The sequence below is a fragment of the Emydura macquarii genome, unplaced genomic scaffold, assembly GCF_026122565.2.
Source record: "Emydura macquarii macquarii isolate MOO-44397 ecotype Brisbane River unplaced genomic scaffold, CSIRO-AGI_Emac_v2 contig_1348, whole genome shotgun sequence".
NCBI classification, from domain to species: domain Eukaryota; kingdom Metazoa; phylum Chordata; order Testudines; family Chelidae; genus Emydura; species Emydura macquarii.
The window spans coordinates 22,983,557-23,044,504 of NW_027131485.1; the positions used below are offsets into that span (position 1 = coordinate 22,983,557).

Sequence of the window (60,948 nt, forward strand, 5' to 3'; positions counted from 1 at the left end):
CGGGCTGATTTGTGATGGGTTGGCCTGGGGTTGCCAGCTTTCTAATTGCTGAACAGGACAAGCCTGCCCCGCCCTCTCCCCCGAGGCCCTGCCTCCTGCCCCGCCCCGTCCTCCAGCCCAGCTCCCCATTGCTCACCCCCCTTCTCTTCCGGCTCACTCACCAGCCAGCTGCCGGCCAAACTGTGGGGAGTGACTGGAGTCCGCCTGCCAGCGCAGGGCACGCACAGCAGGGGGGTCCCTGGAGCGAGGGGCCTGGGAACCAGGGCACAGTGGGGCAGAGGTGGACGGACAGGATCCCCACCCCCAGGCAGTGGCGGCGGTGCAGGTACCTAGCCCAGTGCTGGAGAGGCTGGAGCCTGGCCCAGGAGCTAGCTAGCCATGCTCTCTGTCAGCAGCTGCCCTCCCTGCCCTGCCCTCCCGGTGGCGAGGCTGATCACAGTCTCTCCTATTACTGGACTTGTTGTGTGGGGGCAGCAGTGCTGCCTGGGCACTGCCAGGTCCCTCTTGATCGGACTTTCCTGTCAAAAACCGGACACCTGGCAACCCTAGTGGCAGTAGGGGCCTGCCAGCTCCTCAGAGGATCTGGGGCAGGGTGGCCTGGGGCCAGAGGGCTCTGAGGTTACAGTGGAGGTGGTGGAGGGAGCTGGGCTACATTTGTCCCTTTTCTGAGTTTGTGTGCTGGGTGAGCTCTGCTGCCTCGTGAGGAGGTGGTGTCAACCTGGCACAACAATCCAGTGTGATATGAGGGGCATCAAAGTAACATAACCAAAAACAAGCTGCCAGGATGTTGCAGTACAATGCTCCGCAGGGCCTAGGATTGCCCCTCCAAAATCAGCGCAATCATGGACATTCTGAGACAGGCGGCCGGCCAAGGAGGGCGCAGGTGCTTCTGGAGGCCAGGCAGGCCCAATGGAGGCTGGGTTGGATAGTATATAGGAGGGGCCGGAGGGAGGTTGGGAGTATTTGTCACTGAGGGATACTTGCTCAATAACTTCTCCTGTTTCTGAGGCTCGTCTGTGTCCGAGCTTTGTTCTGGCACGTCCCAGCTGAACTATTAGGATTGCTGCACCATGGAGGGCACAGCAATTCCAGGCCACATTTGTTCTGGCATGTGGAGCCCCCTAGACTTCACTGTGCACATGGACAAGAGGACTGTTGCCTCTAGTTGAGTATTTTCTGGGGATCCTGCTGTCACAATGCGCCTATGACCCAAGGGGGCCATCCTCCCGCAGGCCCTGCTGCCTTTTGCACCTGAGCCCTGATTATTCTTTGACTGGCCAAGCCCATTTTAAAAGTTGCATGATTCGAAGCCCGAGCCTCCTTTTGTTTAGACTGGTGTAAACCAGCCGTAAATCCATTTAATGGGGCAAGTGAGGGGATTATCAAGTACCTGATGTGGTGGGTGGTAAGACCCAAGTGAGGGAGTTTAGGGCTGGGAGGATCAAGCCAGGAGGGAGCTAGATGGAGCCTGACACATGGCACACTGGGTATGTCTACCACTGCAAGAAATGACCTGTGTCTGGTGAGGTTAGCTGGCTCAGGCTCTCCAGGCTTGGACTGTGGAGCTAAAAATGGCAGTGTAGGGGTTCGGGTGTGGGTTGGAGCCTTGGTTCTGAAACCCTCCCCCCTTGCGGGGTCTCAGGCTCCAGCCCGAGTCCAAACATCTACATGGTGATTTTTAGCCCTGCAGCTTGAGCCCCGTGAGTCTGAGTCAGCCAACCTGAGCCAGCTGCAGCTGTGCTGGGGGTGTTTTATGTCAGTATAGACATGCCCACTGAATCCTTAATAACCTAGGGCCAGCTAAATGGGAAGGTCCTCCCAGACCCAAAGTCCTGCAGGCAAGGGGAATGTGTTGTCTTTATATTTGTGTCCTGTACAGCACTGAGCACATTGTGTGTGCTTAACATATAATAAATAATAGGATTCCTCTGCTCACTGGGAAACTAGATTGCCCAGCTGCAGTGGACATGACTTACTCCCTTGAATGCACCATGAGTGCCTGTTGCAACCAGTGTTCTAGTTGACAGATAAGGGGAACAATCCCTAAAAGATGTCATGAACTAGCATCGCCACATCATAGCTCGAGTCCTTCTTGGCTTCCCTCCTTGATTTTGATGCAGTCAGAATTAGTGACAGAACTTAAAAATACAAGACTCTTTTTCTTGACAGCCATTGTACTTGCTGCTGAACATCTCAGTGCATTTACTCTGGGCATGTGTGTTTTAATCACGGTAAGCATTAACTGGAGCTGAATGAGATGTGCCATAGAAAGCCTGCTCAGGAGTGTGGCAGCATTTGATGCTGGCGAGTCTCAGAGCAGTGTAATGCAAAGAGTTCACAACCAGCTCTTGAAAGAGGTGTCCAAACACTGCTGACTTTTAGGGGCGGGGATGGGGCTGGTTAATCTTTATTGTGTTTTAGGGAGCTCAAGCATACACTTGGGAACTGCAAATGCAAATACATCAAACCGTAATGCATGGCAGTGCATTCAGTTGAACCGTCAGGAAAAGGAAATGCTGGCAATGGAGGAGATAGCTACAGAAGCAGTTCACCATTGCTTATTATGCTAATTATGCTTAGTTTGCTAATTATGCTAATCATAATCATCTCAATGTTACCTTGTTCTCTCCCCGTCTGTTTATTATTATGGCCTCTCTTGCCTTATGCTTAGATTGTAAACTCTTTGGGGCAGGAACTGTCTTTGCATTATATGTGCCTGCAGCACCTAGCACAACGGGGCCCTCATTCCTGAGGGACGCCTTCAGGCACTCCCACAATAATAATAATAATTTGTAAAACATCTCTGTTCAATTTTCTCAGCTCAGCAGACTAGAATAGGGACAAGCTACCTTTGCCTTTACAAATTCAGTCACGTTACCAGAATCTGGAACGGCCCCTGCCCTCAGCTCAAAGCCCTTTGCAATCAACCCCTGAATGGCAGGTATTTTTGTTCCATCAATACAAGGATCGGCCAAAAGCCACATGACAAATCAATAGGCTTTAATTTCGTACCTCCTCAGAGATCAGTGCTGTTGTGCCAGTCAGTTTGCAAATGCAAATAAAGGGCTGCAGTCACTCGTGTGAGAACTTTTCTCTACCTACCCATCTATAGCTGCTCAGCACCTGCCGAGATCAGCCATGGATGTGCTGAGCATTGAACGTGTTTGGTAATTTTGCATTACTAGAAAGCCGGGGCTACGTGGGGTGGCCGTCAGGAGGGGATTTAGCCTGAGGCTGCACTGGCCGTTCAGAGGAATTTCTTTTTAAAAGCTTTTTTGATAGGGGAATACGAGGGCAACGCATACTTCATTGCTCTGGTAGGCCAAGCGCATTGCACACCCCTAGGGTTCCTTGCATTCTTCCATCCCACCCCACCAGCCCCTATGGCATCCTCCCATCTCTCTCTGTTTCAGGGAACCACCTCCACTCCCTCTCACATGCAAGGGGCTCTCCGTATATCCCTTGCCCCATACCATTGTCTCAGTTTTCCCCCTTCTTTACCGTGCCAGGGGTCTGTGTGTTCCCCGGTCCTTCCCCTGCTCCCCCCCCCAATACTAGGGTCCCTCATATGCAAGGCTCTGTTTGTGTCTCATTTTTCTCCTCCCTCCAAAGTGCCTTTCTTCCCCTATGGATTGGAAGGGATGGGCAGATGGCTGGTGCCCTCTCTCTTTCTCTTTGCCTCCCCACTGTAGAGCAGGCTATGGTGGAGGCAGCACGCTAAGATGGAGGGAGGAAGGAATGCAGCCTCCTTTATACCCCTCTTGCTCTGGCTCCCCCTGCTGGCTGAGCATCCAGCTGTTAGGTGGCTCTCAGTAGGCAGAGCCAGGAGCAACTTTTTAATTGCAAACGGCTTTTCCGGTGTTTCTGATTTTCACCAGAATCAATAGAGTCCTGCCCACTGATGCCTTGCATATTCCCTGAAAATTTTGATCAGACACAGTTTCAAAGGTGATCACTTTACACCCAAACAGAGAAATGCCAACAGGTTGAGTGTGGGACCTGGCTTCACTTGGCCAGTTGTCGTTAGTATTGTGGTAGTGCCACCCTAAGACCTCCAGTCATACCTCATAGTTGCACTAGCACTATACAAACACAGATCAAAGAGCTGATAATCTTCATATGCTTTATATCATGTAAATGCCTGCAGCACGCTATGCCTGCTAATAAACTGAAATAATTAAACTGAATGTTAACTCTTCCTTTGATATTGGATCAGAGGTAAATATGTGTTTCTGGAACCTCTAACTTCATCTCTCCTAGAATCTTAGGTCCTTTGGAAAAATGGCACACATTTGAAAATCATGGCCACTACGTGGTATCTGTAACCTGGCACTGCAATTTATTCTTATTTTTTCAATGTTATTTTTAACCTGACAGTGTCCCCTTTACCTGTGGTCACACAGTGAGTCAGTGGTAGTCTAGAACAGAACCCAGTGTCCTGACTCTCACTTCTAACTGCTCGTCTCCGGCTCCCTCCTCTCCAGTGATTATGATGATGACATTAGAAAGTGAGCCCTTTTGCTATCTTCAGTCTTTCCATTGATATCAGTGAGAGTTGGATCAGGCCTCAAATGCTTCAAACAGATAAATTAAAAGCTGGAAACATTTGGGGACATCATCCATATTTCCCTTCAGTTTAAGCAAGTGTCCCAAATATTCTACCGGCTAACTCCTCAGTGCCTCATATGTTCTTCTTGCCCCTTAATTGATGGTCCCCAGCTTGAGATGGCTCCTTGTTGCGGTCAAGAATTCTTTAATATATAGTTCTTGCTTGTCCACTTGCCTGTTGGGTCACACCCCCAACCACACTGTGGAGAAAGACAAGTTCCTTATCAAGGTTTGTATTTAGGCAGGGCACTGATGTGATCTGCTGCCTGGTGAATCACATTGCACACAGATCAATGATAAGGAACTGAATTGTGTGTGTGTAACATCTCAGGCTGGTCAGTGGTCTAATTTAGTGAAGGTTTTACACTGCAGTCAGCACCACAGTCGCTAACAATGATGTTACAGTCCTCATCTACTCTACAGAAACTACCCTTGCTGCCAATGGGTGACAGCAGCTAGCCCTGAAGAAAGCTGCAAGTTCAGCCAATGAAAACCCATGCTCAGCCCCGGGTTGGAAATCCTCAGTTAAGAATTGCTCAGAGCACATCTGGGCCAGTTTCTGAAAGGGTGTGGAACACAGGTTATCCCTGCCCTAACAGTCCAGCTGCACCCATCACTGACCCCTCAGGACTTTTGCTGGGTTTTAACCCACTACTGATCCCAGCTGTTGTCAGGAATGGTTCATTTTCATAGCATGGTCATAAGCTGGAGAAACAAGGAGATGAGACAATGCCATTCCCAAATATATTCCAGGGGCAGGTTGTTTGCTCAGATGATTCCTGCAAGAGGGAGAGTATCTTCTGATAGTGCTAAATTTTGTTTATGCATAAAAAGGGTGTGCGTGGGCCTCAAACTCTACTGTGAGCTCAAAAGGACACTTTAATATGTGCAGATAAGTGTGCACAGGCTCGTTCTACCGCCAGAGCCAATTTGGGGAGAACTTCCTAGGGTATGGAAGAGAAATGTATTTAAAATGTAAATACTCATTGCTTAAAGATGTTTAAACAGCTGTCAGGGACGGTCTAGGTATACTTAATCCTGCTTTGGTGTAGGGGGACAGACTAGCTGTAATCCCTTCCAGCCCTACATTTTTAGGATTCTGTTTAATAGCCATTGATTTAGGATGTTCTGTCTTGAGGGCTGGCATATTAATAAGGCTTTTTGACAGCAGCATGACGTGAGTTCTAAGAAGCAGACACAAGCCAAAGGGCGCATCACTGAATCTGCTGAAGGGTGCAGGCATAATAGGATGAAGTTTCCGCCATGCTGCTGGAAAGAGCAAAGCGGTCTGTGCTTAGATGTCAGACTTTGAATCCTGCCTAATCACTAGGCGGTAATGACAGCATTCCACCGGCCTTTGCATAGTCTCTGGAATGTTGATTCTGCTTCACTTTTGTCAGTTTCAATTTTCTCTTTATTTTCACTGCCAACTTGGCTTTATTTGAAAGAATCAGAACTGCCACCTGTTATTGAGAATTTCTGAAAGACCCAAGATTACTGTCTCACAGGACGCCCAATGACAGAGAAGGGTGCTAGCATGAGATTGTGATTAAAGTCTGGGGGAGGGGGTCCTCATTTCCAAAGTGTACTGATAAAGCCGCTGGCTGTGACCTGGGGAAACTCCCAAGGTCCTCAGGCAGGAGTGGCCTGAACTCTAACCAGTTTGCAATATGTACACTGGATTGCTCAACAATTCCAAACCAACCAACATGCTGAAGGGATCTCAGTTTCTGATGTCTCATGTATACTCACCCAGGTATCCAGGAAACAGACTTAATCCTTAATATCTGGTCTGGAAGCAGTTTCACGGATGACCTGGGGAATACATCAATGTCTGGGATTCTCATGCGGTCATGGGGTTTCAGCTCAGTATGCATGACCCAAAGGGGAGATTTTTTTAAGGCCATAATTATAATTTTTAGCCACTTGGGGTCACCCCTGGTCTCCACAAAAGGAACAGAGGCTAACAGTCAAACTGGCAGCCCCTATGGAGGAAACAGAATCAATGTGGTAGCCTGAAGTGCTGACAAAGAGCTGTGATTGGACCAGTCAGCAGGGCTGCCAGGCAAGTGGGAATGTGGGAGAGACACGTCAGCCTACGCTATGTGCACTTTGTTACCTCTGGAAAAGATGGGACTGAGCCTGGTCTTAACTAAAGGCCTGATCCTCTGAAGTCAATGAGGGTCGCTGACGCCCAGGATTTTGCAGAAGGCATTCAGGACTCTCCAGGATGGGGCCCTGTAAGACTAGCTGCACATACTAGCTGCACAAGGTGTTGCATCATAAAGCTCTTTCAGGTTTTTCTAACACTTGTATTAATGTTACTATTGGTCATTTATTAGTTATATTATCACACCACCCAAAAGCCCCAGTCATGGACCTGTTGTGATAGGTGCTGCGCAAACACAGAAAAGACAGTCCCTGCTCCAAAGAGCCGACAATCTTAGATTTGGAACAGCAATACCAAGACCAGCTTGACCTAGAAACTAGACTTGTTCAAAAATTTTAAGGACTTAATTTCGCTAGCCAAACAGGCTGGTTTGAAAGACTAAGAAGCGCATAGGATCCAACTGCTGTCTAATTTACCTAATGTAAATAATTGTGCATTGCAGGGTCCCATAAGTTTTCCTTGATACATTTATCCCAAGTTTAGGAAATTTTCAGACAAGAAATCATTAAGATGAAGGTCAGATAATCTACTTAAAGAAAAGAGTCATTAGAACATTCTAATTATAAAAATCAACATCTGAAAGACAGGGGCTACTAATTGAAGGTTAAAGTTAAAAAAATGTTTTGAAGTCTGGACATGCATAGCTAAGGTTCAAAACCCTTAATTCTAACACTATTTCTCCAACAACCATTGGGTCTTTAACCCAGGGGTCCATACAAGCTCTGTAAATCTTTGGTGACCTTTGTAAAGTTCAACTCTGTTGGCAAACACTACACACCCTGCTGAAGGAACCTGAATCTGAAATGAGCATCTCTAAAACCAGTAACTCATCTTCACCAGCACAGTCCTCTCTGCACAAGAGCTCATCCAAGTCTCTTGAATTAAACCAATTTGAAGTTTCTATTTAAAAAAATCTCCCCTGGCCTACAGACCATATGTGCAAAATAAGCCTTTAGCAGGGGACTCGCTCTACCCTTAGCTATGGAGAGACTGGCATTGCTCCGTAATATCACTGAGAATACCATCCTATACCCAGTACCACTGCATCTAAAGGGAGGACTCCCACGGCTGCCAATGGGCTGTGGTTTAGGCCCTAACTCCCTGCCAGGCAGAGAGAAGTTGTTACCCGTGCACTAGGGCACCCCACCTTTACCCCAATCCGTAGGGCTCAAGGCATAGCCTAGTTAAGGTATCTCCATGCATTCCCAATCTGTAGGGCTCCGGGGTCACCTGGTTAATGGAAGTACCCACCCTTTCCCAATCCGCAGGGCTCCGGGCATAACGTGGTAATTTAAGTAATCTTAAAAAAATCACATAATAGGACTTTTTACCAGTGAAGGAACCTTACACAGTACTATCCTTATTCCCTATTTATTAACAATTACCAAAACAGAGTAGACACGCTGAACATACAATGCTCACCACTTCAATAAGGCAGACAAACTTCGCCTGGTGGCCATTCAGGATTAGATCATCTGGGGGCTCCAGCTGTATGATCTGGTTGGCAGGGTGTTGAGATCTGGCAGCTCTGATTTTAGGCTGTGTCCTGGAGTTAGGTTCCAAAGAACTTCCTTTTGGACCTCAGTTCATACAGTTAAAACTTGGATCCTGCTTAGCTGTACCTTCACCAATCATTTCAAACTAAAGTACTACAAAACACCAATCCTAGCCCTCTATGAAACAGTTCTTTGACCAATCATATCCCACCACCATAGTTGATTTAAATATTGCACACTTAGTTATGCAACAGACAGAAACAATCAAAGAACCAACCAGACAGAAATAATCCAGATAAACAATAGAGAAGTGGGTACCATAAAGACAAAACAATCAGATGTGTAGATTTTACAACCACAACTGTTGATGATTGATTCCTTGACAGACAGAACGCTAGCAAAATTTTCTTTGAACATTTAAGATCTGTTTCTTTATCTGGTGGTGGCAGGTACTATGAAGGACAGGAACACCTTCTTAACAGCCCGATATTACATGGTTTGATGTAATTTATCTGGAATGTAGGATGTGACTACCTGCTACTTAGCTCATGGATGCTGTCTCTCCTAATATGGCTACTGCTGCTCAGCCAAAGAACAAGGCCTCAGACCTGACAGGCCACTCCTTAATGACGCTTTAACCAAAGCCGACTTTACTGTGATAGAAGTCCAGTACTCAGACCTGCTGAGCTTGGGCTTGCCTCCTGGATATAATTAACAAGGACCTTACTTGACTTTGTATGTCAGCTTCTTGCATTCTCCGAACACTTCTCTTCATCCAGCAAGCCAAAGCTATTATGCTTATTAATAAAGCAATTGGATTCCAGTGATCACCACAATGAGGTGAACCGTTATATTTAGGATACCAGTTACAGAAGTGACCACCCTAATAGTGAGAGTCCTGTAGCACTTTAAAGGCTAACAAATTTAAATTCTGCAGGGTTACAGTCCACAAAAGCTTATGCCTGCAGAATTTAAATTTGTTAGTCTTTAAAGTGCTAAAGGACTCTTGTTGTTTTTGCTGTATACAGAATAACACAGCTACCCCTCTGGAACTTTTCACCCTAATAGTGTTTTTCACCATGACTGTTGTCCTGCATTTGCAATAGTTTTCAGCACTAGAGTGATTTCTGTGTTATCATGTTGTGCTTCAATATGTATTTGCTCTTCTGTCTGTGTAACATATTGTAAATGTGAATATAACATATGATGGACCAACAATTTTCTTATGGGCATATTCATGCCTAAGGTTACAGGTGTTACATTCTCATAGAACTGTGATTTAAACTTCAGGTAGTTTACAGATTGGTGGAGAATGCACAGGCAACCTAAGGTCATTTGGACTGAACTGACAGAGTCTAACACAGTAAATAATAGCAGAATACTTGTGCCTTCTGTCAGAAAGAATCACTGCTTACCTGGCAGAATGACCACCTCCAGAGCAACAAGAGAGAAAGAAAATGAAGAAAAGGGACCAGGAGGGGTCAGGGCTAGTTGAGGAGCCCACCCTTCTTGCTAAATGGATAGTGGAACAAGGCCTGCATCCATGAGAAGGAATAGTTCTGCAAAGAAAGAGCAGGATCAGGCCCAGAAAAGCTGGAATCATGTAGTACAGAGTTTGGGAAAAAAAGAAAACACGCTGGGAGCCCAGAGGGGCATAGTGGCAGGAGAAAGGGGAGGTGTAAACCCAGGCCTGGGAAATTTAGATCACTGGGTAATACTTGGAATGGTGATATCTGGGATGAAGGAGGTGTCATTTTGGAAGATAAGCAAATGATTTAAGGGAAGAGAGTGAGAAGTTAAAACTACAGAGGTTGCAGGGAATTAGATGGTAAATGGTGCGTAAAGTGTTATAGAAAAATAATTCTTGGTTTCTTTGCGGCCATCCTGAAAGAAAAATGGTCCCTTTCCCCAAAGGAATGTTTTGTAAATAATCATTGTAAGTAACTGCTGCAGGCAGAGAAACAATCTGATTTAAATCATTTGAATATGGACGATTTAATCAAAATCACTAAAAGAACATAAAGGGTTTCCATTGGAACTTAACTGCCTCCAAATGTATAAAAGGAAATGTAATTTGTGCACAGCTGTGTAAAAATAATTAAAGCAGTGCAAGGGATGTTAGGAAAAAGAGAATTTGTGTGTGTGTAGTGTGTAAATATGTAAGGTTTTAAGGACCTAACCCAACATTTCCGGTTTGTAAAACCCTGTTTTGTAGATTTACCATAAATTGGCTTTGTTTTGTTTTTAAAATGCCACTAAAAATCCATTTGAATCTTTCATTCAAAGTTGCAAAACAGACAGACACCTTTTGCCACCCAGTGTTGTTTGACTTTGTTACTTAGCATTTAACCCTTAAGGTTTCTCAATGCTTTGTAAGTTTAATATCTTTGTAAGTAAGGACCAGAGAATGTGGCAGCGGGTATGGCAGGGGCAGCAGAACCAGAAGAATGAAAAAAAAAAAAAAAGATTCTGGATCCTTTTTTTGGGTAACAAAATAGCAGATAAGAGCTGCAGTAAAAGAATAAGGAATTAAACAGACAGCGTCCCCCTGAAGCAACAGCAGGGGTGAGGTGCACAGAAAAGCAATGTTAGAAACACTGAGCCTTATGGTGGCTCTGAATAATCAGACTCACTTTGATAAGGGTACATGAAAACTCTGTAAGCTCAAAATAAACTGTTACACCTTATGTAAAAACTAATATGGTTAATATAATGTTATAAAAGTTAAACTATGAAAGAAATGTGCATTTTCCTTATAGAAGGGGCAAAAGAAATATAAACCAAATTGCTACTTAATTAAAATCCTGCAAGGGCTCCAAAAAGGAGCCACGATAGGTTGTGTTTTCTTTTTCAGCTCACCTTGTGCTTTAAAAGCAAACAAAACAAGCAAACAAAGAGCAAATAAGGTAAAGACTGTACTTGACATTTTTAAATGAGCCCAGTGAATGTTGTGGGAAAAGGCCAGCCCAACCTTGTTGTACCATGTAAAAACTTTTATTTTGTCAAAGAAACAAAACAAGCCATGGTTAGCATGGTTCCAGTCCTCACAACTGAAAGCACGGAAAGGGGCTAGAAAATGGTTTATTTTATTTTTCAAAAATCTAAAAGAAAAACAAACCAACCTGACAACCAGTGGTGTCTGTTGATGCAAATTACCTAGCTCAGCCAACCTTTTTGGCTTGAAGACCACAGATATCTTTTTTACAACCCCAAAGGGCCACCAGTCTCTGACAGCAGCCCCCCTCACTGCAGCCAGATGGAAGGAGATCAGCGAGAAGGCAGCCTCCTTGCTGATCTCCCATCTTCCTGGCTGCAGCAGGGAAACTGAACATGTCCTGTAGCCCAGTGCGCTCCACCTGGGTCCCTAGGCAGAGCCTCCCTTCTGCAGCCAGTGGGACGGAAGATCAATGCTCCCCTCCCTGTGGCTCCAGCAGGGACCCAGCGCCTAGGGACCCTGGCAGAGCGCTTTGCCATGCTCCCTGCTAAAGCAAGGGGAAGGGGAGCGCTGATCTCCCATCCCCTTGGCAGCAGCTCCCTTCTGCAGCAGCGGGAGGGGAGCTGCTGGCCACTTTGAAAGACCCCGTGGGCTACTTATGGCCCCCGGGCCATGGGTTGGGAATCCCTGATCTAGAGACTACCACTGAAACCGGGGCCCCATTGAGCTAGTGAGATACCATTCCTGGTGGGAAGCATTTACAACCCAAACTGACGACCCAGACAAAGGCAGGATTATTATCCCCATTTTACAGACAGGAAATGAGACAAAGAGGGAGTAAGGCCATGTCTACACATGAACTGCTATCGCTGCAGGGGTTCTTCCATCGTTGTAGCTCATCCACCTCCCCAAGAGGCAGTAGCTAGTGGTCTACACGAGGGTTGGCTTATCTCTCTCTCTGAGTCAACCTAACTTTTTAGTGTAGACGTGGCCTAAGCCATTTCCCCAGCATCATGCAAGAAGTCAGCAGCAGAGCCAGGCATTAAATACAAGTCTTCGAAGTCCCAGGCCAGTGCCACAAGTCCATCATTCTTCCCAGTCACACACCTTCATGATAGACTTGTTTGCTCCCCTTTTCCTTTTTACCCAGGCTGCTACCGGCTGGGCCTGTCCGCTGTACAGCTACAGATACTACTTCAAAGCTTTATAGCCAGGAGCATTGGAAAACACAAACTCCCCTGCCCCCATTCCCATCTGCAGTAATGCAACAGCCACAAGAACACCTGTGCCCATGATAAAATTAATGGCCATTCATCTGAACGGGAGTTTTATTTCCTTGCAGCTCATTTTAAGATCTTTTCTAGCCCAACAGAGGGATCCTGGAAAAAGCACAGTGAGACCTGTGCAAATTTCACTTCATTTGCCCTTTCCTCCTGGCTCTCCAGGGACAGACAGACAAACTGAAAGAGTTAAAAGAGAGGCAGGAGTGTCAGCTAACCAAGCGCATTGTTTTGCAGCATCTGATACCCGCCATCTCTCAACCTGGCCTAGCAAGAGAGCCTGGACTGACTGTTCATGGATGTTTATCCATTTCTATCACCGCAGTTCCCTCCTGTTCTGTTCTCTCTCTTTCCTGTCTCTGCAGGGCTGACTCACTCCACCGTACTCCAGGAATGGCTGAATGCAGGTTCACAGGCAGACAATATGCTATGACAGAAAGAACTATTTATATCCCCCTTTCAAATTAGCACTCCAGACCCCGTGAGGTCTTTACCCAGGGTCGTGGGGGGGTCTCCATCACTGACTATTTTTAAATCAAGATGGATGGTTTGCTAAAAGCTCTGCTCTAGGCAGAGCCGTCCCTAGTATAGGGCGAACCAGGGAAACTGCTCCAGTCCCCATACTTTGGGGGGCTCTGTGCCGGACCAGGTGGGAGGCAGGCGGCTGCTGCCCACCTCCTGGCTGGGAGCAGGGGCTGCAGCCCACCTCCCGGCTGTGTGCTGGGACCGGGTGGGAGCCAGGTGGTGGGCCCACACAGTGTGGTTTGCCCCAGGCCCTGCAGCCTCCCCCCGCCCCCCGCAGGGACGGCCCTCGCTCTAGGAATTATTTTGGGTGAGTTCTGTAGCCTGTTCTACACAGGGGTTTAGACTAGATGATCACAATGGGCCCTTCTGGCCTTGGAATCTATGACTCTATACTCAGACTCCACAACACTTCGTCCAAACCCTGAGTCTGTAAGGCCCATCCCTGGTCGGGCATTCTGATAGGTACATTACTAGAGCCGGCTGGGGGGAAAGGGGGAAAGGGAGTGAATGGTCCCTAGTTCTCAATGGTTTGACTCACTAGACAGCTGCTGATGCAGCACATAAAGGACTCGAACTAGCTTATTCCCACCTGGGAACTGAGAATCACTACAGCAGGGCTGTTCTAGGAACTTCCCTGGCCAAAAAATAAATTCAGAGGCACACCTCTGAATTTGTTTTTCTTGCTGCTGTTTAACAATTTGTAAGTAACTCAAAATACATTACACCCTCCCCTGGTGTCCTATGCCCTCTAGTCCTATTGATGCATACATAGTTCAATATTAATTACCTACCCAGGGAGCTGCCCAGTTTTCTAACCCGTTAGACACAGAGCAAAACGTTAGTCATAGGTTCACAGCTGTTAGTTATGCAGGACTCACGCTACAGACTTATGATCTCTGCTCCTTGTAACCTTTACAAGTTCTTATAAGAAGGCGCAACTGAGTCAGAGGCAGTTAAGTTTTAGAACTTCTCTAGACCAATGCCTTGAGTTTGCTGAGGGGCTTGTTTCCCCTACAGCCATTACAGATTAAAGTTACTTCCAGCATTTGCTAGTATTATTTCATGTGCAATTTGCTAATATTCCTTTCAATTGCCTAGATACCAGCCTGACAGCGAATATTCCCTGGAGAGTGGAAACGTGGAAGGTCTTTCCTGCATACACCCCCAAATCCCTTTACCCCTCCCCCCCCCATTCTGCCATACAATCTGTATAACTCTCTCTCTGTGATGGCTAAAGGACTTTAACATTTGGAAGATAAAAGTTAAGTAGTTTGAGATGAGAAAACAACAAAATTCAACTTCATCACAACTCTGCACTGCAGACAGGGTGATAAGATCTGATGCAGTTGTGCTGCTGGAAATGTATAGTATAGGTCCTGTATATGTTTAAGACCATTGAGCCAGCAGCAGTTTGGAGATGAGGACTCTGTTCTCATTTGATCTGTTCTCTTGATGTTCTCACTTGTTCTGTTCAGGAGGCTTCAGAAGTGTCAGAGCAAGAATTTTTCCTTATGGAATTTGGTGCTCGTAGGAGGATTCTGGCATTTTCCACATTTGCTTTGCCCCTACTCTACACTCAAAAAGGCCAGGCCCAGATCTACACCACAAAATTTTGCCAGCACAACTATGTTGGTCAGGGTGGGAAAAGATGTGATCTCTGACCAACACAGCTGTGTCTGCATAAGGCTCTAGTGTAGATACAGTCTGTCAGCCAAACTGCACTTGTGCCAGGATAGCTTATTTTGCTCTTGGGGATGTGTGGCTGTAAGAAACTATGCTAGCAACAATGCTGCGTCCACCCTAGGAGTGCTTTGCTGCTATCACATAGCAATACAGCCACACTGGCAAAGCGGTCCTAGTGTAGACCTAGCCTAAGCGTACACTGCAACCAGAGGTGTAATTTGCAGCTGTGCTAGCTTTTATCTAGCTACCTTTCTCCAAGGAAGTGAGGCTACAGCAGCCTGGGCTGGACCCGGCCCTCCGACTTCATAACTAGCTAGCACTTGAGCCCTTGCCATTTTAGCTCTCTTACAGCTATTGCAGGCATACCGACACCTTGTTCTCATTCCAGGTGCAGGGTAGATGTGGCCCAGAGCACATCCTTCGCCCACACATACCTACAAAGCACCTGCTGGCAGTGGAAAACTTGTCCATTCTGTGTCTTAAAATCAAAGATATTGAAGTGTAAGGAACTGGAAGGGAGTCACTCCCCTAAACCTCTGGTTAAAGGGGATCTGGTTAGTTCAGTGAATCCAGACACAAATCAGCTTCTGGCAACTAAGAGGAACTGATTTAAGTAACTGCTAACTTAGCCTTCACACTTTTTATTCGAAATGAGGAGCAGTTTGTAATCATCTCAAACATACCTTTGTGATGAGGCTGTCATTCTTTAGATGAGGCAGATCTTGGTTTTAAGTCCTCTAGTTAGAAGGGTGGCAATTTTATTACTCCTCATAATCCAGTCACCTTATGTACAAGGATTTAAAATGTTTAAATCCAGTAAAAGTTTCTGCATTGCATCTGAAGGAAGGCCCAGTGTTTGGGCCCTAAGCTGGGACTCGGGAAACCAGGGTTTAACTCCCTGCTCTGCCAGCGATTTCTTATGCGACTTTGTGCAAATCACCTTCGCTTCTCTGTGCCTCAATTCCTTTTCTCCACAACATGGATAGCAGCACCGCCTTACTTCCCAGGTGTGTTGTGAGGATAAATACATTAAAGACTGTACAATGCTCAGATACTATAGCAATAGGTCCAGATAAATACCTTCTATAGCTGCTGCTTCCTGACTAAGACAGTTGGGAAGCTGTAGCCATCCTGAGAAATATTATGTACATTGGATTCAGAAAGCACTGACCCTTGGCCACACTGGGAAATGTTTGACCCATTAGCTGCACAGGTGTAAATGCAGGGTTTGAATGAGTGCAACTTAATCCAGTTTGCACTGGTACAGCACATCTGCTCTGTGGGTTTGTAGCTGCACAACTACCAGGGGTGCACAACGCCCATTACAGCCAAGCCCTCAAGTGGCAGAGGTTCTGCCAGGCCATCTCAGAAATTCACTTACCCCCCTACAACAGATGGGCAGCCAAGATAAAAATGGAGGCAATTCCCCTGTTCTGGTTTTTAAAAGTAGAGGCTCTAGTGGCCAGTGGAACCACTCCTACTCCTAAATTAGGTCTAAATGAAGTTCAAGACATATAGTTGAAGTTTTGACCAAAAATTAGCCCAAGTTTAGCTTTGAAAATAAATCTGCTCACACTTGAAATATACCCTTTCCTTCAGTGATTTCAGCTCTAGTTTCGCTAATCTGGGTGGTCATGAACTTGGAGAATTTGATTTTAGAAGCTTGTTGAAGTTACATGCAGATTTATGAAAGTAACAGACTGTCCTAAATTGGCATGAGAGATAAAGGCTTTGGGTTTGCCAAAATTCCTGCAAGGTTTACTTCAGAGCCATCACTGCAGACACTTATCTTAAGAAGCCTTGGTTAAAACATCTTAATACTACTGCTTAGAGAGATAGGAGTGAGCCTATAGTCTATAGATAATCAGCAACCTGGCGTTGACTGCAAATGTGGGAGTGCAAAACCAGGCTCCTGCTGCGATGTTTAGTAAAGTGACTCCTGTCCTGTACCAAATGTCTTGCTAAATGTCCCCTTTGAAACACAACGTGTTGGCTGCTTCTTGTATGGGGCAAGCAAACTGAACCAATTACTTGATGTGGTGGGGTACCTGCAGCACCACACCAGGCCACAAGGAGGTGCTCAGGGGCTGCTGCACCTTTACAGGAAGAAGGTGCCTTAAGAGATGTAACTGAGGAGAGGAATTTAGCTACACCAGTGAGACTCATCTCAGGCCTTATCAGCTTTCAGCACTGCTATAATGACCACATGGCTCATGTCCACTGCTCTCCTTGGATCAGTGGAGTGGGTCCTCACCAGAAGCGCTTACATGGACCTCAGGGCAGTGTGGTGAGCTCAGTCCTGGGCTCACAGGGGGCTTGAAGCTGGGAAGCAGCCTCATGCACACTGGCTAGGAGCCAGAATGTCCTGGGTTTGGAGCCAGGGGCAGCTGCCCGCCTCCCCGGCTTACAGCTGGGCAGCAGCTGCCTGCAGCTTGTCTGAGTCCTGGGTTTGCAGCCAGGAGCTGGGAAGTAGCCTGCCATGCCTAGCTCAGAGGCTCAGTGCCCCAGGCTTGGTCCAGAAGCCAGGCAGCAGCCTCCCATGACCCAGCTTCCAGCTGGGAGCCCAACAGCTTGTGGAGCCAGGCTCCAGCCCCCTCTCCCCAATTGTCCATTTCACTGCTTTGCTATTGCAGTGCAATGGACAAGTATGACAGCCCCTCCAGTGCTCTAAGGGGACACTGTCTACACCAACACCACTGCCCTAGCTGCCTCTTGAAGTGGTTTTATTTTGTCAGAAAACCAGAGAGTTTTGTCAGCAGGGAGGTGATGCAGCATGTACAGCAGCACTGTTTTGTCAACAAAAAACTCTAGGGTAGACCAGGCCGCAGTGGTTCAAGAGCAAAATCAGCAATCAATATTACCCAAAAACTCCTAGCATAAATTTGTTTCATTTACTACATTTAAATATGATAGGGGAAATTTAGTTTCCATATATTCTCACAGCAAAACTGACTGACCAAGTATTTTATGAGCTACAAGTGGTTAATATAGTACAAGCATCCTGACTGGTTAAATCTGTATGGTAGTATGTGCTGCAAAGAGCTGCAGGAGGCACATGAGCCTGAGATCCACATCCACATGGAAGCAGTTACAGAAGCCAGGGCAACTCACCGTAAGGAAATCGCTGAAGAGTTTCCTTCAGTTGTAAGGAGTCTCATGTCTATGCTCTTTGAAAGATGCTTCCACATATGTATGGGCAAGCAACTCCTACCACCACAGCCTCGGCCCCCCAGCAATGTGTACGTTGTCGAGTTTATACTAGCGGCACATGCCAGATCACTCAGCTACCCGCTGATATTTCTGCATGGCAGCAGGTAACCAAGGATACTATTTAAGGGATTTTGCCTACCTCTGTTAAGTGTTCAGTTTTGTTCTTAGCATGTATTAGGTTTGATCATTTTTAGGTTCAGATGTACAACAGAGAAGCTACAGTTAGGTAGCTGGCAGCCTGGGAAAGCAGGGGGATGATGCATTGATAAGTATGGCACAGGGCTAGCCCTTCCCATTGCACTTTCACCAAGTGCCAGTGAAGCCACAGCTATGACCTAACTGGGCCTTCTGCACACTAAACATCTGGTACTGACCTATACGCAGCAGGCTAGAAGGACTGAGTGCCTGAAGTATTGCTGTAGTCCAATGCTTTCAGATTGCCTGGCCAGTGTAAAACATGTCTCTGGCAGCCATTAGTTAAAAGCCCATTATCCTTCCTAAAAGCCATCTTGCTCCTTTCACGTAAAGAGTAGTTGATGCACTGCAGTATGAACTAGCTCTTCCATTACCACATGCTCAGCTGTACCAGAATCCTGCCTGCTCCCACGACTCTCCAAGGGGGAGGGGGCAAGATATGTGGGGGGAAAGAGGGGTGCGCAGGCCTGTCTCACCGGATTTAAAATAAAAACCACAAAAATCTGCTGCAGTAGCGTAGTGGAGGAAGTTTTATTTGGAAACATTGTATAACTGCAAAACCCAACAGTGGGTGCACGACTGATGCCGGAGCACAAATTTTACTACTGGAAATATGGGAGTGTTTCCAACATTTGCTGTATTAGTAAAACACAAACAGAATTCTCACACTCCAATACCAGGACAACAGCAATCTTGAGAATCAGGTTACATCCAAAGAATTCTCTGCACTTACAATTAACCCCACAGTGTAATATCTACCTATATATATGATTAATATATATAGCATGGGAAGTTGAAAATTCTTGCTCCATAATGTATGAACATGTCAAGTCTTTTATAAATAAACATCGAGTGAAGAGAAAAGTTACATGTCTAGTTCCTATTTATACACAAAGTACTCTCGGCAAAATGGGTGGAAAGTTGCACATAGGCCACTCCAAGCCCTGCAGCAGGCTTGGGGTAGCCCCCCTGTTTAATATTGAAGCACACATAGGACAGACAAGTCACAAACACACATTGCGCATTTACAAGAGACCTACTACCAAATTTAGACAACTGTACACTTTGTGGAGACCATTTTCATTCTGGAACTTGTTTGTTTTAAACGTGGTTTTGTTTGATTCTTTACATCCTACTCGAGGGCATTTACTTTGTGGAAAGGATAAGGGCAACGATGAGGCCATAGAGACCCAAGACTTCAGCGAAGATCAAGATCAGGATCATGCCCACGAATAGCCGGGGCTGCTGTGCTGTCCCCCGTACGCCTGCATCACCCACAATGCCAATGGCAAAGCCAGCAGCCAGACCACTGAGGCCCACACTCAAGCCAGCACCCAGCTGAAGGAAGCTCCTGCAGATCAAGGATGAGACAAGTTTAGTGGTGAATGATCCAGCCCTTGAACTGGGAGCTGTCAAAGGGAGAATTGCCATTTCTCCACAGAATCAGCACTGGGAACCCCCCTCAGAAAGCAAGTGATATCCCCTGCCAAGGGGGGGATGGAACTTCCCAGCTGCTTCATTTCCCAACACAGACACAGGTGTAGTCTTGGCAGACAACTAATGTCAAAAACAGTTGGGATTTCCTGTTATCAGGGACTGCAAATGCAAACACCTGACAGGACATCAAGCCCATGTATTACCAGGACACCTGCTGCTGCAAATGTGTTAGTTTAGTCAGGGGGACAGGTCCAAATGCTGGCAGCACATGAAGCTATGCAAGAGTCAAAAACTGTCCCTTAAACATTCAAGGCTCTGGCAACTATAGCTGCGTGTACATTTCCTAGGCAGTGCATCACTACTATGTACAGTATAGTAATGTCATTATGGTACTACATTCTATACCAATAGGAGTATTTGCCATACTGTCCTGAACAGCTACAATCTTTACTCTGAACAACCATGCTAATGCCATTTGTCAGGATATATGGAGTGCCAACTCCCTGCTCCAAAGAATAAAGAGTGTAATATCACTTGCTACTGCTGATGGATGACAGTAAATCCTGCATGGTGGTGCAGTCTTATTTCTAGCATCCAGAAGTTTATCATCACACTGGACAGTTAAGGTGTCCCAGTCCCTCATTAGCTTGCATAAAGATGGTTTCCCAAGCCAGGAGAGTGCTTACACAGATTCCTAATCTGGAAGGCCAGGGGAGTTGAGATTTGATAGGGGACCCTCCATTTCTAGTATCTGAAACACCTTCTGCTTTTGTTACCCAGCTAGGATTAAAACATACATTTTAGGTAGTTACAGAATGACAGGTGTTATTGCTATATTAAGCCAGTCTGTTGCTGGGCTGTCATCACTTATTGTCACAGGCTGCTAAGAGTTAGGCCTTGTCTATACCGACAAAAGTTTTGCTGGCATAAGTGCAGTGTAGACAAGGCCTTCGGCTAGTTCCAGCCTTCTTCAGGAAGCTTGGAAGAGATTGGACTTCAGACTGCACCAGGAGCAAAAAGGCAACTGTTGAGTTTAGTGTAGTTAGAGGATTCTCTTACCAACATGCTGGCATGCGCTAAAATAAGTGATACCAGGGAGAAGTTTGTGAATAATTCAAGGTAACTGGTGCATGCCAGAGCTCACAATTTGTATGTATTTGACCAGGATAAATTAGGACACCTTGTAAGGTGTTATGGATTTTAAACCATCTTCGTTTAATCAGGAGCTGTACCATAAACAAGGACTATTAAGGTCTTCTCACTGGCTGAGGACTCCTTTCTTGAGCAGTTTACAAACCATAGCGGGACATCTTTAAATGCCAGTTCATAGTAGTCTATGAAGAGATACAACCTTGCCATTGTTTATGGCCATGTGTTGAAGCGCTCCATTTTGCTCGATGCATGGAGTGCCTATTATGCCAGTGGGAACTGGATCTGAACTTTGGACCGGATTGTTACAGGATTACAAGCTATTCTATAGCTATAAAATGCTCTCTAGGTACTTATTGCCCTTACCACAGTATCCAAGTGCGCCATAAGAAGTGGAATCTCTGCAGTGGTGTTTAAGTGGTACCTAGCCATTTGACAAGGGTCAAGAGTCCCAGGTTAATTGCAGCTGCTCTTAAAATAACAGTGATGGAGTGTTGACAGGTGTAGCAAGAACTTACTTGAATAGCGTGATGCCAGGTGCAAGGGAGTTGGCAATAAGGACTGCCACTACCAGGCCATAGATAGCTATAATACCCGCCATGACAACAGGGATGATTGACTTCATGATCAGCTCAGGCCTCATGACAGACATGGCTGCAATACCTGTGCCACTCTTTGCTGTTCCATAAGCAGCTCCCAAGGCTGGAAAAGAGAAAAACAATGTTAGTTGTAAGCCTACTATGCCACAGCCATATAGGAGATGACTGTTTTCGATGCTAGCGTATCCTATTAAGTTTGACACCACTTCAGCAAAGCCCTGTGATGTTTAGCTATTTCCTTGATCTCTCATTTGGTGGGAGTGTGGAAGCAGAAGGGGAACGAAAGGAGGAGTCATTTGCCCAAAGTCATACAGTAAGATTAGACCTCTTCCAAATTGACCCTGATCCACCCATTGCACAATGCAGCTAGGCCAGTGTCTGTTCCCTTTGATTTACTGTTTAACCAGCACCTCTAGGAATCAGGACAGCCATGCCCAAGTTTGACTCAATGTCTCCTCCACAGTGCATCTAGTCAGACTACCAGCCTCCCTGCAAGCAATGGAAGTGAATGGAGTCTCCCAGCCACTATAGTTGAGCCTGTGGCTAGATCTTTCTGAGGGAACTCACTGTATTCTGGTTCCGGGTGAGGTATCAGTAAAGGGCATTAGGAAGCAGTCAGCGCTCTACACATCTAGTATGACTGTATTTAAGTGTGCCTAGGAAGGGACTTGTGATTAATGCTGGAGGCATAGTAAAGTATCCTGTGTAGCTTTACACCTCAAACCTCAATGGACACCCCTCCTCCTATTCAAGATTTAGGACTGCCAGGTTCCATTTCACCCATTCTTCCACTGTACAGAGGGGAAGTCTTCAGAGGTGTTTCAACAGGGCATACAACTGAAGAGTCCAACACACTGAACCTAGCTGCAGGAAAGTTAACTTAGCTAGTTCACATTAGAAATGCAAGACTATTACACTCCATTTTAAACTTGTCCAAGAATGATGATCTGGATCACTGTTAAAGGGAAGCCTACTGAAAGTCAAGTATTATCTATACTGCCCCAGAGACACCTGTTCAGAGGAGTGAAACTGTATTGGAAGTGTTTACACAGGCTGATGCAACTGAAGCACAATTCTCCTTTAGAAGCATAAGGATTTTTATGGTTTCCTTCCAAAGTGAGAAATGGTTATAGAGCAAATGTCTCCAACAGCAGTTTATTTGTAGAGGCTTGTCAGAATCCTATGCTGCTTACAGACCAGAAGGAACAGTTGCTGTATATAAAACTGTTCACTATTTAAATTCCCTGACTGATTCAGGTTGCCTTAGAATCTGTCAGCACCTGACAAGATGTATTTACTGCTGTCCTGTTAAGTAAATTATTCAAAAAAAAAAACAAAAAAAAAAAACCCCAGAGTTATAAAACGCAAATGTGGGGCATCTTCCTGGTATTCACTTCTGTACCTTGGTAAACCCAAGATTCCAGGTTAGGCCTCCCCTACTCCAGCCACCTTTCAATGGCTTCTTTTGCAGACTCTTGACAAATATTAACCCAGGAATGTCTCAGGATGTTATTGCTGTACTATACAGAGTATCTGAATAAAGGACTTCAAATAAAGTACTTTCTACCTTTAGCAAGCTGGTTCTTAGGGAAATTCATGCTTCAGTACAGAGGCAGAATTAGGCAACAGCTATGCTTAGAGTGGTTCAATACTCCAAGGTGGCCAATGTGTTACAAGAACATCTTTCAGATTGGTCATTAAAGAATAAAGTAGATTTTGTTTCTAATATGATTATTTCTTACAAGTTAAAGAAAGGTCAATGGACTGAACTGATCATGTTACAGCAGGTAAACTGAGTATATAAGTTGACAAAAGAATGGTCTTAAGGATGTAGCTATTTGGAAGAGTCCATGTAGTCTACATAATGCAGTTCATAGCACATTTTACAGTCGGTAAGACAACCTCTAAAAAAGTAATTATGTAATATCCAAAGGAATTAGCCTCAGTCTCAACCGAATTGGGGTTTGTGCCTTCTTCCACCAAACTCAAAGAAACCCTATTTCCATGAGGGCTGGACATCAACCCTAGAGGTCTGATTATAATTGCTTGATGTTTTCCTAGGCATTATGAACTTGTTCAGCTTGAGTTTCAAAACTTCCCAGCAGCACATTTGATGTTAGCATTTCATACGCCTAGAAATGCTTATTAAATGTGATCTCTAGGTAGCTGTTTTAGACTGGCTATAAGATGGGCCTTGAGTCCTGCTAGGCAGTGAGTCTAAGAATTAGATACTGTCCTGAAAGAGGATATGCTCTAGGAATTATCCTGGGGAAATTCTACAGCCTGTGTTATACAGCTCAGACTATATGATCATGTGGACCCAGCTGGCCTTTGTATGCATGATTGTTTGGTCTGTCAGGAAATAGTTATACAATCACTTCCTTACCATTTGTATTTTACACAAGAAATCAGCAATAATTCACTTGTAATTAATTCACTTGTCAGAATTTACATTTGAGCCTTTGATCTACCACAATTATGCTTGGTGGGGGGGGGGGGGAAGGTTTTTGCTACACCACTATGGAGTCAGATCATGGTTTTTTGCTGTCTTTGGATGCAAATCGGAAAGCCTTAAATGATGGCATTTCTAGACCCATACTTTGAGTTTAAAATATACCCCCATGAAAATACTTTGACATGTAGCTATTTTGCAGGAGCACAGAGGAGAGAGAGCAGCACTGATGGAGTCTCCGATTTCTACAGTTTCAACCTGCTAAAAACTCAGTTACCCAGATGCCATATTCTTGTAATTACAGAAGCACTTAAGTATCCTCTCATGATTATTTAAGTATGTTATTGTATGAAGTTGTGCTTTTCAAAAGCATGCTTTAGTTATGCGGACAGGAACTCAGTTTGTTGTAGTTTATTATAGGGGAGATAGTGGTTTAGATCTTGTCAGCTGCCTGCTGGTAGGATGCAGTAAGCTATGTGTATTTAGTTTAGTATATTCAAAACTGAATTCTGATTTTGGCACATTTTAGCAGAAATCTTTGCCATCTCCTAAGATTGAGAACATAACTGCCATATTGGGTCAGGCCAATGATCTGTCTAGCCCAGTATCCTGATAGTGGCCAGTGCTTCAGAGGAAATGGTCAGAATAAGGCAGTTATCAAGTGATCCATCCTATCATCCAGTTTCTAAACGTCTGACATTCAGAAGCTGAGACATGTACAGCATAGGGTTGTGTCCCAGACCATCATGGCTAATAGCCATTGATGAACCTATTCTCCATGGATTTACCTAGTTCTTTTTTTAAGCCCAGTTATAATTCTGGCTTTCACAGCACCCCGGCAATAAGTTTCACAGGTTGACTGTGAAGTACTTCCTTAAGTTTGTTTTAAGCCTATTTATTAATCTCATTGGTGTACTGGGTGTTTATTGTGTAAAAGGTAAATGTTTCTATTAATTTTCTCCACACTATTTGTGATTTTATAGACTGCTATCATATCCCTCTCTACCCTCCTGCCATCATCAATTTCCTAAGGAGAACAGTTCCAGTCTCATCTCTCCCTGTACAAAAAAACTTCTATACCCATAATCATTTTTGAATTGGAAAAGGTGCAGAGAAGAGCAACAAATACATCTTTTGAGAATGACAGGCTGTATTCATGGTGTGGGTGTTCTGTGGATTATATAGTGGCATAATGATTCTGTATAGGAGTGTTAGCTACTACACATTGAGCAGATATTTTCAGAGAACTATCTGTGATGACTAAGATCATTCTGAGCAACATTTAATTTAGAATGTATAATTTTGGATGTATAGCTAGGATAGTTTTTGAATGTTCACTACTTTGCATGTAACATGTCATCTGCCATTTTGTTGCCCAATCACACAATTTAGACCCATTTGTAACTTTCCAGTCAACTTTGGACTTAACTATCTGAGTAATTTTGTATCTGCAAGCTTTGTTTACCCCCTTAAGATCACTGGTCACTCTTTTCCAGATCTTTGAATATGTTGAACAGCACATGTCTTACTACAGCTCCTTGGGGGACCCTGCTACTTTGCTTTCCATTGTGAAAGCTGACCATTTATTCCTACCCTTTGTTTCCTGTCTTTTAACCAGTTACTGAACTATGAGAACCTTCCTTCTTACCCCATGACTGCTTACTTTGCTTAAGAGCCTTTGATGGGGGACCTTGCCAAAGGATTCTGAAAATCCAAGTACTATATCAACTAGATCAAAGCTTGACGACACCTTCAAAGAATTCTAATAGAGTGAGGCAGGATTTCCCTTTACAAAAGCCATGCTCACTCTCCACCATGTCACATTCATCTTCCTGTGAGGATTATTGTGTTCTTTACTATAGTTTCAACCAGTCTCCCTGTACTGAAGTTAGGCTTACCAGTCTAATTGCCAGGTTTGCCCCTGGAGCATTTTTTTTTAAAGTTAGCATTAGCTATTCTCCAGGCATCTAATACAGAAGCTGGTAAACAAGAGGTTACATATCACAGTTAGTAATACTGCCAGAGCTCTTGGGTAAATATCTGGTCCTAACACCCATTTGTATGGAGTTGCAGAAAAGGAGTTCTAAAGTTGTACAGAGATGCTCACTAACTTGCCAGTCAAGACATCGCACTGAGTTTCCCAGACACTGTGCAGCTTAAAAATGTGCTGATCTTGTACGAGTCCAATTTCATTTTCTGCAATGCAGTGTACAATTCCAGCAGGCAGGCAAAAGTACAGCTTATTCTGGAAAGGAGGGGTTTAGCATCTCTAGCATTTGGCAGATTTGTGATCAAAATGTACTGCCTCTCACCTCTTACAATTAGCATTCCACAGTGGTCGTCCATCTTTCTGTAAAGAGAATATTTCTCTTGCCTACAGATTCTTCCTGGACAGCTTCCAAGTCACTCAGCATCAGCTTAACGCATTCAGCACCAATTAGGTCAAGTTTTCACCAACAAATGCTCAGGCTGCAAGCAGTGTCAGGGTTTGTAACCAGTCAAATCTGACAGATATTGGAGGGGGCAAAGCTAATCCAGAATAGGGAACACAAGTGACCACATTTAGTATGCAAACAATACCCAACACAGATGATTTTGCATAGCTGTCCTGTGGCTAGTATGTGTGTGCTAGTCATATGTCAGTACTTACATAACACTGCACTGGTGGTGTCACTTATTACCATTGGCAAGTGGTTTGTACAGTTTTACTGTAAGCCTGTGCTTTAATGCAGGAGGGCACAGAAGTCACCTAAATCTTATCACTCAGCATACACCAGTTGTTTCAGGTTGATCATATTAGATAACTGATTTATGTAATTTTTGCAGGCAGGCTGACTATCAATTTCTCACTGGGGCAGATTAATGAAATCTGGGGCCCTAGAAGGCCAACAGAAAACTGGTAGTTAAGACATTTTAGAGTCCTCCTCTCACCCCCCCCCCCAATTACAACATAAGCCCTACACCTCTCGTTGAAGTGGTTTTATTATGTTGGCATAGCAGAGGAGTTAAATCAGTGGGACACACATTTCAGTATGTATACCTCACTGTTTTGTTGGCAAAACTCTAGTGTAGATAAGCCCAAAGATTAGGTTTAGAAGAACTGTCAGTTTTCTAGTTCCTTTTCTATACCTTCCTCTTCCAGTCTTCCTGGGAGTTTAAAGTAGGAACTCTTCATAAAAAGAGAAGAGTTTCTCTCCTATTGCTGTGTGATAAATCTACAAATGGGGGGGAACAAGAATTATATAAAAAGCTATAAAGAAAAAGTTATTTGAAAGATTCTGAAACTTCTAAAGTTTCAGGACTCCTGCCCCAAAATGCTCCAATTCACCTCAAACTTGAAGAGCTATTTAATGGCAGGGAGCCCTTAAGAAGTTTTATATTAAAACAAACTTTAGAGCCTGAAGTCCAGGCTAACAGGCAAGCGGGCTACAAACCCTTCAGCACTATAGTAGCAATATGCCTAATTAAGGCTGCACATTATGGATTGTGACTTTCTGCACTCTGGGGCCCCCCACAGCATCAACACCCCCCCTTGAGGCAGTTAAGATTTAGTCAGGGGGTATTTTTAATAAGTCATGGACCATGAATTTGTTTATTGCTTATTTTGTTTTGTATCACAACCCAACCATGACTTATTAAAAATAGTCATGACTAAATCTTAGCCTTACACAATTCTCAAAGCTGCAGTCTCTTTAGTCAGGCTTACTGACTACTCTCCTGGATGGAACAGGAGAAAAGTTAATACACTAGTAACTCATTATCAGACTCATCTACATTAATACCTCAACTACAACACTAAGCAGTTTACTTCTGTCCACCACTAATCATCAAGTCTCAAGTTCATTAGACTAGAAGAAATCCTTAATTTCTATACACATTCCAAAGAAGTCGAGTGTTTGCAAGAGCAGTGTTAGTTAAGATTTCCCCCAAACAGCTCATTTGAGGGAAAAAACACGCTTATGTTTTTTTAAAAAAGGATTTTCCAATCAGGTCTCTGGAATGAAAGCTACATATGAAACTCAACTGAGGCAAACTCAGATTACAGTTTTCATCTAGAGCGAGTTAGAGGGAAGAGATCTCACTTCACATTTGGATTATGTCATAAGTGAGTCTAGGAAAGGATTTGGAGCCAGATGCTGGAAGGTTAAGATAGTAGGTCATCTACCTGCAAGTAGGCAGGTTAGCTTACAAATGAAGACTCATTTCAGCAAAATGCTTGAAGCTTTAGGTCTCATTTATCTCAACCTTCTCATTTCCCTCGTTAGAACAATCTGATTGTTCTAAGGAGTTATAGAAGTATAGTACAAGTGCAATATACCAGTTCTCCCTTGAAGTACTGAGGGAAGTGGAAGCCAGTTACTTATAACTCAAGATCATAGTAACCACTTAGTTTATCTGTTTAAAGGCAGTCATTTAAGGACTCATCAGGTCAAGCATGATGTGTTAACAAGCGTGTGAGCAAGGGCCCTCTCTTGCATCACTTAACACCCACTAAGCAAGCCTCAGCCTGCACCCTTGTACACCCCTCTGCCCTCTATTTCATCTGCCATTTCTAAGAAGTTTGTTCTTAGGCTAAAGTCTGGGAGTCTTAGCCACTTGGCTATCCTGTAGATCAGTGTTTCTCAACCGGTGGTACGCATACCACCGGTGGTACTTCGAAGAAGGCTGGGTGGTACGCGAGCTGTACCGCGCCACCGAATCCACCTCCAAAAGCTCCCCCTCTTCCGCCGCCACGAAACCCTGCCGCCACCGAAAGTCCCGTCCCCTCCCACGAAACCCTGCTGCTGAAAAGAGGCAAACGGTGGCAGGGTTTCGGCAGAGAGCATTGTTCCCCCCCATGTAACCCTGCTGCCACCAAAAGTCCCCCCTTCCCCCCCCCCACTTTTTCCCCAAGTGGTACTCGGGTCAGGAACAGTCAGATCAAGTACTACTTGACCTGACTGTACCCGACCCAAGTGGTACTCAGGAAAAAAAAGGTTGAGAACCGCTGCTGTAGATGCTTCTCCCCATCTGGGATTTAAGTATGCATATGCCAGACAGTCCTACAGAGAAGTGGATACACTGCTTGCACATAGACTTGCTCTGCCTGTCACCATTTATCCACTCCAATTAATGGAGAAGCAACAGGACAGCAGCAGTGCAGTTCCAAAGCCAGAACATAGATCAGTGAGGTGAGCCACACGGACAAGTCATTTTCTAGCTGACTTCAGTAAGTGTTAAAGCCAAACTAGTGGTGATCTTGCAGGATGTCAGGCATATTGCTAATTGCCAGGGCTCAAGTATGCTTAGTATTTGATTACACGATCTAGTTACATTCCCTGGCACTGAAATAAATGGAGGACCCTAAGATTTTGAAGCATGCTTGGCCAGTTCTAGAGATTTAGAGCAGCAGACAAGTCCACTTGGGTCTGCATTTAGAGTGCTTAAGTACTCTTGGGTAATAAGGGCATGTACTACGCTTTCCACACAGACTCAACTGCTGTAAAGAGTTCTGTGTATAGTGAGGTATCCTAATAAATATCCCTATGACAGTTCTGCCAACATACAGGCTGTACAACTGGTAGGTTTTACAAGCTTTTGTGCAGTATTATTTCAGGAGATACCAAGCAGGTGCTCAATAGTTTTGTTCTCATAGCAAACTATACCATTCTTGGCTATATTAAGTGTACAGTAGGAGGTACTATTTAACTTGTTTGAAAAGTTGCTTGACACATCAGCGAGTGGACTTTTGGACTTGGCCTTTTATTTAACAGGCTTATTGACATAGGGCCAACAAGGTCAGGTTGACATGATCCTTTAGGGGTAGAAAACTCCCCTCTCAACAGCTTGAGTGAAGACTGACTTTCCTGTTGCAGTGGTGAATTTCCTTTACAAGTCTTAGATCAAGAGGGACTTGCTGCTAAGCATACAGGGTTTGAGTTAAATGAGCAGAAGGTCTGAATACCAATTATGGTAGCGTATACCCAATGCCCCCAAGGGGTGTAGTGCACTCTTAGTGGCAGTGGTAAAAGCCATCCTCTTGCTTGTAAGGGAGTCACCTGCCATCCCTTGAACATCAAACTCAGGCCCTGTCTACATGAGGAAGTTGTGCTAAGGTCACCAATTCTGGCCAGCAAATGAATTCTCTCTCAAAATTAAAGTCAAAAGTTTGGCTATAGCTTAATCCAGAAGGCAGGATCTCCACATGAAAGGGTACTAAAACAAGATGTTTCTAGATACTGACAGGAAGAGAGTCTTTTCAGAGAAAAGCAGTCACATTCCATCCCTACTCAGCTAAAGACCTTACACAAGATTTTCATTCCTGAAGTACAAGTAGCTTGTCCCAAAGGAAGAGGAAGTTAGAGGCAAGCATGAAAAAGAAACACATCCTTTAGTTTTCAATAAAAGGGAAAGATGGACTTAAATCCTAGGCTGTCCAGAGGACTAGGAACTAAAACAGACACGACAGACTCCTGCATGGGGAAAGCATAAGAGTCTGGCTTCAAGTCCTGAAAGCAGAACCATGTTAGTACTGACTACAGCCAGAGTTCCTTATTCAGTGATTGGCAGTTACTCAAAATATAGAGAACAATCCATGTAGCTGCTATACATGACTGCACACAATCCTCAGCCAGGCTGGATCTGAGGCAAGTCAGCACCTGCAAAAAGTCCTGATACTGCCCTGGAGGTTTAGGGTAGCCAGGTCAGACATACGACATGCAGTCAGCCATGGTTCTATAGCGAGTTTGCCAAGGGAACAGGCGTTTAACAAAGCCAGAACTGAGCAGATTAGAAGAAGGCTTTAGTCTGCCTTTGAGTAGCATTCCCAATGACGCCTCACCTCTGAAGGCCAGTTTTAGACCTTAGAACTTTGGTCTTTCCTCCTGTGCAGAAATCCAGAGAGTGAGAATCCTGCAGATATGCCATCTTGACTACAGTCATGTTACTGGGCAGTTGCTAGATTCAAGAAAGTATATTTCCATATTAAACTCAGTTTCCAAAACTTGAGTAGTTTAGACCCTCAGTCTCTGCTCTGGGAATTAAAATTTAAGTTATTTAAAGTCATCAGCAACAGATCATTCAGATTGAATCAAAGTGAGCTCTGAATGTTATTAGGAACAAATTACACTATTTACTACAGTGTTGTAACTATAGCCTTACAAGCTAGAGATTCTACATTAGCAATCATGCCTTGCTCCATTTAGTGTTTTACAGCAAGATCACCTTCCATTTTCAGGGACAGCAGCTGTGTGGTCCTATCCAAAATGCACACACCACAACTAGTAAGACAGCGCAAGTTCTAGTGTGGCGGGCATTTTACAAACTTACTGCAAACCATGTGATCCACCAAGTTTGAAAGTGCTGATAAAAGTGTTACAGCCTAGGATGGAGCAAACCTGAACACAACAGGCGAGTAAGGAGAAACTAAAGCCAAGTCTCAGAAAGGGGCTGTTCCATTCAGACTGGCCCCCAACTTTCATATGCTATCACAAAGCATGTGAAGTCAGGTGTTGGATCCTTTTGCTGTTTCCTTCTTTGGAAATTCCCCATGACAATCCTGCAGAGACTCTGAGCTTGCACCTGGTACAGGTCACAGCAGTCCATCTACTAGCAGCAGGCCATCATGAAGTCAACACTGGCATTCTGCTCTTCCCCAGGGAAGACTTAGTGCAGGAGATCTTTCACGTAGGCTTGAGCTAAACTATGAAGCTTGTTACCAGCCATAGCTTGTCCACACCTACACAAGCAACCCATTCCTTCAACCTCAGCTCTCCTATCATGAGGCATTTCTGTACTGTAAATTCACTTCTGAAATGGTATTAACCAATTCCTCTGTTCAGTCCAAGTCACCTTACACTTTGAGTGGACTCAACTTTCCACAGGCTTGTCTGTCTCTCTGGAGGCTCGTGTGCATAGAAATTGTCCTACAGAAGTTACACCCACTCTCATACTAATCAAGTTCAGCTGTCCAGGCAAAGATGGAAGAGACTGATACTACAGTGATGGGTCTATGTGAGTATCACTGTTAAAAATGATCAGAGTGAAAATTGCTAATCAGTCAAGTAAACCAATAAGGACTATGAACAGTAGAAAACATGAGATTTTGGGACAAGAAAAGGGGAGAGGATGCTGTACTAATGGCTCAGCCTGCTGTGGGACAGATTGTGATGCCCTACTGACTCCACTGGGGCTTAGAAGCCTGGAGTTGCAGCACCATGAGTTGCTGCTGCAGAGGCTCAGAGGAAGGTTCTGCACTGAGAGGTTCATTTGGAGGGTGAAAAGATAGGACTCTGGCTGACTTGTCTAAAGGGAACCTCAGGTCAAAACAATAAGAGGAAAGATTTAAAAAAACTGATTAAATCCATCTTAACGGTCAATAGTAGCAGCAAGTTTGCTTCATTACTTTTGTTGGCTGCTAAGCTACCAACCTTTGATGCAGAACCCTTGTTTTCAACTAGTCAGGGCCTTGTTTGACAGAGAAGGTACAACCTTCCCTCATTGATTTACAGCAGGAAAGTGAGGCAATTAATGAAGAGTAGGCAGATGCCCATCTTTTGCCTAGATTCTGAAAACAAGCCAGCCAACTGTTGCTGCTTTAAAGTTTTGAAACATTTGTCTTTTCAGGCTAGTCTATCTACTGCAGACAGCTACTTCAATGCTCTATGTGCATTCAGAAGCGTTACACCAAGTGTTTGTTAGTCTAACATGCCCTTCCTGTATTATTGCCCTTTGCCCAGTCCTACAGTATACACTGCTGTGAGAGGCAGAGTTCAATGGTCTAAGCACAGAATTAAGAGACAAGAATTTTGAGTTCCACTCAGATCTGCCACTCACATAGCTCAATTCACTCCTTTGAATGTGCTAGCAGGAGAAACCAGCCTCTGGCTTTAGGCAGACTTGGCTATTAGCAGCTTAAGAGCATTCCATGACCCTCCCATGGTCACAGAAGATGCCTGCAATCCTGAAAGGCACCCTATGCTCTTTAAGTTACTACAAACCATACATTCATACACATTTTAATAGGTATGGCATCACTGGAGAATAAAACATTGCTGGCATGACCTGGCAATATCTCAAGGAGACTATTAGAAGCACAACTGCAAGCTATCTCAATACAAAAGAAAGATTGGCTTCTTACTCTTCTTCCTATGTGCCTCCATGAGGACCTCCTGAATGTGAAAAAAATCAAAAGAATCCAACAAGAGTGGAAACATGGACAAATTGTTAAGAACGAGTACAAAATAGCACAAGCATGTAGGAAAAAAATCAGAAAGACTAAGGTGCTAAATGAGTTACTTAGCAAGGATCAAAAAGCAATAAGATCTTATAAATACACTAGTAGCAAGAGAAAGATGAAGTGTAGAGTCCTCTATTTAGTGGGGGAAGACGCTAATAATGGATGACATCAAGAAGGCTGAAAAGTTTAATGCCTAGTTTGCTTCAATCTTCACTAATAAGTGAAACTGTGACCAGATACTTAACACAATTAACATTAAGGGGGAAGGAATGCAAGCCAGAATAGGGAAAGATCAGGTTAAAGCATAGTTGTGTTCATGTCAGCAAGGCCTGATGAAGTGCACCCTACAAAGTAACTGAAGCAATCTTAGAACTGTTTGCAATTATCTTTGAGAGCTCATGGAGGATGGGGGAGATCCCAGAGGATGAACTTAGTACCTATTGTTAAAAATAGGGAAACTGAAAGGACCTGGGGAACTACAGACAAGTTAGCCTAGCTTTGATACCTGGAAAGAGATGGAAACAAGTTAAATAGGTTTGTAAGCACCTAAAAGTAGTAATAAGCAAGATGATTTGTCAAGGACAAATCATGCTAGACACCCTAATTTCCTTTTTGATAGGGTTACTGGCTGGCCTAGTGGATGGGGAAGCTGTTGATGTGACATTGCTTTTATTAAGGCTTTTGGCAGTCCCACACGACAGTCTCAATGTAACTAGGGAAGTATGGTCTAGAAAGATAAAGTTACTATAGGGTGGTTACAAAACTGGTTGAAAACTGTACTCTACAGTAGTGGTTCTCAACCTGCAGTCCAATCAGCATACATCTGCAGCCCAAGTAACATCCTCAAGGGCTGTACAGTTAGTGTATCTATATTGTGTGGCTGCAGCCCACAGGACAGAGCTGCATATGTGGCTCACAATGGTCAACAGAAGAGAACTACTTCTCCAAAGATAATAGTTTGCTGTCAAACTGGAGCATGTACCTTACACAGTCCTGCAGAGGTCTGTCCTGGTCCAGTACTATTCAATATGGTCATTAATGACTTGGACAATGGAGGGGATAGTGTTTATAAATCTGTAGATGACACTGAGCATGAAGGGATTATAATCATTTTGGAGTACAAAATTAGAAATTCAAAGTGACCTTGACAGGTCAGAATCAGACTGAAATCAACCAGATGAAATTCAATAAAGGCAAGTGGCAAAGTACTACACTTAGGAAGGAAAAAATCAAATGCACAAATACAAAATGAAGGATAACGGGATAGGCTGTAACACTGCTGAACATGATCTGGGGGTTATAGTGGACTCATTCAACTTGTGATCAACTGTGTGATGCACTTGCATATGAGGCCATATCATTCTAGGATGTATTAATAGGAGTGGTGTATTAAGACATGGAAAGTAATAGTCCTGCTCTACTCAGCAATGGTGAAGCCTCAGCTGGAATACTGTGTCCAGCTCTGGGTGCCATGCTTCAAGGAAGATGTGGACAAACTGGAGAAAGCCTCGAGAAGAGCTACAAAAAAAGTGAGAAGATTTAGAAAACCTAATCTGTGAGGAAAGGTTAAAACGAGGCATGTTTAGTCTTGAGAAAAGACAATGGGGGTGGAGGGGAAGGGAGCAAGGGAAAACATCTTCCAATATGTAAACCACCATCCTCTTTATAACAGCCATGAATTGTTCTGCGTTCACTGAAGGTAGGACAAGCCATAATCATCCTAAGTGCAGCAAGGGAGATTTAGATTAAATATTAGGAAAATCTTTAATTATAAGGACAGTTTGTTCTGAAATAGGCTGGGGAGGGGAGGGGAGGGGAGAGGAGAGGAGAGGAGAAGAAAGCAGGGTGTAGTGGAATCCCTGTCAGAGGTTCTTAACAGATGGTTAGGCAAACTGCTGTCAGGAATGGTCTAGGTTTACTTGGTCCTTCCTCAGTGCAGGACTAATGACCTCTTGAGGTCCCTTCCAGCCCTACATTTCTATGATAGTGTTTCCACCAAGATGACAAGTTCTAATGAGCTAGAAAAAATTTTTTAGCCGTGCAGATTCATTGAGGTTTAGCCATCAAGTGTGACGAAATGACCAAAGCAGTCCTTGGATGCTATGAATTTATGGTAGTGAAAGAACTCAGCAAGAGGACAGATTAGCTGTAAATGAGCCCTTGTTTGATACAAATTTTGCAGCAATAACGAAAAAGGAAGTAATGTGCTGAAGATTAGACATCAGCTATTTCTGAGATATAGAAGTAGCATTTCCTCCCTCCAAAGTCTTTCATCTACTTGCAGTGTAGCAAAAGAATGGTCTTGTGTCTAGGACAAATTCAGGAGATTAAGTGAAACTGCATATAGATTATGGTCTTAAATTATGATCAGGGTTGAAAGTGTTCGTTAAGAGTAACAGAAGTCTCAGACTCAGCAACCCTCCATCATGAAGTCTCAACTGGTGAAAATGCAGAATCAAGCTGCTTTGTCTGATACCTTGCCTCTATTTCCTTTTCTGATGGGCAAGGATGTGTTGCAGGAGAGTCATAACATGGAAAGGATTATATAATGTGACTACTCAACAGCATCTGACTTTTAGCCACCCACATTTTTACACCCTGGAAACCAAGAAAACTATTTAAACCACAAGAAGTGATTGAAGTCTGCTCACCAAATTAGTAAGCAGTCTGAAGTTATCCAAGTACATGAAGGACAGGTCACAGTAGTCTCCAGATGACACTAGAGGCCACTGCAGTACTAACTGACCAAAACAAGTTATGCTCACTATTTACTATAATCAGAAATTCATGTTCAAACCCCAAACAAATGACTATATGCAATACTGTTTCCACATCAAGCCAGGCAGGACAGAACGAGCCTTGAACATGTTTACTAAAGACAGAAGTCTCTGAAACATAAGCCTTACAAGAAACAGATAGCACACAAGACTAAAAGTGAGTCTAATTTGACTAAGAGTTAATGTAACCTATCACATCTACTGCATTAGTGGACACTAAGCTCAGACATTCTTTATGCAGTCTTAAAGGCACTGCCTCCCTTCCCACACAGACTTGCTCACTTCGCCTCTAAAGCTGGTTTACTTTGAAGCAATTAATATTCAGGCAAGAAGAACTGGAACATACTGTAGTACGAGATCCCAGTTAGAAGCGCTATATGACATTGCAGAGTTTAATACTACCTTGAATCTTTAAGTCTGCATGTTCAATAACAGCTCAAAGGAACAAGATATTGCCTCATTTAGTTTAACCTGAATTGACAGGAACATCAGCAAGACTCAGTTGATTACCAGCAGTTCAGAAGCAAGCATGGAGCTAGAAAAGTAACTTTGAATTAGTGAAAAAAATCTAGGCCTAGTATAAGTCTGTATAAATGAATGCAGCTTTCCAGAATTTAGTTCATGATACTTCCCTCCTTATAAGAGGCAGGTATAAACTCCTAACAGTAGTATGAAACTGTAGGCTATAGGACTCATTTATAGAAACTTGGTCAGAGTTAATAAAAGCATGGCTAGTCTTCACAGCAAGTAATCCCTTAAATCTGTGGGTAGGGCTAGGTCTCACCCGATAGGGCCTAGTAATGCTCACAGATCAGGAGCAGGTTTCCAAATAGCTGTTTGGAACCTGGGCCTCCAAGCAACAGGGAGATACTGTCATTACGTAAAGGTGAAGAGCTCAATACCTACTCCAGGGAAGCGGTATTTGGCAGCTAGCATTCAGGCGCCTAACATTTGTTAATGCCTAGTCACCTGAAGGGTGATGAGGCATATTTTAGTGAGCTGAATGTAAAAGTGATGCAATTAGGGAGACAAGGTGAGTGAGCCAATGTCTTTTATTGGACCAACTTATGTTGGTGAGAGAGACCAGCTTTGGTGCTTACACAGCGTGACCTGAAGAAGGGCTCTGTGTAAGCTCAAAAGCTAGTCTCCTCTCACCAAAAATAAGTTGACCCAATAAAGATATTAGCTCACCCACTTCTCTCCCTAGTATCCTGTGACTGACATGGCTACAACACTACATAAAGTGAAGCAATGAAAGTTTCACCTATATACAAGGGATACAGAGACCAAGAATTACTGCCTGGGGAGCTCTTCAGGAGTTTGAGACCTGGTCTTCACCTAACAACTTAGGTGGACATCGCTCAGGGGCATGAAAAGTTCAATCCCCACTCCTCAAGCAAGAATTCAGCCAGCCTAAGCCCCAGTATAGATACCATCAGGTCAATGGAAGAATTCTGCCAACATAGCTACCACCTCTCAAGTTGTGGATTTACTATTTAGAGATAGAAAAAAGCCTTCCTCCACTACAGCAAGTATCTACACTACAGCAGCATAGCTGTAGATGAGTAGTTAGAGGGAACTGAACCCCTCCCTAAAACTCAACAGAACCACCTACTCTTCCAAAATGGAGGTCTCAATGATTTAAAATATATTTCTTTGGGTTCTGAAATGAAGCAGAAAACTTGGATAGCCAACCCCAAGAAATTAAGGTTGCCACCTTCTGTTTGAGAGTGCAGTCCTCTTCATCTCACTTCTGCTTCTTTCCCAAGGAAAGACCGTGTTCCTGCCATCCCCCCTCCCCAGCCTTATAAGCCATCCTCTGGCAGATAAGGGTTAGTCAGCCATCCAGAGCTACATTATGCAGGAGTCTGACTGGGGGCAGAGTTACTTTTATATACCCAAGACTGCAATACATTGCCTTGACATGACTATCACTGATGATCCAGAAAACTGTGTTTAAGATTTGGAGATGACCCACTGGCCCACCCTCCCTTGCAGCAAACAAGTCAGTGATCCAGTATTTTTTCAGCAAGGACAGAAGAGCAATACATTTGTGTCAAGCACTACTATGCAGGCTAGCATCCGTGTGCAGAACCCATGAAAGTATCCAACAGGGGAACTAAAGGACAGGGGGCGGGACGACAGAGGGTAATTATGCCTGTGAACACTCAAAAAAGGACATCACCAATGAATCAATAAGGAACTGTCTACCTCTTGCAAATGTAGGTATGATATATTATGGACTAGTTGATACCAAAGTATCATCCATTCAGCAAGGATGACCTTCCACAAGCCTACTGGTATAGCACAGATGTTTAGCAGCTAGATCATGTTTTAGTGCTGGTGACCAAATAAAGAATGAGCTGTTCAGTGTGCAATGTACATTGCAAAAGAGCTTAACAGATAATCAAATAAAATGTTTAAACAAGTTTAGTTGTACAAATTGTGGAGGGTCAGAATTAAACAGCACTCCCAAAATTCAAGAGTTAAAGCATTTTTATAACCATTAACAAATTGTCAACATTGCATATCAAAATATACAAAATCAATATCCTTAAATTAAACTGGTAAGTTCTCAACCAATATCTCACTTTGCCTAAATTTCAATCAATGAAATTTTGTCCATTTGTGTGTATAGCAAAATTGATGTTTACAGATGTTTACCAATAAAAACCAATCCTGCCAAGCCTAAATTTTATCTAAAGTTTTTTTTAAGAGGCAATCTCCCATCTACAACTGGAATTGTAGACAGGCTTGTTAGTTTCTGCTTGTGGAATGATCTTTAAAAAGGTAAATTCAGCTGCCTAGTTAAGGAATATTTACATCTATTTTGAACCAAGTAAGGATGATTTGTGCACATTGTATGTGTCAGACACTGAAGTAAAAAAGGCTAGTCACAGCTGGGAATAGTTGAGGTAGTAATGCAGTGATTTACATACAGTCAGTGGCCTTCGTCATTTACAGTTGTGCTTTAACAGAATTAAATCCAGACTTTTCAAATGCAAGTTAGTATGGAGCTAATGTAGCCCTGTGTGTAGACTAATGTAGGACTGGGTGATTGTGCAAGCCTATGAAAGATTTATGGCTTTGAGTTCCATTAGATGTTTTGTGATCTGTATAAGAAGGGGCAGAGAAGACAGACAGCTCTAACTTTGTTTCACGTAGCTTTTTATTCTACAATGAGAAAAAATTCCCAGAAGATCACAACACAATAGTGACAGATTTGTTTACTGCTGTGATCAATCCTAATGACTTAGATTTGGTTAAAGACCACATACCTCTGAAGAACAAGTTGGTTAACTAAGGTTTAAATTTTTACTGATATTTAGAGTCAAAGTTTAGTTTGTTAAGTACTAAGAGAAAAAGTTAGTCCCTACCCTTAAGAAAGGGATGTAAAGTCACATAATTTAGGTTGGATGGAATTTAGTTACTTGTTAAACCTGACTACAGCTTCATAAGCCTGTGACAAGAGTTACTAGTAGTTGTATGGGCTTCTACAACTGACCCCTGTATCCACAGACAGCTCTGGTGTCATCCACCAAGTCAAACTGACCCAAAATGGCTCGTTTTTCTTGGTAGCCAGTGGGTTAGCTCATTAGTTAGGACACCAGGGCAAATATTTAGTTTCTGTAAATTTAACCTGAGACCAGCTATTGTAGATCAGCCACTTCCCTGGAAGCTTTGCAAAGAGGGGCAGGTGAGCAAAGCAGACCCCAATAAGCCACATGGTAACAGCACCCTGCACAGCAGCACTGTCCTGACAGCACATTTGCTGGGAAGAACCCTGAACTGAGCTCACTGCACCAGGCACCCTAGGAAGGTGGGCCCGGCTGGCTGAGGCCATCCGCATCGGGCCCTTTGCTACAGAGCTCGCCCTCCCCAGCCCCCTGCAGCACGTGACCAGCCGGGGGCTCCTCACCAGCTGACAGGCTTCCCAGTGACGTCAGCCCCGCAGACCCTCTGCGTCTCGCCCTGTAGCCCCTCCCTCCGGAAGCGCCGAACGTCCCCAGCAGCCCGGATGGAGTAGTGGGAGGGCTGACGGCAGCAGGCGGCGGAGAGAGCCGAAAAGCTTCGGCCGGGGGGAGGGGAAGCCCTAGCAGGCGACGGGAACGGCAGGCGCGGCAACGCGCTCGCCCCCGCGATAATACCCCGAAGGCCTGGGGGACCGGAGCCAGCCGGGGAGCGGGACAGCAGCGCCCTGGCTGCCCCACAGAGGAGCCGCTCCCGCATCCCCGGCGGCTTGGTGCCTGCCTCCCCGGACACCCCCCCCCCAGCGGGCGGCGCTGCCCTGAGCGCTCGAGGAGCGCGGCTGAGGAGGACGAGGAGCCCCCAGCCGGCGAGAGCCGCACGCCCGCCCTCGAAGGCACACTCCCAGTCCAGTCCAACCCTCCGCCGACACCCCCGCGCTGGCTGCCGGCAGCTTGCGCCCCATTTCCCGGGGCCTGGCAGACCCATGAGCCCCGTCGTGGGCTCGTGCAGCCTGTGCCGACGGTCCGCGGCTGGAGAGAACCTCCCCTCCCACCGGGCAGGGGCGCAGGCTCCTCCGGGCAGCCAGCCCCACGCCCCCAGCCCGGCGGGGGAAGGGAAGGGGCCGAGCCGGTGTCTCACCGCTGAAGACCATGGCGGCGGAGGCGCCCATCACGGCGAAGAAGGAGGCGTACTCGGGAGCGCTGCCGTCGGACATGGTTGGGCTGTGCTGGGGTCTCCTTCTCCTCCGGCAGGGCTCAGCGACAAAATGGCGGAGGCTGGAGCCGCAGGCGGGTCGGGGGTGGCGGCGGTGCGGGCGCTCGGCTCGGTGGCTCCCCTCTGACGTGCGCTGCCTGCGGACGCTGCGCTCTAAATACCCAACCACCGCAGGACAAAATGGCGGCCGCCGACTGTTCACGTGACCCGCCCGCCGGACCGGAGCCTCCTTCCGCCCCGCCCTCTCGGAGATCATACCACTCACAGCCAGGAGGGTTTCACTCCCCACTCATGGACAGGCACACGCCACTGCCCATCCTACAAGACCGTCAACTATATTATCCCCCATTACAAACCAAACAGGACCCCATCCGTCTGTCTCCAAGTGGCGTGAGGGAGGCATGTGAATATCACCCTCCTCCCTCTGCCTTGCGCAGATGGTTTAGTCCACTGCCTACTTTCCTTCCTCCTGACAGAGGGTTCGGTCGCGTCGGCCACAGCTGAGCGTGATTCACTTCATATTAGCATAAGGGGCGTGTCCATCACATCAGGCCCCGCCTCTATTCTGGCTAGGTGGGTTCGCAACGGCCATGCGCCGCGGGCGGGGCGCGCGCGCTCTGGGGTCTAGGGAGCAGCAGCAGGACGTAGGACCGTCCTGGGCTAGGCAGGCCAGTCCCGATTGCAGAGCACGTGCATCCCGCTCCCCTCAGCCCGGGCCAGAGACTGCTGCAGAAGCCTAGAGTGTGAAATGTGGAGTTCAACACTGTCCTTATTACAGCTGTAGGCGGCAGTGCCCTGGGCGCCTTATGTCAGGTCCCTGCCCTGACGAGATTACAGTGCCCACAGGCAGTGTGCATGCAGACAAAGGACGGATGAGGGTGGATAGGCAGTACAAGGCTGTGCTGATTTTATTTCTTTGGTTTAAACTGGGGACACCCCTTCACTCCCTCCCCAGGAGCCTCTGCTGCCTCCACCCCTACCCTTGAGACTGGATAACAATCCTCCATTCCCTTCACTCCTGCCACTGAGGCTGGAGGGCGGCTGCACCCTCTCCAGCTGCCGTACAAACCACGTTGAGGAACAAGTCACAGTTGGCGGAATGTGGCCGCAAGGGAAAGTCCATCTGGACCGGGGTCTGGCTGGGTGAATAATACTCTTCAGAGAGCCCCTCAGAACCTGTGGCTGACTGTGTTGTGGGACTTCAAGCAAGAGTGGTCTAAAGGAGTGGGTTGAAGAGCTTTGTTCTGTTCTGTTCAGGTTCTTATACTGCCCTCATCACCATAAAGTTGTCCCCCATTGCCACCCTGCTGGTGGAGAAGGGAGATCAGGCTGATGGGTGCCCCCATTAGTGTGGGAAGGAAATGAGAGTTTCTTCTCACCAAGAAACCCTTCTCTCTCCACTCCTGACTGGGAGGCAGGCATCCTGGGTTGTATTCTTAGCTCTGCCACTGACTTGTGTGCAATTTTGGCTATGTCACACAGCCTCCTTGTGCCTCAGTTTCCCTGTTAATGAAATAGGGATAACAACAGTCATATGGCATTTCTGCACAAAAGATACCCTTATCATCCCCCCCCCCCAGGACTTCTGAGATGCCCTCAGTTGCCTGTTTGTGGTTGTGTTCCTTTTTCTGGATCTGTACAATGATTTTCCCAGTGCTACTATGGTTTTAGCCTATATAATCTACTGCTGTGTTAGTCCTACTAGAATGCAGCCATCTTTGATTCCCTTTACCTCTACCCTGACACCTGTCTTCAGCTTCCTACTGTTGCAGTGTCCTACATATTTGTCGCTCAGTATTTTCCATTCAGATTTTAGCAAAGACTGAGTCTGCTGGGTTTTAAACATTTTATTATCACATCATAGAAATGCAGTAGGAAACATACAATGTAATTAACACACGCAAACCCTCTCAGTCAGGGTGCAGAGTAATTTACCTGTGATTTAACAACAATCCTGAATCCTTTCAAAATTATAGCAATACAGCAGATCCTGAAAATATTATTTTATTTCATTGAATCAAAATGCATGAATAAAGTTTTAAAATAACTCTAATTCTGATCAGTTTGCAGCTGTTTATCATCATTAATTTCATTTATTAACATTGCACAGTCCATCATCCAACCCTTAAATAAAGGTATTACCGTAGAATGTCAGAATTACGAACACCAGTGTTACAAACTGATCAGTCATCCACACGCCTCATTTGGAATCAGAAGTACACAATCAGGCAGCTGCAGAGGGAAAAAAAAGGCAAATACAGTACAGTACTGTGTTAAAAGTAAACTACTAAAAAAAAAGGGGGAAAGCCACATTTTTCTTCTGCATAATAGTGTTTCAAAGCTGTATTAAGTCAATGTTCAGTCGTAAATTTCTGAAAGAACAACCATAACGTTTTGTTCAAAGTTATGAACATTTCAGAGTTACGAACAACCTCCATTCCCGAGGGTTTCGTAACTCTGAAGTTCTACTGTATAAGAAATCCATAGCCACCTACCAGTTTTGGGTCCGATGCATACCACAGCCTTTTTGAACTTAACAGTGAAGGTGAGGCTAGAACTCAGATCCTTCTGCTCCAAAAATCCAGGCTGCTATGACTATAGGAGGAATCACACATAGCTATTATAGGTGAGGGGCCTGTGACACACAGCTCTGATTCTGTTCAGTAGAGGGCTGTGATCTGCATTCATGCTAGCCAGTTCCTTCTGGGCCTGATCTAAAATACATTTAAATCAATCAAAACAATGGGCTTTGGATCAGGCCCTATCATAGTATTTTATCTCTCCACTAACAATCAAATTTGAGCTGGTTGAAAAAATAGACAGAAAAGGGAAAGCGACACATAACCAAGAACACATAACCAAAAGCTACATAGGTGCTCTGCCAGAGGATCACAGTACCACACTTAATGTATATGATATGGAACACGTTGCAGCCAGCTTCAATTATGTATATACAGCCACAGAGACTACAGGTTCCAGCATGCAGCGTAGCATCTTAATTCAAGCCTTCTTTCTCTCAGAGCTAGGTGGAGCATTGCATGTTGGGATCAGTAGTTTATTATTAATTGTTATTATTATTCCCTAAGGTCTCAGTTGGGATCAGGACCCCATTGTGCTAGGCAGCAAAAACATACATAGACAAGGTCTCTGCCCACAAGAGTTTAAGGATAATTAACCAGTGGAATAATTTACCAAGAGAAGTGGTGGATTTTCCATCACTTGGAGTCTTTTAATCAAGACTAGGTGTCTTTCTAAAACATATGCCCAGCTCAAACAGAGGTTGTGGTGCTGGTGCAGGAATTGCTGGGTGAAGTTCTCTGGCCTGTGTTCTGCAGAAGGTCAAACTAGATGATCAAAGCAGTCCCTCCTGGCCTTAAAATGTATGCATTTTATAGTCTAATTAGAAATGAGGCACAATAAGTGTGTGTGAACAAACAAAAGGAGGGCAGGAAGGAGGGTGGTGAAGATAGGATGATGCAGTCACAAAGGTTGACTATGTGCACAACTCCGTATTTCCCAGTCATCTGAAAGTTGAAAATATATCAATAAAATTGGCACTCCCTGACTGCTGCACTACCCAGCCATCCTTCCCTGGCTGATCTCATGTTGGCACCATGGAGAGGGTGGTTCTGGAGGAGGGATGTGAAGAAGGGGAGGGGAGTGGTCTTACATATTAATTCAGGAAAGATGGTTCATATATAAGGGGCAGCATGGAGGAAAGCACAGAGGGAGTTAAGGGATAAGCAAGCAAATGTGCGTACAAGGCTGGCATTGTTAGTGGCACAAAGGACCTGGGGTCAATGGAACAAGAGACAAGAAGGGATGAGTAGGGATCAAGTGAATTGTGATAGGTCTTTGGTTTGATGCAGATGGGAAGCCAATGGAAAGAATCAAAGATGGGGGTCACACTGGAGCAAAAGATTGTGAAGATGACCTTAGCAGTTGCATTTTGAATGGATGGGGGATGGGACAATGTGTGGGTAAGAGAGGCCGGAGAGGATGAGGTTGCAATAGTCAAGATGAGAGATGCTGAGGATCTGGACTAGAGTCTTTGTGGTGGGGACAGAAATAAGAGGCTATATTATAGAAAACTGTGTAGGAAGGAGCGGAAGGCTTTGGACATGGATTGGAAGTGTGGGCCAAGAAAGAGGGAAGCCTCATCAAACATGACTCACTAGGTTGTGAGCCTGAGTGACAAGGAAGAGGGCAGCTAGCAAGTATGCAGGGATAGGGGGCTTTGGCCATGATAAATTGAAATTGCTGGTGAGGCATCCAGGAGGTATTAGAGAGACAGGCTAAGATACAGGATTGGATGGAGGAAGACAGGTCAGAAGTGAAAAGGTGGATTTCCAAAGCATATCAAGCTGTGTGAGTGGATGAGATTCCCAAAGAGAGGATGCAAAGCAAGAAGAGCAGATGGCCAGAGATGAAGCCCTGTGGATCACACAGCATGGGAGAGGAGTAGACCCACTAAAAGAGATGCTGTGGGAACAGGCACAGAGGTAGGAGGAGAACTAAAAGGGCAGCAGCACGAAAGCTGAGGGAAGACAAGATTTTGAGGAAATTATGATGGACAGTGTCTAAAGCAGCTGAGGGGTCTAGGAGTATGGCGTAGAGGCCTGAGCTATGGCCATGAAAAAGTTGCCAGAGACCTTGGAAAGAGCAGTTTTAATGGAGTGGGGAGGGAGAAGCCTGACTACAGAGGAACTCAAGGCAATGGTTGTAGTCATTGCATGCAGTCGGTTCAGAGGTGAAGACAGGAGGAGATGGGGTAGTACCTGGGCAAATAGATGGAAACTAGGGTGAGTTTGGTAAGGATAGAGAGGCCAGAGCGTGTTTGTGCTGTGAGAAGAAAACAGGGTTTGGCTGTTTGGCCTCCAAAAGGCTGTACTTGGCCTTGTCTGGAAATGTGAGGAAAGTGATGGAGAATTGCCCAGTTTTCTTGGTGGCATACAGGAGAGTGATGAAAAGAAGAATGTGGTTCACATGAAAAGAAGAGTGATGGCAAAGAAAAATCTGGTTTACATAAAAGAGAGAAACAATAAAGAAGAATCAGCCTCCCATGATGACAGAAACAGCAGTGAGAAAAATTCCACACCACAAATAGATACATCAGATTCTGCTTTGTGGCCAGCAATCCTAAACTCTGCTGATAATTTTGAACCTACAATTTTGAATGGGCTGGGCAAAATCGAGGCTATGATGTTTCCAGTAAATGAGCAGAAATCTTCTCAAAGTCATTCTGCAAAAAAGTGCTCAAGAGTGGTGAGAAACTGAATTGGCATTGGCTAGTTTACTTGAAATCAACTGACAAAGTGTTCTGTCTTTGTTGCAAAATATTTGAGAAGACTGCCAAAGATTGCTTGCGTTTTCCAAGGAAAATGACTGGCATAGCTTAGCTGATGCTCTGAAGCAACATGAAAAGTCATCTGGCCATTTTATGGCCTTCTCCAAATTGTGGGACGTTGAGTCCAGGCTCAAGCTGAATAAATGAAGAAAATCAGCACATTATTAATGTAGAAAGCCAGGGTTGGAGGAATGTGCTCAAGTGTCTGATTCCAATTCCCCTCTTCCTTGCAAAAAATAATTTGACTTTCTGGGTCTCGTCAGATAAGTTGTTCACTGAACATAATGGTAATTTCCTCAGTTTGGTAGAGCTCCTTGGGAAATACAACGATGTCATGCATGAGCACCTAAGTCGAGTAGTTTGTAAAGAAGCCATGGACCATTACTGCAGACAAACAGTTCAAAATGAAATGATTGACTTTAGGAAGGTACTTGATAAAATATTGAAGCAGCTTGGCAAAGCAAAGTACTACACCGTAATAATGGATTGCACTCCCGACATTCGTCGCAGTAAAAAGATGTCATTTTCTGTAAGCTTTGCTGATTATGAGGATGGCTGTATCCAAGTAAAGGAACACTTTACCTGTTTCCGGTCTGTGGACGACTCTACTGGAAAAGGCCGAACAAAACTATTTATGAACATTTTGAATGAGAATAAAATAAAGCTTCAGGACTGCCATGGCCAAGGCTATGATAACAGCACGAACACAAAGGGAAGGAACAGCAGCAACCAGGCAAGGATCCTTGTGCTGAATCCAAGAGCTTTCTTCAGGCCTTGTGGCTGCCATTCCCTCAGTCTGGCTGTGTTAAGATGCAGCATCATCTTCTTTAGATTCAATCTCTCTCTTTGGAATACTGCCAAAGATATACGTCCTGTTTTCAGCATCAGCTATCAGGTGGATGATCCTCACGGACAATGTTACAAATCTAACCATGAAATCGCTAAATGACACTTGCTGGGAGAGCTGCAGTGACAGCGTAAGGCCAGTGAGGTCCCAAGTGATGGGTTTATGATGCCCTGATGGAGCTGGTGCAGTTGAGTAAAGCTGAGGCAGGAATCTGACCCAAGGCACAAAGCCTGGCAAACTTCAAATTTCTGGCCTCTACTATGGTTTGGCAGGATCTCCTGTTCCAAGTAAACATTGTAAGCAAGGCATTACAAACTCAGTCAATGGACATCTCGACCACTGCTACTTTGATGAGAAGTTGTCTTGATTTCATTGTGGCCTACAGAGACAATGGATTTGAAGATGCCAGCACTGCTGCCAAATAAATGACAGAAAACTTAGAGTTGAGCCTGTCCTCAAGGAAACTCATATTCACTGGAAGAAGAGACAGTTTGGTTATGAGGGCGGAGATAAGGTAATGGGAAGCTTGGAAGAAAGAGGGAGATTTTTTGCTTTCTCATTGACACTGCTTGAGTGTCCAATGAAGAAAGGTTCAGACCAATGAAGCACCACGAAAAGACCTGGCGGGGTTTTGTATGACCCTAGTAAGCTGCCGGTGGACAGGAAAACACTCTTTGAACTATTGTACAGACCTTCACCAGATGCTGACACATGGGAAGCACTCTCTACTCCAAGTTCTCTAATCTATTCATGACGCAGAGCTGAAGGACACTTTTCCTAATGTGTGCATGGGTTTGAGGATTCTGCTCACGCTGCTGGTCACAGTCGTGAGTGGTGAGTGCAGCTTTTCGAAGCTCAGGCACATTAAAGCATATCTTCAATGTTCAATGGCCAACGAGAGATTGACTTGCCATTTTATCATTTGAAAATGCCATTCGTCAGTCTCTGGATCTCTCTGATGCTGTGCTTCAGTTCATGAGGGCAAAGGTGAGAAAAGTGATTTTTTGAATTAAAGTACTAGGATTAACATTCTAAGGTTGTCACCTACTGTAACACTATTTAATACTAGTCCACTGAATGTTGGGGCACAGTTCCATTTCTTGCTGTTACTACATTCCAGTTATTCTTAAAATTACGAAGTTTCTATTAGCTTAGAGGAAAGAATTTTTTTTTATTTGCTTACCTGTGGCATGAATAAATACAGACTTACAGATGTAGCTTGTAAATTTATAGTTTTATAGGACAAGGATATATCATGCATACAAATGGTGCATCAATGTCATGAAATGGGCTACAGATGCAATAAAAAATAAGGTATTCAAAAGTTTGACAAATGGGAGGAGGGCGCTGAAGATGCTCCTCGCCTGGGGTTCCATATGGTCTAGGACCGGCCCTGATTAGAGATGATCAGTAATGCATAGACTAAATGTTTTTTCATCAGAAAATCCAGATTTGTCAAAACAGAAATGTTGTGTGGAAAAGATTGGTTCAGACACATTTTTTATGAACATTTTTTTATTCTCCCCCACCAATTGTCAAAATGTTTAAATTTGACATTTTCAGAATGAAAAAATTCCAGTTTCCCATTTAGACATTTACACTATTTATAGGAAAAAAAAGAAAAAAAAAGTTTTGATTGCCATGAACCGAATGTTTCTGGATTTTTGGTTCAGTAAAATTTTCAAGATTTCTAATTTTTGTCCCAATTTGGGACACAAAAAATCCTTTGAAATCTTAGAATCATAGAATATTAGAGTTGGAAGGGATCTCAGGAGGACAGCTATAGACTGGGGACCGACGAGCTGGGCAGCAGCTCTGCAGAAAAGGACCTGGGGGTAACAGTGGATAAAAAGCTGGATATGAGTCAGCAGTGTGCCCTGGTTGGCAAGAAGGCCAATGGCATATTGGGCTGCATTAGGAGGGGCATTGCTAGCAGGTCACGGGAAGTGATTATTCCCCTCTATTCGGCATTGGTGAGGCCGCATTTAGAATATTGTGTCCAGTTTTGGGCCCCCCAATACAAAAAGGATGTGGACAAGTTGGAGAGACGGAGGGCAACAAAAATGATTAGGGGGCTGGAGCACAGGACTTATGAGGAGAGGCTGAGGGAACTGGGCTTGTTTAGTCTGCAAAAGAGAAGAGTGAGGGGGATTTGATAGCGGCCTTTAACTACCTGAAAGGAGGTTCTAGGGAGGATGGGGCTAGGCTGTTCTCGGTGGTGGCAGATGACAGAACAAGGAGCAACGGTCTCAAGTTGCAGGGAGGGAGGTCTAGGTTGGACATTAGGAAAAAGTTTTTTACTAGGAGGGTGGTGAAGCACTGGAATGCGTTACCTAGGGAGGTGGTGGAATCTCCATCCTTAGAGGTTTTTAAGCTGCGGCTTGACAAAGCCCTGGTTGGGATGATATAGCAGAGGTTAGTCCTGCTTTGAGCTGGACTAGATGACCTCCTGAGGTCCCTTCCAACTCTAATATTCTATGATTCTATGATTCTATGATCTAGTCCAACCCCTGCTCAAAGCAGGACTAACCTCAGCTAAATCATCACAGCCAGGGCTTTGTCAAGCTGCAGTTTAAAAACCTCTAAAGATGGAGATTCCACCACCTCCCTAGGTGCTTCACCACCCTCCTAGTGAAAAACTTTTTCCTAATATCCAACCTAGACCTCTCTCACTGCAACTTGAGACCATTGCTCCTTGTTCTGTCATCTACCACCACTGAGAACAGCCTAGCTCCATCCTCCCTGGAACCCCCTTTCAGGTAGTTAAAGGCTGCTATCAAATCCCCCTCACTCTTCTCTTTTGCAGACTAAACAAGCCCAGTTCCCTCAGCCTCTCCTCATAAGTCTTGTGCTCCAGCCCCCTAATCATTTTGTTTGCCCTCCGCTGGACTCTCTCCAACTTGTCCACATCCTTTCTGTAGTGGGGGGCCCAAAACTGGACACAGTACTCCAAATACTCCTCACCAGTGCCGAATAGAGGGGAATAATCACTTCCCTTGATCTGCTGGCAATGTTCCTACTAATGCAGCCCAATGTGCCATTTGCCTTCTTGGCAACCAGGGCACACTGCTGACTCATATCCAGCTTCTTATCCACTGTAACCCCCAGATCCTTTTCTGCAGAACTGCTGCCTAGCCCATCGGTCCCCAGTCTGTAGCTGTGCATGGGATTCTTCTGTCCTAAGTGGAGGACTCTGCACTTGTCCTTGTTGAACCTCATCAGATTTCTTTGGGCCCAATCCTCCAATTTATCTAGATCACTCTGTATCCTATCCCTACCTTCCAGGGTATCTACCACTCCCCCTAGTTTAGTGTCATCTGCAAACTTGCTGAGGGTGCAATCTGCCCCATCCTCCAGATCGTTAATGAAGACGTTGAACAAAACCGGCCCCAGCACCGACCCCTGAGGCACTCCGCTTGTTACTGCCAACTATACATTGTGCCATTGATCACTACCTGTTGATCCTGATGATCTAGCCAGTTCTCCATCCATTTTATAATTCATTCATCCAACCCATACTACTTTAACTTGCTGATAATCTTGAAAATTTTCAGGTGACAGGAAAACCATTTCCTGCCCAAACCTTTACAGTAATATTTCCTCCTTTCACCGTTTATCTGTCTTGTCCGTTCAGATTGTGAGCTCTTTGGCACTGACCTCCCTGTCTCTTGCTGTGTGTATGAATAGAGCCCAGTCCATAGGTGCCCTGAGCTCCGAGCCTCTAGGCCCTACTGTAATAAATAAATAAATAAATAAATGAATAAATAAACAAATAATAGTTTAACCACTTTCCCTCCAACTTTCCCAAAAGCTTCACCCTTCATCTTAGTTAGCCTGGCTAACTTCAGTCGAAGAGGCTGAAGTTTCTGAAAGTCTAGTCCAGTAAAAGGGGACTAGAATGAAAATGCTTATGCAACCTTAGCTATTGCAGTCACTGCTGCTAGCACTATAAGACCCTCTGTTATAAGGCCTGCAGTGAGATGGAGAAATTCTTCCTTATTTTCAGCTCCAGTCACTAGCCTGCATTTAATATTCCTAGTAACACAGACTGTTCTTGGAACCTGTAGTGACCGTGTAATTATGTTTCTTGGATGATCTCTCACCCTGCTGGAGATAATGACCTTCACAAAGATTCTGTAAACAACCCACGGTGGAGAGGGAAGGAGACAGGAAAGAATGAAGAAGGAAGCTCTGGGGAATGTGTCTGAAATGAAAAGCACAGAAGATTTCTTATAGTACAGATTTGGCTGTGTCATTCTGGACTTTGTCTAGGTTCATACACATGGAAAGAACCCAGCACTAGGTGTGGGTAGGCTAGACTGCAGCTGGAGACAGCATGGTCTAGTGGACAGTGCACTGGACTAGGCCTCAGGAGACCTGGGTTCTATTTGCTCTGCTACTGGTCTTCTGTGTGACCTTGGGCAAGTCTCTTTCCATCCCACCCTTTGTCTATTTAGATTGTAATCTCTTTGGGGCAAGAGCTGCTTCTCGCTATATGCTTGTCCAGTGCTTAACACAATGGGGTCCTTATATCAGTTGGGGCCTCAAGGTGCTATTATAATACTAAGGATCTAGAAGTGAGTTCTTTTGCAGAACAGAGACCAGAGAGGAGGATGGTGATACCATGGTCCATTTTGCTCTGGTGGCAAGGACCCACTGCTCACCAGTATCTACAGCTAGGTTCTCCTCTACCGTGGCAGGTCTCAATCTGAAGACTAGTCCAACTGTTACCCACACAGGGTATCATTTACCCTGATTCCCCCTGTACCATATGGGGCCTGATCATCGGTTCTGGTGGCAAAAAATGCACAGGGGTGGGGGAAGAGAGACACAAACATGCATTGCCAGTGTGCAGGCTGCCAGGGCCAATAGAAAGTACTTGAAGGGATACTTATTTATGGCTGCTTCCAGGGTATAGTGGGTGGGGGGCCATGTCAGCAGGGAGTGTGTCCCCTATTTGGCTATCCAGGAGCTGACTGACTGTCAGTGCAGGCATCACATTTATCCCAGTTGAAGATGGTGGCGCACAGGACTACTGAGCCATAGGAGAGATAACCAGCTTGCAATGGGTGCCAATGAAGCTGCTAGCCACATGAGACCATAGTCATGGTATTACTGTTGGAAAAGACCTATGTATTAATGACAATTATTATTACAGGCGCTCTTGGAGGCTTCAGCTGAGATTGCTGGGTGAGAGACAGTCCCTGCCCTGAAGAACTTACTGTCTAAATAGGCAAGACAGACAAGGGCAGAGCATTGAAGTGCCTTGCCTCTGATCATGCAGCAGATCAGTAGCAGAAGGAATGGGTGAGATGTGAAGCTCCAATTTCACACTTGCCACTCATATTTCTCCCCCAATGTTAATGTACAGGCCACAAGTTAAACTGGCTTCTCTGGGTATGAGCCACTGTTTTCTCTGCAAACCCACCTGGATTTGAGTAAAAGGAAAAGAGATCCTGGCTCTCTGACAGCAAAGTTCGTGCATTCCGGGAGAGTGAGTAACTTTTTCCTCTCTTCAAGTTCTGAACCAACGTAATACTGAGGAAAGGTGTCAGCCTATTTAATTCCTGATGCGAGAGAAGGCCTGTCTCCTCAGATGAGGGAGGAGCCACAGAGCCCAGGACTCCGGGATTATAGGAGACAAAGAATGAATAAACAGGGACGGTGCCATATTGCCAGTCCTGGAGTTTGAAGGCCTCTTTATAGCCACACACAGGTAAAGTGTGGGTAGCAGCAGTGCAAGCTTCTCCCCTAGCGGGACCACATTAAGGGAGGGAAAAGACAGCCCAGTCTCCACTCCATACTCTCCTTGGCTCCTCGAATGAACATGCTTGTAATATGACAGTCTTTTCTGTGATGTGGACACGAATCCAATGGGAACTGGAGTGATGCCATCAAGTGTGTTTCACAGAGGCCATTGAAAAGCCACCCGATGGGAGTGGCTGAAGGCTCTTGACTCAGAAGAGGAGGCAGGAGAGGAGGAGGTGACTGGATGTGAATGGTGATGAACGGGAATAGCCACAGAAACCTTGCACAATAACTTTCATAATCCCCCAAAAGCTTAAACTCTGATTCCTGTTTGCTTGTGTCTCAAGAGAATGAAGATGATTGCAGCTCCCTGCTGCCAGCTGCTCCAACCGTCAGGGTGAAGCAGCTCATGAGACGGTTAATGTTCATGCCATTAAGGGATTTTCCAGAGTCTGGAGAAATAAGGAAACAGCTAAGAAATGTTTTGCTTGTCCTCAACAAAATGGGACAAAAGAGGTTAATTGTAAGCAAGCGAACATGTTAATCACGGAAAGCAAAACAAAGGCCAGCAATTCAGTCTGCAAAGCTCCAGCTATCTCCCAGGGAAGTCAGGGAATACTTTTTGTAGCTGGATGCGGTTGTACAAGTGGCTTGGAGCTGGCTGGAAAGAAGACAGTCTTCAGCTGGAGTCATAGTATAGGAGGGCTCTTGAGGTGTCATGTCCGCCCTTTCAGTGATTAAAGCGAACCCAGATTCACAGGGACAAATTCTGCTCTATTTATACCCTGGCCATTAGGCCTAACTCTAATCTCATTTAGAAAGATGTAAATCAGGAGTGACTCCACTGAAGTCAATGGAAATACACTGAGTCCGAATCAGATCCACCAACTTCAGTTGCAGGGCCAGTTCTGCCACTGGTGTAAATCAATGTAACTCCATTGGCTTCCATGGAACTGCACTGATTTCCACCAGCTGATGATCTGACCTCCCAGGCTGGATGATATGCTAATTTGCTTTGTCTTCCCTCTCTCCAGGAAGATACAAATATGCCCCAACTTGTTTGTCCCATGGGCCAAATCTTGGTTCCAGCCATGGCCCTCCAGAACTCGGCAGGGGTCTGTGGCCGGAATCTTCCCCATAGGCTCCTAACAGCCCTGTCACTCCTGGGCTCCCGCCTCCAGGGAGGAGAGCAGCTGATGGAGCCCACCTTCAAACGCTCCCAGCATACTGAGGTGCAAGGAGAGCCCTGGAGCACAGCACACAGGGGTACAGACCGAAGCCTCACTCCCTGTCCCTGACAAAGCAGAGCCACATTGATTCCACATTACTTAGGGCCCTGCACAGCCGGGGCTGGAGGGCATGGGTAGGGTTAGCTCCACTTCACTTCTAGTGTGGTTTACTTTGGTGCCTTTCTCTACGAGGGTAGCCAAACTCCGAGCAGCCAGAGGCCACATTGGCAGCTTGCCAGGAAGGAGAGGCATGCATGTCATTCGCCTGTAATGGAGCAGACGCGGGAGTGACACTCCCTGGAGACTAAAGGTCCCATCAGCATGCGACATTCCTGGCTTGGACACTCCAATCCAGAGGGACAATTGTCTGGGCTGGGTTTTCAAAAGCATTCAGTGTTGGCTTAACTCTGCTCCCGTTGGAATCAGTGGTAAAACTGCCATTGACATCAATGGAGCAATGCTCTGAGAGCTGGGTTAGGCTGAGTGCCTTAGAAAATCCCACCATAAGGAGATGTAAGCGGGGTCTGAATGAGCTCCGCGGAGCAGGCTGAGGGGAGGGGAGGGGAACAAGCTACAGGACCAGAGTATATTTGCATGAGCACACGCACCCTGTCTAGGTGCTCAGCATGATGGGATGCTTTGCCCAAATGATCACTTTGGTTGGTGCTGGGTTACAAATCACTTTAGTGGTGACTGAACTTCAGTGAAGTTCCCTCACTGAGAGCTGAAAATCACTAAGAGCTGGGAGAACCCACAGGAGACTGACCTGCAGAGGGGCAGGTGGCAGTGGAAGGTGACGGTGTGCATCGGAGCAGCAGGTGGGGTGGTCTGCGGTTGGCGGGGCAGGTTGCTGGCAGGGCAGCTGGAACGTAACGGTCAGACAGCAGCGTGAGCAAGGTGCCTTCTGTCTTCCTCCCCCTAACCGGGGTGGGAGATGAACTCTGCATCTGCACCTGTAGACTCTGGGTCTGCTCTGACTAAGGATAACACCTCTGAGGAGGTGCTGTGAAGAGAGGGGCCCATTAAAGGAGCTTTTTGTTGCTGGATTTAAGCACCTGAGGGAAAAGGAAGCTGCCCAATGTTCTCTGGGTGTTTTGTTCATGGTTTTGTGGGTGTCAATCCTGCTTGCAGCTTTTTCCCAAGTCAAATCCCGGTTACTTTTCCCCGTTTTATTAAAAGTTTCTTTTCTACACTCGGTGCCTGTGCTTGTGAGAGAGGAAGTGTTGCCTCTAGAGGCGCCCAAGGGGTGATGTGTGATTGTCCCAGGTTAGCAGGTGGGGGGTTCGAGTCGTGCTGTGTTGCACTGTTGAAAGAAACCCCTAGAAATTGACCCCGGCTCCTGTTGCTGCCGACTCCGACTGGCAGAAGGAGTACGGGTGTGTCTTCACTGCAATAAAAGATCCATGGCACAACGGTGACTGGCTAGGGTCAGCGGACTTGGGTTTGGGCTGCGAGGCTATACAATTTCAGTGTAGAGGTTTGGGCTGGGGCGGGGGTCTGGGCTCAGAGACCCTCCCACCACGCAGGGTCTCAAAGCCTGGTCTCCGGCCCCAGCCTGAACGTCTACACTGCACATTTTAGCCCCATGGCCTGAGCCCAAGTCAGCTGAGCTGGACTCTGAGACTTGGTGCCACGGGTTTCTTATTGCAGTGTAGACATACCCTTAATCTCTGTTGTCTTCAGCTCCACTCTCAGGAGCAATGTGGTGACATTGTGGAGCTCTGTGAGCTGCATTTTGGCCATGCTGAAGTAAGCAAGGTTTCCTTGCCCACTCCTGCATCCACTGTAAGCAACAGGGACTTGGTCATTTACTTCTCTTTGTTTCCAAGTTGCTGTGCACAAGGCCCAGTCCTGCAAGTCCTCATGTGTCATTTCTTTGAAGTATCCACCGCCCAGGGCCGTCAGGTTTGCAGGATCCAGGCCAGAAATTAGCTAATCTTGGGGCTAACCTTGTTCCATTGATAAAGAAAATGTAGTGACCCTAGTACAAACACAGCTGTCTGTTATGTGTACACACTGTGATGTGTGTACAATGGAAATGAGTGTGTCTGATACATTCCAACCCTAGTTATAAGTCTCTGGGTTATAACTATCTGATATAAAGTTACTCAGCATGATTTTTCTCTCATGCTGGTGTCCATTAGGAGTGACTCAGTTGATATCAAAGGTAACGGAGCTACCATGTGTGGTGCAGTTCCAGATGGGATGTTTCTCACAGATGAGCATGTCACTGAGCCCCCCCAGGAGGGGTAGTGATGGGGACAGAGAACATAGAGCTGCACAACATTTAGCAGCTGTGGCTGGGGTAAGTGGATGCTGGAGGGTAACCGGGATGCTGGAGTAACTGGGTGGATGCTGGAGATGTACGGAGTGTTGAGATAGGTGGGTGGGTGCTGGGGTGTATGGGCGAGAGAAGTTTAGGGTTGTCCAATCCAGCTCGTGGTATTTGAAGTGTTAATCCTGGTTTAAAAACATGGGAGTTCTAATGTGTAGCCACCACATTTTTAAACACAATCTGCTTTCCTAGTCTAGACATAGTTTCAGACCTACCTGCAGTGGGAATTGCTGCTCCCACACAGTTCCCAGGAGTCAAGTGCCCCAGGTTCCACATCCAGAGCTCCTCTTCAGATGCTCAGCCCAGTCTTGGTACTCCAAGGATCTCCCCTCAGCGTTGCACTGAGTTTTAATCCATCCACTGGCCCATCTCTGGATTCCTCCTGCACACTGCCTAGCCACCCTTCCTCCCCCTAACCTCAGGTATCACGGTTGCTTGAATGAGGGATCATATGATTCTCCTCACCCACAGAAATCAATGCACCGAGTGTCTCTGTGGTGCATATATAGAGCAAAGGGAAGCCTAGGAACTACTTTTTTCCTCTTAGAAAAAAGACACCAGAATTCATGATGATGGTGCAACATCAAGGGTGAGAATTTAAACAGTTGGAAGACAGAGAACCCAAAATTATGGTTCCCACAGCAACTGTAACTCAGCCAAATTGCACCTTGAGGCATACATTTAACAGCAGTTGTACAGAATATGCACAAGGTAGACTATGCACCGTGTTTATTCACAGGACCATAACTTTCATTTTCTAGCTTTGTGCATTTAATTTTATGTTGCTTTAATACATGTGTGTGTGTGTGAATTGCCATATTAAATGTGGAACGGAGAGCAAATGCAGCCACAAACACACCCATCTCACTAGCACACAGCACAGTGATCTTCAGATTACAGCCCTTTAAAGGGCTCTTTCACTAAATATGAAAAGCCAGCCTTCCGACAGAGATAGATTTACAGTGGCCTGCTGAGGAAGAGAGGGAAGCAGAAATCTCTGTGTTTCCCATCAGCCATACATTCAGAAGCAGGAAGGAAAGGGTCCATGGAGGAGGCTGGGTGAAATGTGGTGATGCTGCTGCTGGCAGAGTAAAATAAAATCCATGCATTCAGGATTTTGTGAATGGGATGGCTGGCCAGCAAGCCAAACCCATTCAGGGGCCAGCTCACAATATCACAAGAGAAGAAAAGTGTAGAGTCCTGCCCACCACAGAGTGGTGCATGATTGGGCAGAAGACAGGCACTTACTGCTAACAGCAGGGAGGAAAACCTCCTCAGTCAGCCCAACGGGGCTCTTGTTTTGGTTCCCAGAGGCTGCGGTGTGTGTGAAAGTCCACGATTTTGTGCCTGATCCCTGGCACAGGCTGCTCCCCGCAAGTGTGATCAGAGGGCATTTAAAGGTTATAAATTCCTATCACAACTGCAAGGAATCAGCTGCGAGAGAGGGGAGGGCAATGGGGACAGGCGGGCAGGGATGGTTTCCTGCAGACAGAGGTTCCCGGTGTACCCAGCCCTTTGAGGAGTTTTATTTTTAAATAACTCTGCAGCAGCCAATGAAACATGCACATTTCACATAACTGGGAGCTCACATCCCTTGGCTTTGTGCACAAAGCGGGCAGGAGCATCACACAACATAGAGCGAGGCAGACTGTGGGCTAGTGGACTGAGCAGGGGGCTGGAGTCAGGAGCTCTAGGGTGTATTTCTGCCATTGACTTGCTGTGTGCCCATAAACAAGTCACTTGACCTCTCTATGCCTCAGTTTCTCCACCTGTGAAATGGGGTTCACGATGCTTGCCTACCTAGCTGGGTAAAGTGGGTGAATCAGCTATTAAATGAATCCTATGATCAAGCCCACAAGAGCTGTGATTTCTCTTAGACAATGGCTGTGCTACCTGCTGGACTGTCTGTGTATCTATGTTTGTAGCAAACCCTTATTACACTGAAGAATTTTTGAAAGCTTTTCCCCTCCTCCACATCCCTCTGGTCTTATTGAGTTGAATGATCTTAGGTCCCAGAGAGCTGTGGAACTGTGGGCGGGGGAAGAAGAGACAGTTCACGGTGGTGTTTCCCTAGTCAGTGCCAGAAGACCTGCTTAGGCACGTGGTGATGGCAGAGAGAAGCCGAGAGCTAACCCACAGGCTTGCCCAGTTATTCATCCTGTTCAATTTCCTGACACAGAGGACAAACGACACTGACACTGATCTTTGTGCTCTGCAAGGAAGAGGCTCTGGCTTGGAAAAGCCCCTTGCTGAAATCAGCTGGGTGGGGTTGGAAGGCAGTTCTCTGATACCAGTGCAGAGTATATGTTAAATAACAGGCAAGTTAGCGTCAGAGTTAGAAGAAGAGCTGTGCCTCTCATGACTCAGAGAAGGGGGCATGAGTTAACTAAACAACACAGAGCCAGAAGAATACATCAGTGGAAGAAGCTCCATCGAGGCCAATGGAGCAAAGCCAGTTTACACCAGGTGAGGGTCTGGCCATCTCCTGACTGTGGTGAGAGGAAGGCCCAGTTGGCAATTCTGGATTTAACTCCCCACCCTGCTCAGCAAGCACATCCTGTAAATACTGTACATTGAGCAAGGTCACTTCCTCATTTCTGTGCCCCATGCACAGCCTCTCTGAAATCACATGACTAGAGGCAGCATGGGTTGAGGTTAGGAAAGGAATTTTTTCTCTTAGAGGAGCCATGTAATCCTCTGAGGATAGAGACTTCAGAATCTCAGACCACTGGTCGTTTTGTTACGCCACTCAGCTCCTTAATAGCATCTCTCTCTGTGCTGAGGGGGTTCCTAGGCTTCCTGATGGTGAGAAATTGGTGGTTTCATCTAATCTAATCTAATCTAATCATTTGTCTCTCTGTTCTGTCTCCCTGTAACTGTGGTGGAACTTAACTCCCCTAGCTCTGGAAAGCAATGGTTTCCCCCAACATACTAAAATTCCTGCTCTGTATAATTTTCACTATGCCCTTGGAGGAAGGGGGTGGTCCAGCTGGAAAGGCGACTGTCACTTTGGATAAATGTAAATGGAAAATGGTATTGTGCTTTCCCAGTTTCTTCTTCACACACCAGCAGCAGGTCACAGCCCCGGGGGATGGGGCAGAAAAAAGCATCACTTACTGCCGACTACCTGCATTGCTTGCTTTCAATGTGGTGGTCATGTGACCCCCATCTCAGCCAATTGGTCACACACCCGACCTATTGTCTGGCTATGTGAGGGCAATGGCATATAGCCACCTTAGGCCACACAATTGTGTCTGAGCCATTAAGTTAAGGACTGGCATTTCAATGACTGCATATAACTGAGATACAGCCTCGTTTATCCAAAGGTCTTGGGGAGACAAGAATCCGTCAGGTAAATGAAGATTCAGAAAATAGCTGGTCAGAAGGTCATGTTGCAGGTTCCCCAACTCAGAGAGCAGGTGGATACAATGTCAGCAGTACAGACTAGCCAGCATCCTACACAGAACTGGGAACATCCACCGGTCAGGGCCCCATCACCATAGTATCTGAGCACCTCACAATCTCTAATATCTTCATCTTCTCTCTGTGAGGCAGGGCAGTGCTATTTACTCTGTTGTACAGATGGGAACTGAGGCAGAGAGAGAGGCTAAGGGATTTGCTCAAGGTCACACAGGAAGTCTGTGCAGAGAAGGGAATCAAACCCATATCTCCTGAGCCCCAGGCTAGCACGCTAACCACTGGATCTTCCCCTCTCGCAGGTGCCTCCTACTGTATCTAAACAGGGGCTAACTAGGCGCTTTGGGGTTAGGGCCTTAAATCAATTAAAGGTTATGAGACAAAGGAACCACATTGTGTTTTCGTCTAATAAGCTAAGATTCCACTTTAAACAATAATCTCTGCATTTTGTACATTATTTAGGTTTGCGATTCTCTCCCTCTGCACCAGCTGTCCCAGGCCCTTGCCCCCACGCACTTGGATTTGCAGCATTCTGCCCCTCGCTGCTTTCCTCTGTGGGGTCATTTCTTCCCTACTTGCAGCTGCTGTCCCCTGTCGCTGCTGCTGCTTTGCCTTCACTCTGGGCTGGGATTCCCATCATCTCATTTCTGCTCCAACTGAGATTTCCTATACGTGACCAAGACATCCAGCTCCTCCCTGTTGGAGCCCCTGCTGGCTCTGGAGGCAGCAGAGGATGGAGCTTGCCCCGATCACTCTGTGGGGTTTTCTGGGGACAGGGTAAAACTGGCCTGGCCCACAAAGACAGATTGGGCACCTGCACAGTGGGAGCCTCCTTCAGGCCATTAGATCCCTCCTCTTCTAATGCCCAGGAGCGTGACACGTGCTGCACGGATTGCACATGGCTTGTCAGAAACACTCTTGAAAAATGACGTTGCACTTCTGGCCTTCGAACCAGCTGCAGCGCTTCATGCCCCATGTGACGCTCTTTTGGAGTCTATTGCTGTGATCAGAGGCGACTGTGACGGGGGACACGTAAACACATCAACAAATTAGAGCCATGGTGGGGGTCCAAATGGACTGGAGTGGCCCTTCCAGTCCCTCCAAGCATCCAGAAGGTGGGGAAAGGAGAGAAACCCTCCTTCCGAGGAACTGGCAGTGCGAAGCTCTTCTCTCTCAGCTGCCAAGCAGGCTGAGGGTGGGAGGACAGTGGAGAGATGAGATGGCTAGATGATCTCAGGCACATTCACTCAAACGTGTCTCTTATTGACCGTTCTTCTAGACTCCAGCCTCCCAGAGGCTCTCTCTGCACCACCGAGTCAGGGTGGGGAAAGCTGCAGCTGGATTTACTCTCGGTTCCTCGGTCAGCATCAGGAAGCTCTGTAGTGACGCTGTAGGTTTCCCCCAGCTAGCCACAGGCACCCCCCCCCACACACACTGAGGCATTTATTTACTCCTCGGTCAGGCAGCCTCTTGTCTCTTTCTCTTTGTTTACTTGAATGTTATAGTAAAGTGTAGCAAAAGCATTGCTCGCCCTGCATCAGAGGAGCTGTGGAAAGCCCTGGTTGGAAGCCTGGCTGCAATGTCTGTAGGAAGCTGCAGACCCCCGTGA

The 60,948-nt window shown here is 45.6% G+C and overlaps 1 protein-coding gene across 1 annotated transcript; it reads right to left on the minus strand.

The window, feature by feature from the left end:
• Positions 1-18,614: 18,614 nt before the first annotated feature.
• ATP6V0C (ATPase H+ transporting V0 subunit c) lies at positions 18,615-40,614 on the minus strand. Its single transcript, XM_067551446.1, has 3 exons — positions 40,342-40,614; positions 21,207-21,390; positions 18,615-19,453 (listed from the first exon to the last, which is right to left on the minus strand). The coding sequence occupies exons 1-3, from the start codon at positions 40,415-40,417 to the stop codon at positions 19,249-19,251; spliced, it is 465 nt and encodes a 154-aa protein (XP_067407547.1). The 5' UTR covers positions 40,418-40,614; the 3' UTR covers positions 18,615-19,248.
• Positions 40,615-60,948: the final 20,334 nt, after the last annotated feature.

Coding starts and splice junctions, on each gene's coding strand:
- ATP6V0C (XM_067551446.1), bottom strand. CDS start 40,417: ATGTCCGACGGCAGCGCTCCCGAGTACGCCTCCTTCTTCGCCGTGATG. Junction 21,391..40,341: donor CGCCGCCATGGTCTTCAGCG/GTGAGACACCGG, acceptor TCTCTTTTCCAG/CCTTGGGAGCTGCTTATGGA. Junction 19,454..21,206: donor CCTGGCATCACGCTATTCAA/GTAAGTTCTTGC, acceptor CTTGATCTGCAG/GAGCTTCCTTCAGCTGGGTG.